This window comes from Dipodomys merriami, unplaced genomic scaffold (assembly GCF_024711535.1).
Source record: "Dipodomys merriami isolate MVZ:Mamm:240054 unplaced genomic scaffold, mDipMer1.0.p SCAF_34, whole genome shotgun sequence".
Classification (NCBI taxonomy): Eukaryota; Metazoa; Chordata; class Mammalia; order Rodentia; family Heteromyidae; genus Dipodomys; species Dipodomys merriami.
Genome location: NW_027204937.1, coordinates 15,155,798 through 15,226,906, shown reverse-complemented (window position 1 = coordinate 15,226,906; position 71,109 = coordinate 15,155,798). Strand labels below are relative to the sequence as shown.

The 71,109-nt window shown below is 45.8% G+C and overlaps 2 protein-coding genes and 1 long non-coding RNA gene across 6 annotated transcripts in view; 2 read left to right on the top strand and 1 right to left on the bottom strand.

Annotated features, from left to right (window-relative positions):
- Positions 1–2,066, top strand: part of LOC138803448 (zinc finger protein 691) — a 40,696-nt gene extending 38,630 nt beyond the window's left edge. For 3 of the 4 annotated variants that reach the window (XM_069987481.1, XM_069987482.1, XM_069987483.1), the window contains exon 2: positions 1–2,063. This exon is cut by the window's left edge and continues 4,502 nt beyond it. The gene's annotated coding sequence lies outside the window, so the exon portion shown is untranslated. The other variant, XM_069987480.1, reaches the window with a different exon arrangement.
- A 17,963-nt stretch (positions 2,067–20,029) lies between these two features.
- On the top strand, positions 20,030–53,394 carry LOC138803452 (uncharacterized). Its single transcript, XR_011364946.1, has 5 exons — positions 20,030–20,375; positions 41,052–41,210; positions 50,109–51,153; positions 51,252–51,373; positions 52,953–53,394. It is a non-coding gene; the product is annotated as an uncharacterized lncRNA (long non-coding RNA).
- Positions 21,442–52,773, bottom strand: LOC138803449 (solute carrier family 2, facilitated glucose transporter member 1). Its single transcript, XM_069987484.1, has 10 exons — positions 52,538–52,773; positions 39,652–39,747; positions 26,784–26,944; positions 26,361–26,601; positions 25,627–25,789; positions 25,348–25,535; positions 24,976–25,080; positions 24,450–24,551; positions 22,912–23,115; positions 21,442–22,527 (listed from the first exon to the last, which is right to left on the bottom strand). Exons 1-10 carry the CDS (start codon positions 52,553–52,555, stop codon positions 22,327–22,329), a joined length of 1,479 nt encoding a protein of 492 aa, XP_069843585.1. The 5' UTR covers positions 52,556–52,773; the 3' UTR covers positions 21,442–22,326.
- Positions 53,395–71,109: the final 17,715 nt, after the last annotated feature.

Below are 71,109 nucleotides of genomic sequence, written 5' to 3'. Positions count from 1 at the left end.
AGAAACTATAAAAAGTAACAAAAATTCTGAAATTATATTAATTAAATTGAAAAGTTCACTGGAGAGTTTCAACAGCTGACTTCACAAGCAAATGCACCAGCAAGCTTAAGAGGCCACTTGAAATTATTGGGTTAAAAAGACAAAAGGAAAAAGAGAATGAAGAAAAGCAAAGAACTCAAGGGACCTATGGGACAACATCAAGTGGACTGGTTGGTATATGCATTATGGAACTTTTATAAGGAGAAAAGAACAGAGAAATACTTGAAGAAATAAGGCCTCCAAGCCTCTTAAACCTGAGGATGGAAATGAGTATCCGAATCTGAGAATTCTAGAGAACTCTAAGATGAACCAAAGTGGAACACACTAAGAAACATTGCAATCAAAATGTCAACAAAGACCAAGAATCTAAAAAAAGAATAAAAGCAAAACTAACATATAAGGGGGCTTCCATAAGATTATGAGAGATTTTTTCAGAAACTGTACAGATCACAAGAAAGTGTGATAATCAAAATGCTGAAATGAAAAATCAGCCAAACAGGAATACTACCTCTGTCATGGCTGTCCTTCAAAAATAAAGGAGAAATATGAAAGCAAAGGTATGGCTCAAGTGGTAGAATGTCTTTTTTCTTTTTTCTTTTTGGTCAGTTCTGGGGCTTGAACTCAGGGCCTGGGTGTTGTCCTTGAGCTTCTTTTGCTTAAGGCTAACACTCTACCATTTGAGCCACAGCACCACTTCTGGCTTTTTCTGTTTATGTGGTACTGAGGAATTCAACCCAGGGCTTCAGTCATGCTAGGCAAGCACTCTACCACTAAGCTACCTTCCCAGCCCTGGTAGAAGGCCCTTTAAAACCAAGTGAGACTTCAAGGCCCTCAGTTCAAGCCTCAGTACCAGCACACACACACACACCTTGATGAAAATTGAGGGAGTTTACCTCCACTAGATCTGACTTACAAAAAATACTAAAGAGGCTGGGCAACAATGGCTTATACCTGTAATCCTAGCTGTCCAAAAAAAGAACAACAACAAAAAGCAATGGCATACAAAACAAAAAGATGTAATAGCATCTTAACAATAGAACAAAATAATGTAATGACATGAAGTGGGTGAGGGTAAAGGAGTAGAGATTTTCTAAATGATTGAAATTGTTGTCAGCTTAAATATTATTATAACTTTAAGGTGTTTTCTGTAAGCCTCATGCTAACCACAAAAAAAATTCCTGTAGAAGATGTACAGAAGAAATGAGAAAAGCACCTACGTGTTTCGGTATATAACAAAATCAGTGAAACAGGAAGGCAGGAAGAAAAGAAAATGGACAAAATTACTGAAACAAAAGTAATAAAAATGGCAATAATAAGTACTTCCCTATCAGTAATGATTTTAAGTGTAAATGGGTTAATAATTGCTTATCACATGAAGAGACCCACAACTGGATAAAAATTATAACAAAACTAGAACCCAGAACCCCTGTGGAAGCCAGTGCCAGGGAAGGAAAACCTAAACTATAATTGATTAATTTTTGGAAAGTAGGTAGGGACAAATCTGACAGTTAAAACCTTTAGGGGAAGGGTTGGGGATGTGGCTCCGTGGTAGAGTGCTTGCTGGAAGTGGTGCTGTGGCTAAAGTGGTAGAATGTTAGCCTTAAGTAAAACAAGTTCAGGGACAGTGCCCAGGCCCTGAGTTCAAGCCTCGGGACTGGCAACATAAACAAATAAGTAAATAAAAACTTTAGGAGGACTTTGTCATCTGGCCCATAGCTGTGACTTTAACCTGGGAACTCAGCCAGGTTCTCACAGTAAATATCAGGGGAGGAAATTCCTTTGCATTTTTGGTTGGGGGAAAGAAAAGGAACCAGTTTGAAGCATCAGAGCACTCTGTTTTGCTTAGCAATGTCTGCCCTTAGGAGAAACTAACCAAGGCCTAACTTGCTGGGGCTTTGCTGAGGTTCTGTCAGAGCCTAACTGATGTGGTGGAAGGGAAACACCTAACTCCAGTTACTTACACCTTTTGTATATGTGTACTATACTGTACGGGGGCTTGTACTCCAAGCCTGGAACTCTCACTTAAGATTTTCACTTGGCTTTTTTTTTTTTTTTTTTGCTCACAATTGGCACTCAACCACCTGAACCATGCTTCCAGTCCAGTTTTAGCTGGTTTAATTGAAATAAAGAGTCTCAAAGATTTGTCCGATCTCAGCCTCTGAGAATCTGAAGATTCTTAGGATCTCAACCTCCTGAGCAGCTAGGATTACAGGTGTGAGCCACTAGTGCCTGGATTTTTTTTTTTCAGTTTTTTTTTTTAGACAGATCACATTAGGTAACTCAAGCTCACCTGGAACTTGCTATATAGCCCAGGATGGCTCAGACTTAGAATTCTCCTGTCTCAGAACCTCTAAGTACTGGGATTATAGGCGTGTAACACTAGGTCCAGCTCAGTTACTTGTATTTAATGGTGAAAAACTAGAATTTCCCCCCTCTTTTGGGGGGGGCTTGGGGATGCCTATCCTGGGGGCTTGACTCAGGGGCTAGGTACTGTCCCTGAGCTTTTGCTAAAAGCTAGCATTCTTTTTTTTTTTTTCATTATTTAGAGAATACTTTATTAGTTTCTGTAATCAAACCCACGTAGATAAGACCTTACATATTTAATACAGTGCGTTTACCCCTGAAAGCTAGCATTCTTGAGCCACAGCTCCACTTCTGACATTTCTGGTAGTTTATTAGAGATAAGAGTCTTATGGACATTCTTGTCTGGGCTGACTTTGAACCATGATTCTCAGATCTCCGCCTCCTGAGTAGCTAGGATTACAAGGGTGAGCTGCTGGTCCCTTGCCCTAGAATTTTTCCTCTTGAGATCAGGAACTATGGAACTATGCAAGGATTTCCCCTTTTACCACCTCTTTTCAAAAGCATAATGGAAATGTTAGCTAATGTAGAAAATGAAATAAGAGATTTATTTACTAGGAAGGAAGAAAAAATGATTTTGTCTTCGTTTTTAGATGACATGATTGCCATTAGAAAATCTAAGAGAAGTGTCAAAAAACAGAAAGCATGCCATCACCATCACCAACAAAACTTTCCAGGAATTAACAATCACTTATAGAAAGGTGGCAGGATACAAGGTTAATATACAAAGTTAATCTGAATTCCAATGAATGAGTGAAATTTAAAATAAAAAATACAGCTGGGTGCCCGTGGCTCACACCTGTAATCCTAGATATTCAGGAGGCTAAGATCTGAGGATCATGGTTCAAAACCAGCCTAGGCAGGAAAGTCCATGAGACTCTTATTTCCAATTAACTACCAGAAAACAAAGTGGCACTGTGGTTCAAGTGGTAGAGTGCTCACCTTGAGCTGACCCAGGCCCAGAGTTCAAGCCCCATGATCAACAAAGGATTTCTCCAAATGGAAATTCTTGTTATAAATATAATAATATATGTACAAGAGCTACATGAAAAAAGCTACAAATAAGAAATAAAAAGGAATTAGATAAATAGCTATTCCATGTTGTGGACAGGAAGGCCATTATTATCAAGATTTCAGTTCTTACCAATTTGCAAAGGTAATCTTCAACAATTGATATTAAAACAATTGACTTTTACATGGCCAACAAAGAAACAAAAACAAACCCAGCCAACTTTTTACAAAAATTAACTTAAACCTAAAACAGAAACCTAAAGGTAAAACACAGATCCATAACACTAGCTTACACAGGAGAATCGTTAAGTGACTGAGTGTGATGATGACTTTTTAGATACAACATCAAAGACATAATCCATCAAAAAAGCAATTGACAAGCTGGACTTCATTAACCTTAAAAACTTTGTGAAAAATAGCATCAAAAGAATGAGAAGACCACCCACATATTAGGAGAAAATATTTGCAAAGGACTTTATCTGAAATGCGAAGAATTTTTTTATAAGAAGACTCATAAATAAGAAAATGAGCAACATGATTTAAAAATAGACAACAAGCCAGGTGATGTGGCATATGCCTGTAATTCCAGTCCTAGTGCAAGGCTAGCCTGAAATACTGAGATACTTAAGCCAGCTGGAACTTTATAGTAAGTCCTTATGGGGGTGGGGGTGGGGGAGTAGATACCTCAGCACAAAGATAGATGGCAAGTAAACACAAAAAGAAGGTACTACATATCCTGCCATTAGCAACTTAAAACAAGAATGTAATGCCAGCACATAATCTGGCTAAAATGGCTAAAATCCAAACAACTGACAACACCAAATGCTGACAAAGATACAGAACAAAGGAACTCTATTCATGAATGGTGGGAGTGCAAAATGATACAGCCACTTTGGAAGCCTGACAGTTTCATACAAAACTAAGCATGTATGCTAAAACTTTTAGCATAAAACCTAGAAACCTTACTCCATGGTGTTTATCTAAAGAAGCTGAATACTAATGTTTGCACAGAAACTTGCTTGGGACAGCCTTATTCATTATCACCCAAGCTTGAGCTAACCAAGATGTCCTTCAGTATGTAAATGGATACATTTGTTGCATCTAAACAATGGAATATTATCCAATGTTTTTAAGAAAAACATACTTTTGAGGCATGAGAAGACATCCAGGAAACAATGCAAATTACAAAAAACCTAGTTATAACTTATGTGACATAAATCATTTAGTTATTATACATTCAAAAAATTATAGAAGCAGAAAAATGGCCAGAGGTTAAGGGTATAAGGATGGAACACCAAGATTTTTTTTTTCTTTCTTTTCCTGGGGGTGTGGGTGTGTGTGTGTGTGTGTGTGTGTGTGTGTGTGTGTGTGTGTGTGTGTGTGTGTGTGTGTGTGTGTGTGTGTGTGTGTGTGTGTGTGTGTGTGTGTGTGTGTGTGTGTGTGTGTGTGTGTGTGTGTGTGTGTGTGTGTGTGTGTGTGTGTGTGTGTGTGTGTGTGTGTGTGTGTGGCGCCAGTTCTGGGGTTTGAACTTAGGGCCTGGGCGCATCCCTAAGCTTTTTTACTCAAGGCTAGAGCTGTACCACTTGAACCACAGTTTCACTTCTGGTTTTCTGGTAGATAATTGGAGATAAGAGTTTCACAGACTGTCCTGCCCATACTAGCTTTGAATCAAGAACCTCAGATGTCAGCCTCCTGAGAAGCTAGGATTATAGGCGTGAGTGACTAGTGCCTAGCCAAAGAAAGGGGGGTTGGGGCTTGAACTCAGGACCTGGCTTGTGTGTGTGTGTGTGTGTGTGTGTGTGTGTGTGTGTGTGTGTGTGTGTGTGTGTGTGTGTGTGTGTGTGTGTGTGTGTGTGTGTGTGTGTGTGTGTGTGTGTGTGTGTGTGTGTGTGTGTGTGTGTGTGTGTGTGTGTTCAGGACCTGGCTGCTTTCTCTGAGCTTTTTTGGCTCAAGACTTGCACTTTACCACTTGAGCTACAGTACCACTTCCATCCAGACTTTTCTGTGTAGCTTACTGGCAATAAGAGTCTCATGGACTTTCCTGCCTGGGCTGTCTTCCAACCAGGATCCTCAGATCTCAGCCTCCTGAGTAGCTAGGCAGGAGCTACCAGCACCTGGCCTGAATTAAATTCTATTCAGTAAAACCCACATACTTTGCCAATGCTGTTCTGAAGCACTCAGGTTCAGCGGAGCAATATCTACAGTTGGGCTGGAGAGCTGAATGCATGGCTCAAGTAATAGAACACTTGCCTACCAAGAGTAAGGCCCTGAGTTCAAATTTCAGTCCACAAAAGGGTGGGGTGGGGGAAAGATTGGATGCTGTAAAGCAGCCTAGTTAGGTTGGGAACTTATATATTGTTTATCTTGGAGTTTCGTTTCTTTTCCCTCCCTTCTTCCTCTCCCTCCCTCCTTTCCTTCCTCCCTTCCTTGTATGCTGGTAGTAAGGCTTGAACTTTTTTTTTTTTTTGGTCAGTCGTGGGGCCTGAACTCTGGGCTTGGGCGCTGTCCCTCAGCTTTTCAGCTCAAGGCTAGTGCCCTACTTGAGCCACAGCGTCATCTCTGGCTTTTTTTCCTGCTTATATGGTGCTGAGGAATCGAACCCAGGGCCTCATACATGCGAGGCAAGCACTCTACCACTGAGCCAACTTCCCAGCCCTGTCCCTTAGCTTTTATGCTCAAGGCTAGTGCTCTACCACTTGAGCCACAGCACCACTTCTGGTTTTCTGGCATGCTTCCATTACCTACTTCCTCTAACTAGGCTCCACCCCCTAAAGTTTGCAGAATTTCCCAAATGATGTATACTCTTGCTTTATTACTATTATTATTTCTGGTACTGGAACTTGAACTCAGGCCTTATACTCTCACTTGGCTTTACTCATGGTATTTCTGGATTTTTTTTTTTTTTTACTAGTGGAGGTAAGAGACTCAGATTTGTCTGTCTGGGTTAACTTTGAACCACAGTTTTAGATCTCAGCCTGCTGAGTAGCAAGGATTACAGGTGTGAGCCATGAGCACCTGGCTATACTCTATCTTTGCAGAGGATATCAAATCTTTCATGAGAAAAGAATTATTTCCCATCAACAGATGATGATGAGAAAACTGGATATTCAAATGCAAAAGGCCCTGGGTTCAAACCACGTACTCTTGAATCGCAACTGATGTACAAAAAGTATTTGGCGGGGCTGGGAAGGTGGCTCAGTGGTAGAATGCTTGCCTTGCATGCCTGAGGCCCTGGGTTCAATTCCTCAGCACTACATAAGCAGAAAAAGCCAGAAGTGGTGCTGTGGCTCAAGTGGTAGAGCGCTAGCCTTGATCTGAAGAGCTGACGGACAGCGCCCAGGCCCAGAGTTCAGGCCCCATGACTGGACCCAAAAAACAAAACAAAAGAAAAGTATTTGGCAAAATAATACCTTTTCATGATAACAAAACAACACTCAAACAAAGAATAAATGTTACCTCAACCAAACAAAAAAAAAAAAAGAAAGAAAATAGGCAAAGGACATATTAAATGTCCTGTCTCCACAGAAGATATTCAGATAACCAACAACCTTATGAAAAATGTCCAGCATCATTAATCATCATCAAGACCCCAATGAGATATTTCCTTTCACCCATTGGATGGCCAAGATAAGAAATATACAAAGTGACAAGTGCCTATGTGTTGGGTCTTCATCCGTCCCACAAAAGACGGACGGGGTCCGAGGAAAGGTAAGTACGGCGCTCCGGCGCTCGCCGGTTCCCTAGCCTCCCTCAGCCCAGGAGACAATCAGACACAGCGGGGAGCCAAATCCAGCAGGTAGAAAAACTCGTTTATTAACAGAGAGCAGCCCCTTTTTAAAGACAAAGAGGGTGGGTGGTATGGTAAGGGAGGAAGAGGAACCAGTCACTGTCAAGGTCACACCCTATCATTCACCTGAGCCTTCACGGGCTGGTTAGGTACTGATCAGGAGATCAATTGGGGTCTGCCCACTCTACTCTCTCCCAGAGCCATCTTGGCTGGCCATGTGCTCTTCAGTAAATTAGGCTCTGCCCACTCAACCCCCTCCCAGCGCCATCTTTGCTGCCCATGTGCTCCACACCTATGAATATGTATATTGTGTATATGTATATTGTGGATAGGATTGTAAAATGTTGAAGCCTCTGTGGATACAAACATCAGGTGATTCCTCAAAAAACTTACAAGAAGAACTTACAAGAAGTGCTATTCCCACTTCTAGGTATATATCCAAATAAGTGAAAACAGCATCTCAAAGAGATCTTTACATACTCATTGCCATCAACTGAATGTTGAAATCTTAACCTCCCCCCCCATATGTTGCTATTAGGAGATGGAGTCTTAGAGAGAGTCAGCTTGTGAATGTAGAGTCCTTGTGGTATGAATGTCTTCATACAAGGGACTGCTAAGAGTTCTCTTGTGTTCACTCTGCCAAGGTAGGGTACTACTCAAAGACAGCCCTTGCCAAAACCTGATTATACTAGCACTCTGAGTCTAGACTTCCAGCCTCTAGTACTTTAAGGAATAAATTTTTGGGGCTGGGAAGGTGGCTCAGTGGTAGAGCACTTGTCTTGCATGCATGAGGCCCTGGGTTCGTTTCCTCAGCACCACATAAGCAAAAAGAAAAACGCCAGAAGTGGCGCTGTGGCTCAGGTGGTAGAGTGCTAGCCTTGAGCTGAAGAGCTGGGGGACAGTGCCTAGGCCTAGAGTTCAGGCCCCACCAGACCCCCCCCCCAAAAAAAAAGAAAAGAAATAAATTTTTGGCCAGGTGCTGATGGCTCATACCTGTAATCCTACCTACTTAGGATGCTGAGATCTTAGGATCATGGTTTGAAGTCAGTCCAAGTAGGAAAGTCCATGAGTCTCTTTATCTCTAGTTAAATACCAAAATCCCAAAGTGGAACTGTGGCTTAAGTGGTAGAGTGTGAGCCTTGTGCAAAAAAGCTCAAGGACAGTGCCCAGGCCTGGCTCATGAAGGAAGGAAGGAAGGAAAGGAGGGAAGGAAAGAAAAGACAGAAAGGAAGAAAGAAAAAGAAATTAGCTGTTTAAAAGCCTTCCAATTGAAATTTGTTTAAAAGCCTCCCAATTTCTGCTACTTTGTAATAGTAATCTTAACAGTCTGAGTATCTAAATCTCCATCAGTAGATAAGTGGATAAAGAAATTGAAGATTTTTCAGCCTTTAAATAGAAGAAAATCCTGCCTTATGCTACATCATGATGAAACTTTAGGACATTATGGATACTAAGTTATTTCACTTCTGTGACATAGTCAAGCCCATAGAATTAGCCCTTGTAGAATGGTGATTGCCAGGGGGAAGGGTTGTTGGGCAGGGGGTAAATGGGAAGTTGTTCTTTGGGTACAAATTTCAGTCACAGAGGATATTCTGAAGATCTGCTTGCTGGGCTAGGAATATGGCTTAGTGGTAGAGTGCTTGACTAGAATGCATGAAGCCCTGGGTTCAATTCCTTACTACCACATAAACAGAAAAAGCCAGAAGTGGCACTGTGGCTCAAGTGGTAGAGTGTTAGCCTTGAGCAAAGAAGCTCAGGGACAGTGCCCTGGCCTTGAGTTCAGGCCCCAGGACTGGCCAAAAAAAAAAAAAAAAAGTTTGCTATATAACACTGTGCTTCTAGTTATCAATTGTGTGATATATCCTTAAAAATTAAGAGGAAAGAATTATGTATTTTTAACCACAGTGTTATAGTTTGAATATGACATATCCCTACCAGCTCATGTGTTGAATACTTTATTCCTAGCTGATGGTGTTATTTTGGAAGGTTCTAGAAACTTTAGGAGGTTGAGCCTAATTGGAGAAAGTAGGTCACTGGAAGTATGCCTTTGAAACTTATACTTGGTCCCTCCCTCCCTCGCTCTCTTTCTCTCTCTCTCCAAACAAAATTTTGGTGAAAATTAATACTTTGCAAAAACTTCAGAAAAGTGTCCTTTAAACTTCTTAATAATTTAAAGGGAAATAAGTCTATGATGAAGATTAGAGCAAGGATGTTCCTTTCCAGTCAGGTCTGTAGTCCCAGTTGTGCACCAGATAGTGGCTACTAAACTCAAGGAAAGAGGGAAAGGATGAAAGTTATGTAGAAAGGAGAAATGTATATAAACACCACGTTTAAAAGATATATCCAAAGTAGGTGTGGTGGGGCACAACTGTAATCTTGATGTTTAGAAGTTGGAGTCAACTTGGGTTATATAATAAGACTATCAGTTTATTGACTATAACTGATAAGCAATGAAATGTATGTATTTAAGCATGTAGTTTGATAGATTATGTCCAAATCTTAGAAAATAGATGGAAAAGTTTTTAAGAACTACATAAAGTATCTTAGGAGACTGAAGAATCCACTCAAATTATAAAGAAACATACTTTTTTTTACAACCTAGAAAAGGTTGAAAACTTTGATCAGATGAATTACAGAAGGGTGTAATTGGAATCCAGGAGGATGAGATGGACTATGTTGTCATGGTAACTACAAAAAGGGCTCACTGAACACACACACACACACACACACACACACACACACACACACACACACACACACACACGTGGCTCAGGTGAATCGTCTTGGAAGCCTGCAAAGCTCAGCTTCTGCTCCCCAGTATTAAATTTCTGACTGATAATGACCTTATTGTGTTAATAAATTATCATCCCAATAGCTTCAACTTGTTTAAGATGTCAACCTCAGCTTTCCTGAGAAAGAAACTCTATCACAGCCAGTAATTGTTGACTTGGTCATTTTGATGTGCCCTTCCCCGCCCAGATGGTAATTGTCATGGTTGTGAATTGTTGACCCAATAATCTAAACTCCTTGCAATTGCTGGACCTTCTACCCCAGTGACTTTGAGGTGGGTTTGTTGTTGTTTTGTTTTGTTCATTGCTTTTATTCTTTCTTTTTTAATGTTTTAAATTGTTATTATAAAGGTGATGTATGCCTAGGCTGGCTGTGGGTGGCTTATGCCTGTAATCTTAGCTACTCAGGAGGCTGAGATTTGAGGACAGTGGTTTAAAGCCAGCCTGAGCAGGAAAGACCATGAGACTCTTATCTCCAAATAGCCATCTGAAACCGCAAGTGGCACTGTGGCTCAAGTGGTAGAGTGCTAGCCTTGAGCTGAATTGCTGAGGGACAGTGCCCAGGTCCAGACTTCAAGCCCTACAGAAGGGTTTACAGTTATGTTAGTTAAAAAGTTTTTTTTTTTCTTATTGCTGTTGATTGTGGGGCTTGCACTCAGCCTGGGTGCTGTCCCTGAGTTGTGCTCAAGGCTAGCTCTCTACCACTTTGAATCACAGCGCCGCTTCTGGCTTTCTGATGGTTAATTGGAGATAGAGTCTCATGGCCTTTCCTGCCCTGGCTGGCTTCAAACTGCAATCCTTAGATCTCAGCCTCCTGAGTAGCTAAGATTATAGGCATAAGCCACTGAAACCTGTCAAGAGTACATTTCTTTTTTTTTAATTTTTTTATTGTGAAAATACTGTACAGAGGGGTTACAATTACATGGGCAAGATAATGAGTACATTTCTTATCCAGCATTGTAACCTCCTTCGTTGTTTCCCCTTCCCATCCCTTCCCAGCTTCCCCCCGCTCCCTCTCAAGAGTACATTTCTTTTTTGACAGTGTTGCCCCTTCCCTTGCTCTTTCTCAGTTTTTCCATTCTGTGCCCATACACAAGTGACTTTGAGGTTTTTAAATCCCAAAAGGCTTAGGAAGGGTTTGGGGCAGAAAATTAAAAATTGGATGATGTGGCTAGATCAGCTAGTTCTTATCTCTTGCATTCCAGGCTGTCCTGGAGTTGGTAGAAAATTACTTGTGACATCTGGCGACTAGGTAGGGGAGAGCAGCAAGTAACAAAGGCAAGTATGTAAGTTCCTGTCCAGTTAGAAGGTAGACAGGTATGGACATTAGATGGGCAAGCTTCTTACTTCTATTGACCTCCTGGCTCTGGCTAATTTTGAAAGGGCAGGCACAAAGTGGCTGATGTGACATCATCTTCTTTTGCTCCTCTCCATGGTCCTTTGTTTCCCAGACTGGCTGAGTCCCAGGGGTTCCTGGCTATTTCTTTATGAGACTTTTACAGAAGAGCAAGCCTGTCCCCTCCCTGGTTTCTTTCTAGCCTTTGGTCTCATCATGACATTTTCCCTTCTGCATGTGTTTCCACCATGATGCCATCTACTATGATAAGATGCCAAAGGGCCCTTACCAGCACCTCCAAAGACACCAACTTAATCATATGTAGCCCCAAAATATTTTATGAGAACTCTAGGAACTAGTTAAGTCACAGTATCTCAGGCAAACTCAAAGTCAGTAGCAGCTACATTGAACTAGGTAAGAAAATTCATTTTATAGGCCAGGCATGGTAGATACACCTGTAATCTTAGCAGACAGGATGCATAGGAGGATTACAAGTTTAAAGCCTGTTACACCATAAAACCCTATCTCAAACAAAAACAAGATCAACGTCATTTCATTTCACCTACCATAGCCCTGTCCACCAGCCAGCACAACTTGGTGGTATCAGTATAAATGTTCACTTTAAGGCTCTTCCCTTGAGAAGGAAACAATGCAGCCACCTGGCTTTTCAGGAAGTTGCCCCAGGGAATGGCATGTCTTGTCTGTCTCTTGTTCTAAGTTGTGATGACACTGGCATACTTTGAATTCTTGGGTACTTCTGAAAATAACAGAGATGAGAAGTTGGCTCCAGTGCCCAGAAACCATGGAGTGCTTTTAACAGACACAAGACAAAGCCAGAAATTAAAATCTTGTGAAAAGAAATTAGTACCTCTTGAATTGGGACACTGCATGTACAAATCCCAACAAAAAAAGGTTTAAGAAATACCCAAAATTGTTAGCCAGACTGATTGGTTGTTTTGTTTGTTTTTGAAACATAGTCTTACAATGTTGCTTTGGCCAGCCTTGAACTCAGTTTATTCAAATTGGCTTCAAAATGCCAATTTTCCTGCCTCTGCTACTTGAGTGCTAGGATTAAAAGTGTGACCATTGAAGATATCCCTTGTATAAAGACAGTCCACAAAACAGAAAGATATTGTTGAATTGTGTGTGTGTGATGGGGGTGAGGGACACACTGACACACTATTGCTGGGTTTTGAACTCAGGACCCGAGTAATACTCTTAGCTTTTTTACTCAAGGCTGGCATACTGCCACTTGACCATACCTCTACTTCAAGCTTTTGGGTGATTACCTGGAGATAAGTCTCCCGAGACTCTTTGCCTAGGCTGACTTCTAACTATAATACTAAGCATCTTAAATAGCTAGCTTACAGATGTGAACCATCAGTTCCTGGCTGGCTGATTTTTTAAATGCACAACTCCTAGCAAATATAACAAGCCCATGAGAAAAGAGATAAACATGACCCAATGTAAGCTCCAAATAAATTCCAGGAAATGAACCCTAAACAAAATAGAGACAGAAGATACAAAATAATGATTTTCAAGTAGTTCAGTGGGCTACAAGAAAATCCAGATAGATAATTAATTGAGATCAGGAAGTGATATATGACACAATGAGAATGTTATTTTAAAAAAGAACAAAAATTCTGGTGCTGAAAGAACCCAATAACTGAATGAGGAATTTGCTAGAGGTTCACACCAGATATGATAAAGAGAGGAGAGGATCAACACACTTGAGACAGGTCATTTGAAATTATTAAGTCAGAGGGAAAAAAAAAGATGAAAAATGAAGAAAGCCTAAGAAACTTGCTATTAAGTGAAATAATATATGCATCTTACAAGTTCTAGAAGAGAGAAAAAAGTTAACCTAAAAAAATAATGGTAAAAGAAAATCCCCAATATAAGAAAAGAAATGAACATCCAAAGTCAAAAAGTTCAAGGTACCTCTACTATGATTATACGTATTTCAGACATAGAACCAAACTCCCAAAAGTAAAAACAAAACCAACAAGGAATAGTGGCACATGGCTGTAATCCAAACACTTTGGAGGTGGAAGCAGGAGGAGGCTGTGAGTTTTAAAGCTAGGCTGCAAAGTATAGTGAAAATCAGAGAAAATCAAGCTGAGCGCCAGTGGCTCACACCTGTAATCCTAGCTACTCAGGAGGCTGAAATATGACGATTGCACTGAAAAGCCAGCCTGGGCAGGAAAGTCCATAAGACTCATCTCTAATAAAGTACTAAGAAAAAGCCGAAAGTGGAGCTGTGGCTCAAGTGGTAGCGTGCTAGCCTTGAGCACAAAGAGGTTCAGGGACAGTTCCCAGGCCCTGAACTTCAAGCCCCAGGAACAGAAAAGAAAGAAAGAAAGAAAGAAAGAAAGAAAGAAAGAAAGAAAGAAAGAAAGGAAAGAAAGAAAGAAAGAAAGAAAGAAAGAAAGAAAGAAAGAAAGGAAGAAAGAAAGAAAGAAAGAAAGAGAAAGGAAGGAAAGAAAGAAAGAAAGGAAAGAAAGAAAGTGTTAGGTTTTTAAAAGAGGTAGCCGAGTAAGAACAGCACCAGCACGCATGTGGTATTCAGGTAATGGGCAGGTTTATTCAGTAGACCTGCTGGGACCATGCAAGGTGGCACTCCACGTGTCTGGGAAAGGCTTGGGAATGAGAGAGAGCTGGGAAAGAGAGGAAGGAGCTAGAAAAGAGCAGAGAGAGCAGAGAGGAACAGAGAAACAGAGAGAGAGAGAGAGAGAGAGAGAGAGAGAGAGAGAGAGAGAGAGAGAGAGAGGAACAGAGAGGGAGATAGTTAGCAAAGAGAGCTAGAATAGAACAGAGAGAGCATCTGGGCCTGGGCTAGGCCTTATCTAGGGTATGGGCGGAGAAAGGTGTGGTCACATCAAATTCAGATGTGACCTCAGCGGATGCAGATGTGACCTCTTCCAGGTGTCCCAGTTGCCTAGGTAACACAGGTACTGGGTGGAGACTTTGCTGCGAGGAGGGTGGAGTCTGCTTGCCATCCAGGAGTGGACCTTACAGAAAGAAAGAAAGAAAGAAAGAAAGAAAGAAAGAAAGAAAGAAAGAAAGGAAGGAAGGAAGGAAGGAAGGAAGGAAGGAAGGAAGGAAGGAAGGAAGGAAGGAAGGAAGGAAGGAAGGAAGGAAGGAAAGAAAGAAAGAAAGAAAGAAAGAAAGAAAGAAAGAAAGAAAAAGAAAGAAAGAAAGAAAGGAAAGAAAATCAAAGACAAGCCAAAGTGAAGACATACCTATAATCACAGTACTTGGGAAGCGGAGGCAAACTGGGCTACCCAGTAAGACTCTGTTTCCAGAATCTTTTTTTTTTTAATTGGCAATTTCAATTCAAACTTTCATTCTCACCTCGTGCTTAGTAGGTAGGTACTCCTAACAACTGAGCCATGTTTCCATTTCTGTTGTCTGCTGGTAATTTTTGAGGTAGTCTCACTTCCTGCCCTGGCAATGTTCCCGGACATGATTCACTTATGTTAGACTTTCCAGTAGCTAGGATATAACAGGTGTGCACTACCCTACAAACTCTTCATTGAGAAGGAATCTTGTGCATTTTTTGTCCAGTCTGGTGTCAAAGTGCAATCATAATAATCTCAGACTCCCAAGTAGCTAGGATTGTAGATGTAAGTAAGTCATTGGTGCCTGACTCAGAAAACTTTCTTTTTTCCTTTTCCTTTTTCTTTTTCTCTTTCTTTCCTTCTTTCTTTCCTTCTTTCTTTCCTTCTTTCTTTCTTTCCTTCTTTCCTTCTTTCTTTCTTTCTTTCTTTCTTTCTTTCTTTCTTTCTTTCTTTCTTTCTTTCTTTCTTTCTTCTTTTTTAGTATTTTGATACTATGGCTTGAATTCAAGGGCTCATGATTTCCCTTAGCTTATTTGCTCAAGGCTGGTGTTCTGCCACTGGAGCATTATCTGCACTTCTGGATTTTTGTTGGTTAATTGGAGAGAAGAGTCAGATTTGTCTTTCTGGGTTGGCTGTAAACAAAAATCCTCAGATCTCAGCCTTCTGAGTAGTTAGGATTACAGATGTGAGCCACCAGTGCCCAGCTTTGGAACAGTATTTTTTAAAAGCCAAATATAGAATCTTGAAGTCAAGCTTGGCTTGTTAAAACTCTTCACACAAAAAGAAATAGATTACCTAAATAGATCAGTTAAGGAAAATAACAATTTTAATAAACTCCCCAGACAGACACAGTACCATAGATGGGTTCACAGTGAATTCTCCCAGAGAGTTAAAGGATAAATCATGCCAAACTGCTGCAGTCTTTTCCAAGAAATAGGAGACAAAACACTTCCTAAGTCATTCTTTATCATAATACCAGAATCATGGACATTACAAGAAGAAAATAAATTACAAGGGAATAGAAACTTTTTTTTGGGGGGTCCAGCTGTGGGACTTGAACTCTGAGCCTGGGTGCTGTCCCTTAGCTCTTCAGCTCAAGGCTAGCGCTCTACCACTTGAGCCACAGTGCCACTTCTGGCTCTTTTCTTTTTGCTTATGTGGTGCTAAGGAATCGAACTCAGGGCCTCAGGCATGCAAGGCAAGTGCTCTACCACTGAGCCACTTTCCCAGCCCCGGGAATAGAAACTTTATTAAGGAGAAATGTGGTTCTCTTGCTAAATGATAGAAATTATACCCAAGAGAGCTCCAAGATTCAAATAGGTTAGGTCCTTACCTAACCAGCTGTTATTTCAAACGTAACTAGGTGAGGAGTAAGGTAAACTGGTTGGAGTTCATGCTTTGCCTGATGCTGTTCTAGGCAGTCCAAGCTAGGCCTAGAGCCCTAAAGGCAAAAGACGTATCAATATCAATGTTAGGATATATTGTTGTGTTAAATCCCTTCTTCAAACTTTCCTTCCTTCCTTCCTTCCTTCCTTCCTTCCTTCCTTTCCTTCTTCCCTCCTTTCCTCTTTCCTTCCCTTCTTTTCCTTCCCTCCTTACCCTCCCTCCCTCCCTTTCCTTCCTCCCTCTCTCCCTTCCTTCCTTCCTTCTTTCCTTTTCTTTCAATGCTGAGGTCTGGACTCAGGACCATGAGCACACTTCTTGACTTGTTTGCTTGGTTGATACTCCACCCATTAAGCTATGACCTCTAACTCAGCATTTTGTTGGCTTTTTTGGACTTGGAATCTTATGGAGTTTTCTGCCTGGATTAGCTTTGAACAGTGATCCTCCAGACCTAAGCTTCCTTAATACCTAGAATTATGAGTGTGAGCCACCAGCAGCAGGCTTCCTTCTTCCTCAAACTATACATAAGACTGTACATGAACCTCAGACTATTATCCAACTGCCTTTATCCAATGTCTTTACTTGAATGTCTAGTAGACATCTATCTCAACACACCCCAAGCCAAACAACTGATGCCATCTTCCTGAATGTTTCCATTCTCAGTTATTACTAATTTCACTCCTCCAGTCAATCTATGTCTTTTATTTTTTATTTTTCTCAAACCTCACAGCCAGTCTCATCAGTAAACTCATCCCCACTCTGATTATATCTTCTTGTAGCTACTATCACCTCTAACTTGAACAATAACTGTCCTGTGACTGGATTCATACCCGTTTACAACAGTCAGATGAGTCTTTAAAAATGTAAGTTACAGGGGCTAGGAAGGTAGCTCAGTGGTAGAGTGCTTGCCTTGCATGCATGAGGCCCTGGGTTCAATTCCTCAGCACCACATAAACAGAAAAAGACAGAAGTGGCACTGTGGCTCAAGTGGTAGAGTGCTAGCCTTGAGCTGAAGAGTGCCCAGGCCCAGAGTTTGCCCCCCCCCCAATGTAAATTACATTGTGTAACTCCTCTGGTCAATATTCTCTAGTTGCTTTCTAAAGTTCCCATGTGATCTATGAAGTTCTTCATATACATAGCATACATTCTACGTAGCATCAAGCCACTTTTCTGAACTTATCCACATTCTACCCAGGTTCAGTAGCCCAGCTTCCTCCTTGTTCCTCTAATACACTAAACATGATTTTTGCCATAGGTCACTTGAACTGGTCTTGTCATAGGTCATTTGAACAGGTCTTTGTTTAAATGTCATTTCCTCATAGTGGTATTCAAATAATCTAATTTAAAACTGACTTCTGCTGAGCATGGTGGGACACACCTATAATTACAGCACTTAGGAGGCTGAGGCAGGAGGATCTTGAGACCACCTTGAGTTGTATAGTAAAACCTTATCTCAAAAATAAGTAAATAGCTCTTCACCCCTATGATGGCCATCATAATCTATCATTCCCTCTACCCTTAGGTTGTTTCTTTTTAATAACACAAATCACTTTCTGATACTTTGTACTGGTGCTAAGGCTAGAACTTGGGGCCTGGGTGCTGTCCCTGAGCTCTTTTGCCTCAGGGTACTGCTCTACCACTTGAGCCACAGCTCCACTTCTGGCTTTTTGTGGTTAATTGGACATTAGAGTCTCCTGGACTTCTGCCTCAGCTGGCTTCAAACTGTGATCCTCAGATCTCAGCCTCCTGAGTAGGTAGGATTATAGGCATGAGCCACCGGTACCTGGAACTTTATAGCTTTTAATTGCTTATTGTAGTCAATAGAATGTAATTTCCATAACTATAAATCATGTTTTTCTTACTGCTACATCCTTGAAACCTGGAGAGGTGCTCAGTAAATGAATGAAGTGAAAGAATAGCTCTGAAACTGTAGATAAGGCCAGCAATGGCCAGAAACTAAACATAAGATGAAAGTCAGAGTCAGGACCTTAAGAGTGAAAGAGACGCCTGGTAATTTATATAGTCTTTTGTGGTGAATATTAGCTTTCTAAAATGTGTAATGGGAAAGATGGTACAACTCCAGCTAACATTTTAATATCACAACAGATGAAGTAACTGAAGATCAGAAAGGTGAAGTGACTTGTCCGAAGTTATTCAAAATAACAGCAGGAATCTGAAACCATCTGTTTCATCATTTCTAGAACATAGCATAGCATAGAAGGATTCTTGGCCAAGAGTATGTGCTCAGTTAAATGACTGTCATTATAAGAATGAACAATTGTTTCATAACTTCATAGTTAACTTGGTCTCTTGAGAACAGATCGTTATGGGAAGACCAAAGGCACACAAGTATATAAAGCCTTGGACAGGTAAGACAGGAAGGAGCTGCCTAGTGAATACTGAGCATTCAAGTTAGCTAGACCTTAGGATATTGATGAAACATTGTGACAGGCAGTCTGTGATGATCAGAGTATAGTTACAGATGTAGGTTTATCATGGAACAGTGTGGAGCATTATAAGCTGTAGAGTAACTGTGGTCAGAATATTGCTTTAGTAAAATCATTTTAAATACTAGGATCAGAGTTACCAAATTTATTTGTTGTAGAAGTCCCAGTCAAGGGTCTCCTCCAAAGCAATCTGTTCTCTGAATCTCTGGGAGGTTGACAATAAAACATACCTGATCCAAATGTTCACCTAATAGCCACAAGTTGGCAGCAGTGTGCCAATAAATTGATGAAGCAGGCCCCAATTAGGAGTAGTTTCCCTAGTCAAATGTTCCTTGGGCTGTGGCCTGTATCTTCACGTCATAGAAAACAGGAAGAGTTGGAAGACCAATCTGTGTGAAGGAAACCCCAAAGGCCCTGAGGGGTAGGAGAATGTGGAGGTCAGAGGACCAAGTGGCCCAATGGCTGAAGGATATGGATGCAATGGAGTAGGTATAGTGTTAAGAGACTAATCATGAATGACCTTGTATTGTAAGGCTAGAAAAAAATGGACATTATCCTAAGGGAAATAGGGATCCAGGGAAGGTTTATAAATAGGAGAGATGAGTAACTTTGCATTTTATAAAGATCACTAAGACTTCCGCGTGGAAAACACCCAGGGAAAGACCACAAGCAGGAAAGCATAAGAAGGCTGTTGCAGTAATTTTGAGAGAGATTAAGTGGTCTGTACCACCCCCAGAATCTGCAATTGGATTAACAGTAAGACTCAGAAGGAACTCAAAAGCAGACTCATAGGATGAGCAAAAGGAATCACTAAAAATGTAGGGTTAATGTAAAAAGACGATGAATATATTGGCCCAGAATTGTGTTTTCTGCCTAAAACTGCACTGGAGGAACTCAGAACTATTTTGAGTCTAATTCTAGTTCAGCCAACGGTCTTGACCAGATTCGAGTGGAATGCCACTTTATCCTGTACTTGTGGAGACCGCTTTCATGGAGAACTAACAGCTTCCCGGGAGATAAGCACTGGTGGGAGAAGCTCTCCTTTCTGTCAGGAGCTGTAGAAGTCTCAAGAAGTGCGTCTCAAGAAGTGCGAACAACGACCTGAGTTAACTCCATAAACCAGCGCTAAAGCAGTCACGTCCCTCACTTCCGGAGTAAACTGCGCCTCCCGGAAGACAGACGATTGGATTGGATCGTCTCCAGAGGCCAACGACAGCGAGCCCGCCTCTCTCTGCCTCACTGCGGCTCTGATTGGTGGAGACCAGGTGTAGCCCCGCCTCTCAATGAGTAACGGTCGGCTGGGCCATGTCTCGGTCCCCATGTTTCGGCCGAGCTCCGAGCCCCGCGGAAGGGCCAGGGGAAGGATGGACGGTAGTCTGTCTGCGGGCGGTCGAACCTGACCCCAGAGCTACGATGGGGCGCACTGCGGTGCGTATAGAAAGGGCGCCGGGCACCGGAAGCGGTTCCTTCCGGAGCCTTGTGGGCCGCGGCCAGGGGCGGGGCCGGACCGGGCTTCCCGGCGCCCGTGCGTCACCCCGCTGCGGGGAATGGCGGCGCGCGGGGCGTGCGCGCCGGATCCTCGGGCCTTTCCAGACCCGAGCTTGGCCCTGTGGGTCCCAGGGGGCGCACGGGTTTTCTGGCTTTCGGGCCTTAGGCGCCCGCTGGCGCCATCTGCCTTGCCACACGTCCGCGTCACCCCTTTACCTTCCTGGCACCAGCGGTTAGAAGCACCCTGGGCAGTCCTGAGCGCACCCGTCCTCAGGCCCTCCTCCGTCAGCTAGCTAACCGCCTGGGCCCGTCTCAGAAGGCACTCCTCAATCTCACCCCTCCTCTGAGAGGCGGGGAGGCTGGTTCCTGCACGCCCTCGTACCCGTGATACAGGTACGCAGATTTACCAAGCCATCCTCCTTAAGCCAGTTGAATTTTGCCTGTGCGCAGTTATGGAGGCAAATTCCCCCCAGGTTTTGTCTGTTCAACCTCTAGAGACATAGCCCTGGTGCTTTAACTGTTATTTCCGAGCGTCTGCTTTATGTACGCCAAAAAGCCAGAGAAAGGAAATCTGTCTCGTTGGATGGCATTCAGTTGGGTGGAGAAATTCACCATTTGTGTAAAGGATGGAAAGGTAGTGACATGCTACCATTCTTGGAAGAAGTTCAAGTCTTTGGAGGCAGTTCCAAAAACAATAGCCCTAGCTTTGCCTTTCTGGAGGTGCTGCTCTGTCCTGGAGTAGCTCTTGGGGATACCTCTCATCGGGTGAGGGAGGGAGGGGTGTGGTTTCCCGCAAGAGAGATTAATAGGTGAGCTGCTTTGGTTATTCACTGGGCCAAAAGAACGTGGTTCATTTTGTTTGGGGGAAGCAGGACCCCGGGGAAGGAATTGTGCAGTCTAATTGTCAAAAGCAGAGGATTTAGTGTTTGTTGTGGGACTTAGGCACATAGCCTCTTTGAGCCTGTCAAGTGAAGATCAACTTACTATATATTCCAGACAGTGCTGTAGCCTGGCATGATCCCTTGGCAACTTACTGGGTTTTTTATTTTATTAATGCCAGTACTAGAAATTGAGCCACAGCTCCACTTCCTGCTTTTTGCTGGTTAATTGGTGATAAGTCTCACAGAAACCACCCCACCTCGACTTCAAGATTGATCTTCAGATCTCAGCCTCTTGAGTAGCTGGGAGTAACCAGCACAAGCCACCAGCTCTGGGCTAGTTTTTTCAACACCAACTCTATATGCTGTTGGCCTTGGATGCCAAGTTGAAGACTTCGGGTTTTTCTCCAGGTAATAAGATGTCATGAGTTCTAAAGGAGTAGGTATAAATCAGAGGTGCTTGAAAGAACAGGATCCTGAACCAAAATCTCTAAAGCCATTACATTGGTTATAACTTGTTTTCCCCTCATTTCTTCCATTCAAACCTTCCTACCTTAATCCACAATCATTTCAAAACCATATTTCTAAAAACCAGCCATTTATATCTGTTTAAGTAAGTTACAGGAGTGTGTTGGTGTATTTACAAGTTGGTTTGTCCAGATAAGACTATAACTTAGTGTCTGTATTTAATATTGACAACCAAAAATATATATAAATATCTTCCATCTATACATAGCAGGGCAGGAGTGTCCGTGTCTTCAGCAGTGAGTTCTCAGCCTCCTACGGCCCTTCTCTCATGGTGATCCTCTGGCCCTCAGTGCACAGGAGACTAGAACTTGGTAGCCCAGTCTAGCCCTTCCCCTCTCCTCCCTGTACTCCAGTGCTTCCAACTGGTCTTAGGCAAGGAAAGATTAATTTGAGTGGTGGGGTAGGAAGAGATAGGAATGGGCAAATCCTAAAATGGAGCCTGACTCCTAGGGCAAGGAAATCCAGGCCTGCAGAAAGAGGTGACTGTTCCACCTCCAAGGGTAGAAGCTTTGTAGTTCATAGTTCGATTAGTGTGTCCTTGGTCATAGGTCCAGCCCTACAGATTATCTTGGCGAAGAAGGCATTGTGTCTGGATAGGGCTTGGTCCCCACCCTGAGGCACTGGGCTATTCAGGGTGAAGCCTGGGTTGTGGGAACAGGAGATTGGCTGATAAAAAAATAATAACAAAATCAGTAATAAAAAAAATTATAAAACCTGTTGCTTCTCTGAATAGATCTGAGCAACAGTCTTGCTTTAGTTAAAATCCTGGAGCCATTAAAGTCCTGAATATTTTCTGGATATCATTGCTGGCTGATGAAATAAGCCCCAAGCCCGGCTCAGTTGACATCTGTAAGTTTGGAAGTCTCATCCAGCTGCCTGTGCTCCAGAAATATCCTTGGGGCCGCTGGGAATAGGCCGGGCAGGTGATATGGGGCACCTCACACTTGGGAATCAGCCCCCAGAGGGTGGAACAGCTCCTCAGGTGTCTTGTCACTTTGGCTGGCTCCCCCCTGCCGGAAGCCAGAAGCAATCTCATCAAAGGTGCGGCCTTTAGTCTCAGGAACTTTGAAGTAGGTGAAGATGAAGAACAGAATCAGGAGCACAGTGAAGATGATAAAGACGTAGGGACCACACAGTTGCTATAAACAAAACAAAACAGACATGATTGGAATCATGACCCTACACATACATCTTAGCTAAAGCACTTTGGATAAGTCACTTTATATATGGGCATTTGTTATGAAGCAGAATATCCAAGAGCCACTCAGGATGCTGTGATGATTAAGTGAAACTGGATTACACCTGGCCTATGTCAGGCAGATTCCAGGAATGTTGTACAAAGGTAAGGGAAGAACCTAGAGTTGAGGTCAGTGTTTTGAGCCAGGTAATCTGGCTTCTTTCTGAGCCTCAGTTTTCTTCTCAGCATGACTCCTAGTGAGAATGCTGAGAACACATTGCACAGCACAATGGAGTCCTGTATGCAGGCGAGAGACAGTGAGGATACAGACAATGGGGATTCTCACCTCCACATATTGGAAGCACATGCCCACAATGAAATTTGAGGTCCAGTTGGAGAAGCCAGCGACCGCAAAAGCAGCTGGGCGGGGACCCTGACTGAAGAGCTCAGCCACAATGAACCATGGGATGGGGCCCGGGCCCACTTCAAAGAAGGCCACAAAGCCAAAGATGGCCACGATGCTTAGATAGGACATCCAGGGCAGCTGCTCCTGTAGAGTAAGATGAGGGGAGGGTTAGGCTGAAGTGTGGTAGGTAGCATGAGAGGAAAGAGAAGCTGCAAGGGCCCCTCTACACTTTGGACAAGGAGGCAGTAGGCCTGGGGCTGGTCCTGGATTGGCTGTACACTATAGGTCCACTGTGCTATGTATCAGTTTCTTCATAGGAATGATGTTCCTTAGGGTAGTTGCAAGCCTGAGCCCTCCTCTTTGAGAACAATGTGCATGCAGGAGAACCCCCGAGGTTTCCTACTTGTGGCTGCAGAGAAGTCTGCCTCCGGCAAGAGGTTATACAAGAACATTTGGGGAAGAATGGTGTGTATTTTCATGTTAGTAGGCTTGTAAGGTGTCCAGCTCAGTCTGACAAACAAACATGATTCTATGTATAAGCATTCTTGAGGACATTGTGGAAAGTCAAGGACTTTGCTTTCAATCTCAGATCTACTCATCACTTGCCTCATGCCCACTGTCTAGGCAGCCAGAAGACTTTCCAAATAGATAGGTAGGTAGATAGATAGATAGTAGATAACCAGATAGATGTGTGCTTCTATGTGTGAGGGCATGGCATAATTCATAGTGGTCAGTCACAGGCTTGGGGCCAGCAGACCCAAGCACAGTTAGTACTGGGCTTTGGCCTTTATGTGACAGGAAACTCAAGAGATTTCCTCCTCCCTGAAAGGCAAATACAGGATGAACACCCCTAATCTAATTTAAAATGCTCCTAAATGAATAAATACTCCAAAACTATAGCCTTGAGTGCTGGTGACATGAATCCACAAGTGGAAAATTTCATTCCTCATGTAACAGGCTACAGTCCAAATATGTACATATGTTTAGACTTGGGTCCTACCACTAAGATAATTTATTATGTACATGCAATTCAAAGTATCCTGGGGTCTGAACATTTCAGTTATACCTACAGTAGCTCAACTGTACCTCCACATCTGGAGAACAGCATTTAAGAGTAGCATGTTGACTTCTGTGGCGGGGGAGGGTAATATTTTATTTGGTTATTATAAAAAGGAAGATACAGCTAAATGCTGTGAAAGGTTGATATTGGCAAGGCTGTTCCCTGGAGAGATGAGATCCTTTAGGGTCTGAGTTTGTGATACTCTGTCAGGAAACCATCACAAGTTCAAGATAGGATGTGAGAGGATAGAAGAGACAACCTTAAGAGCCCAGGTCTAGTGCCAGCCCAGGATGGCAGAATCAGAGATAGCCTTGCCCACAGGCTTGGGGCTGACAAAGGACTTTGGGGATGCAAGCTGAAGTAGACTTTCCAGACCTCCACCCACCCTGTCTCCTACTCCACAGAGTGTGGTACTTACCAGCAATGCCAGCGCAATGGTCATGAGCACAGCACAGCCTGCCATGCCAGCCAGGCCTATGAGGTGCAGGGTCCGACGGCCAGCTCTCTCCACCACAAAGAGCTGTGGGCAGGGAGAGTGTCATGTCAGTGTCAGAGGCATTCTGCCTAGTTCCTCACAGAACCCATCTACTCAGAGGCTAGCTTTAATGCCTTGGAAGCAGCATTGCCTCCTCCCTGAGGCTCAGACAACTGAGGGGCCAGAGCTGACTCCAGAGCCCAACAGCAGTACAGGAGTTGAGAGCTGGTGGTGGCCTTGGAGACCAGATAGCTGAGCATCCTAGCTGCAGCCTAAAACAGCATTTACCATTTCACATCTGTATTAGCTGTGCAGTGTGAGAAATCAATCTCCCCAGCTGTTGAGGATGAAAGAACACTTAGGGAGCATGTGACACAAGCCTGGCTCCCTGCCAGTGTTATCATTCTGTCATAAGGGCCTCGAGGCCTCAAGCTGGACACTGGCTGCTGGCGGAAAAGCAGAGACTCACCGATACGACAGTGAAGGCCGTGTTCACGATGCCCGAGCCAATGGTGGCATATACAGGCTGCTGTACTCCCGCCTTCTCGAAAATGCTCGTGGAGTAATAGAACACCTGCCACACAGAGACATTGTTGAGACTTGGCTAGGTACTGTGGCCTTCTCCTGCCTCTGTACCAGTGTGGGTGGGACACAGGGTGAGGGAAGAAGAGGACAAATGTTTCTCAGGTAGACAGATGGACACTGTACCATTCACCTTATGTACTTGGATTCAAAGGGGAAACCTCTCCTTTGGCCAAGGCTTGTTTGGGACCTGATCACAGTGGACACTTGAGCCTGAGCCTGGCTAGGGCCACAGGAAGGGGTGGGTGGGGGCACTCACAGCGTTGATGCCTGACAGCTGCTGGGACAGCTGCAGCACCACAGCGATGAGGATGGGCTGGCGGTAGGCGGGCGAGCGGAACAGCTCCAGGATGGTGACCTTCTTCTCCCGCATCATTTGTCGGCTCTCCTCCTTCATCTCCTGCAGGTCACGGGTCACATCAGCTGTCCCGCGCAGCTTCTTCAGCACTGGTGAGACCAAAGAGAAGGTGGGTTGGCTCAGAGTGGGAAGAAGGCCAGGGCTCAGGGTACAGGGAGGAGGGCAGGGCCTGGCCCGTACCACTCTTGGCCCGGTTCTCCTCGTTGCGATTGATGAGCAGGAAGCGGGGACTCTCGGGGCAGAAGGGCAGCAGGATGCACTGCAGCAGGGCTGGGATGAAGATGACACTCAGCAGCAGGGGCCACAGATCCTCGTTACCCATGATGGAGTCCAGGCCGAACACCTGGGGGAACCAGGGGCTGTGAGCGCCCCTGCCCTGGCCCCTCCTCCCAGGCCATCCCACCTTTCCCATAGGGAAAGAGCACTGGTCATAAAGGCTCTTCTACTAACATGAGGCTTGGTCTCTTTGAACCATGTTTCCTTATCTGTAACATGAGGGAAATAGGACCTCCTATATTACTCCAAGAACAAATGACAAGGCTACAGATGTGTCCAGCACAGAGTGGGGGGGGGGGGACTGTTATTCTTAGGAGGATTTTAGAGATAGGGATGGAGGAAACTGCTGGAGAGAGGTATAGTATATGTAAAAACCTGGAAGCAGGAAGAGAGACTGGCATTTTGATGCAACAGTGGAGCTGCTTGTGGCTAGAGACCCAGAGTGAGATGAAAGGGAATGAAAAGGACCAAGGGATCTTGCTCTTTGGCTGGGATGGCTTGTATGTTCTCTTGGACCTGTCTGCCATTCCCTTGTTTTGAAGGGGCTTCAGATGACTGATTAAGAGCTCTGCTGAACTACAGATGAAGGCCACTGAGACAGAGTAAGGACCATGCCAGGCAGGTAGATCTAAACTTACCTGGGCAATGAGGATGCCAACGACGATGCCCAGCTGATGCAGGGTTCCCAGGGCCCCACGAAGAGCTGTAGGTGACACCTCCCCGACATACATGGGTACGAAGCCTGTGGTCAGGCCACAGTATACACCAATGATGAAACGGCCCAAGATCAGCATCTCAAAGGACTTGCCCAGTTTCGAGAAGCCCATGAGCACAGCAGACAGGAAGGCTAGCAGGTTCATCATGAGCATGGAGTTCCGCCTAGGGGTGAGTCACAGGTCAGGTGGGTCCCTGGATCCCCTGATTCTCCAAGGGTTGGGCCATAGATAGTAAATATCCTGCAATAAGCAGGGAAATAGCCCCCACTTTCTACCCCCATCCAGAACCTTTGGGACAGGAGGATATAGATGCCCCTAGGGCACAGCCAGCATGCTCTGGCTTACCGGCCAAAACGGTTAACGAAGAGGCCCACAGAGAAAGAGCCGATCATGCCTCCAACAGAGAAGATGGCCACGGAGAGGGACCAGAGTGTGGTGAGTGTGGCCGGCAAGATGGGCTCCCCGTAGCGATGGACCCATGTCAGGTTGTAGAACTCTTCAATCACCTGCAGGAGAGAAACAGCCTGTGTGAGTCTGCAAGACCAAGGCCCACATGCTTCTGCCTCAGAAGATCATTTTAGCATAAGATGCACAGCTGTGCAGAAACCTTTTCCCATCTTCCCTTTTTTGTTGGATCTCACTATGTAGCTCAGCCTGGCCTTTAACTTGAGAGCTTATTTGGCGGTTCTAGTAGGAGAGTGCAGCTACTTGTATACCCTTGACTGAAGACCGGTCCTCCTCTATCAGGGATGGTCATCCTCTTCGACCAAGTGCACAGCTTCGGGAGGGACACACATGGAGTGGTGAGGGAGAAGAGGACACCCGCCTAGCCAGCCAGATCAGCCGAATCAACCCTGGTGATCAATGGGGTGACAGATGTCGCATCCAGATCGCCCTCACATCCCTGGTCTTGAACTTCAGATCCTTCTTTGCCTCAGCCAGCTGAGTGCTGGGATTACACCTGTCCACTACCACACCTGATTGGCTTTCCTCCTTTTTGTGGTCTCAGTTTCCTCATGTAAGAAATAAGAGCTGGACATGAGCCAGCTCTCATTCTTTCCCTAGGTATTTCACATTTAAAAACACAACCTTCTGCAGAGGAGGTAACAAATGACAATGGAACAAGTTTAGTAGCACAGTACACAGTAAGAGGTACTGGGAGAAAATGTTTCTCCCCACTTGTCCCTTTTCTGATAGAGGTGCCCTGAGGTCCAGCTCCTGCCTCTGGGCCCTCTCTGTCCTCTGCCCCTTGTGGGAGGAAGCACAGCTGGACAGACAGCCTGCCATTCTGTGGGAAATGCATACTCACTTTGCACGTAAGAGCCTGGTATGATCAACTCACACAATTTCTTATGGCTGGATATGATGCTGAAGGACCTATGGCTACCTCCCCTCTCCAGGTGTCCAGCTGGGAGGCTTGGGGACAGGCTCTGGACAAGGAAGCAGTTCCAGGAACTGAAAATAACCTATCCTGGTCTCGACCCGCCCACTTGCTCTGCCCCTAGCCCAGGGAGGGCTTGGCTCGTTGCCTAGGATGTGGTCAGGACAGGCAGCACTGGTTCTCAGCATACTCACCACACTCTCTGGTATCACTGACACACACCCCGAGCCACAGGACTAGCTAGACCCACCCAGCGCACATGGAGCCAGTCCCGGCCCCACAGGCAGAGAAACAGCTTTCTGTGCACACATCCCATCTCACACAAACACATGGCTGTGCTCACTAGCCTGAGAGTTCTTGGTGTGCCCCCCACCCTCATAGTTCACAACCCATCTGGGTATCCCCACTGCACATTGCAAGCTCATGCACACCAGGCAGCACACATCTTCCTTATCATCCTTACCCTTCCCCTCCCATCTTCTCCCAATCCAAAAGGGCCTAGCAGGAGAAAATCTAATTGGGAGCCACATTTGCCAAAGGGGAAATCAAAGGAAGTCCCTAAAATGCTCAGTGATTATACTGGGTCCTTGGCCTCTAAGCATTTTTATTCTTGCCCTGCTGCCATGCACATGACTTGTTCCAAGTCTAGAGACACCTCAGGCCAGGATCTAGGGGGTTAAGTAAGACTGCCTGGAGATGGGCATCCTTAAGCATTCTATTAAAGGAAGCTAGATAGAGCAGTGATCAGGAACCTGGGTTCTGAATCTGAATACAGTCAAATTTAGATCCCATTTGTTCCTTATTTCCAGTGTTACCATAGGTGAGTTATTTCATCTCTGTGTTTCAACTCCCTCATCTCTAAAATGCAGATATTAGTAACAGGCATGCATCACTTAACAATGGGGATACATCCTGAGTGGTTATTAGGTGATTCCATTGTGCAAACATCAGAGTGCACTTTAAACACAAACCTACACAGTTTATGCCTGTTGATGCAATCAAGAGACATGGTAAACACAAGTGTAAGGCTGCTGCTGGTGGAGCACAGCAGACTTGTTTTATAATAGAAGGAATGAAGTCTAAAATAATGGTAACCATGCACTGAGGACGCTCATGCCTGTAATCCTATCCACTCAAGAGTCTGAAATCTGAGGATTGTGGGTGGAAGACAGCCTAGGCAGGAAAATCTGTGAGACTTATCTCCAATTAACCACCAAAAGCCAGAAGTAGAGGTATGGCTCAAGTGGTAGGGTGCCAGCTCAGGTACAGCACCCAGGCCCTGAATATGATAAAAAAAAAAAAAAAAAACCCACCATAGTACATCTATAAACGGTCAGTCAGTCACTATTACAAACAATCATTATTATTACCATACTTAAGAGTACTGGATATTGTACACTTACATGAGTAAAACTTTTTTTTTGTTGTTGTTGGTTGTGGGGCTTGAACTCTGGGCCTGAGTGCTGTCCCTCAGCTCTTCAGCTCAAGGTGAGCACTCTACCACTTGAGCTACAGCGCCACTTCCAGTTTTCTGGTGAGATAAGAGTTTCACGGACTTTCCTGCTTGGGCTGGCTTTGAACCTCGATCCTCAGATCTCAGCCCCCTGAGTAGCTAGGATTACAGGCGTGAGCCCACGGGTGCCTGGCTATGAGTAAAACTTTTATATAACTGGTAACACAGTAGGTTTGGTTATACCAGCATCATCAGACATGAATATAGATTGTGCCATGAGGTTATGTTGTTGCTAGGTCATAGGTAGTTGTTTTGTTTGTGGTGCTGGAGATGGAACCCAGGGGACCCTGACATATGCTAGCCCAATGTTCTATACCCCAGCTCCATTAAATTATATTAAGGGACCAGAACTGTGTATTTATTAGTCTACCATCAACTGATGGAATGTCAACATGTGGCACATGACAGGACCCACTTCAGTGATTGCTTATGGGAAATTTAAGAAATGCCCTTACAGTGCTTCTACAGTTTGGGGTACACTAAAGTCACCCCATTATACTGATACCAGCCCCTCAAGGCAGTACAGACTATTGACGAAGACGAACCAAGCCTTTGTGCCATGATAGGAAGTTTAAGCTCCTTCTGTGGATTAATCCTGTCTCCCCTACCTGCTGTTTTCTTCTTTCTATCTACCCTCGGTGCATGGGCTGAACCTTTGCTCTGTATCCCCACCCTCCCTGCTTTGGATGCTATTATTCCTGCCTCTGTTATCCAGCCCCAAGGTTCCATGAGTACCAGGAACTAGAGAGGGTCTAGAACCAGTGCCGACACACACTTGTGAAAGGATGAGTTGATGAACAAAGGATCTTAGGCTCTTCTAGATGTACTTGGTTTTGCTGAAGGCAGAGACCAGACATGATTTTGACAAACAAAATAGAATACTTACGTTTTTCAAGGGACAAAACTAACTCCACAGAAGGGCTGCTGGGAAGCAAAATGCCATATTTATCAGGCTCCACAGAACAAGCTGTTCTGGATAAGGGAGCTGCATAGATAAGTGTCTCCCAGTCCTCTGAAGGCCCAAACTTCCCTGATCCACCATCAATAACCAGACTTACAAGCCTGGTTCTAGGGTGATGGCATCCTTAGGATTCTCTTTGGGGACAAGGAGAGATACTTGTCTATGGGACGATTGCTCCTGATGGCTTTGCTTTAATTTTTCGTTGAGACTAGAGTTTAAATTCAGAGGCTTGAGCTTGTTTGGTTGACTTTCTACCACTTGAGCTACTCCTCCAGCCCTGCTTTTTGCTGGTCACTTTGGAGATCGAATCTTAAGAACTTTCTGCCTTGGTTGACTCAAAACTGCTATCCTGGTTCTCAGCCTCCTGAGATTAGAGGTGGGTGGGCCACCAGCACCCAGCTTTGTTTTTGTTTTGGTCTGGCTATGTTGTAACCCAGGCTGGCCTTGAACTTAATATCCTCCTTAACCTCCTGGAGTGCTAGGATTACAAGTGTGTGTCAGCCACCATGTTCGTTCACTTTTGCCTTGTGTGTTCCACAGGTCTCAGGGTTTCCCCTGTTTTCTGAGGTTCAGAGGCTCTATACCCCTTTGAAATGGTGCCAATGGGGCTTGTTTGTAAGGCTGTGGCTGAGGTTTCTGTTTTGACAGCTCAGGTCTTGACTCTCCTTGAGATGTAAAAACAGCTGATAAGAACTCAGAGGAAGTGGCGCTGTGGCTCAAGTGGTAGAGTGCCAGCCTTGAGCTGAAGAGCTGAGGGACAGCGCCCAGGCCCAGAGTCCAAGCCCCACGACTGACCAAAGAAAGAAACAACAACAAAAAATCTCAGGGACCCATCCTCAGGTATGTGGGTTCCTCTGTCTTGGGATTAAGTCAGGGGAACCAAATCTCACCCAGGGCTAGCTCCTGATGCTCAGACTTGTTTATTGGAGCTAAGAAAGGGCCCCGGGTGAGTAGTACTTGTTGGGGAAAGGGAGGGTCCTGGTCTGCTCAAGGAGGAACTTGTCACGTTGTTGGCCTGCTAACAACTGATAGGCTACCAGAGATCTCATACAAGTTAAGACCCTCACAGAGTAAGAGGGCAGATACTCCCTTGATAACATGGGGGTGGGAGGTACTCCGTGCAAGGAGGTCCCCAGGTGGAGCTGGCTTGTGGGTGGCTATCAGTCACTCAAAAGCCCTCCTATAAGAACAGGAAGTCTACATTATGGCTAAGGGCATCTTGAGAATCCCTGTGCCACCCTTTATCAGGCCCAGGGACTGTGGTGAGGACCACGTGTTTGACCACCCATGGAGGAAGTCCTCACTTCCTCTCCATTTCTGAGCAGTATCTATAGATGGAGAAGAGGCATAACCCGCCACTGGGCTCATAGATTGAGCTGTTACTATTATGAGAGAGAAGCCATTGCCTTCAGGGGAACAAGAAAGAATTTCCACTTTTATATAGCCAGGAGAAAAATCAGTACACTGAGGACTATTGTGTAAGGAAGAACCTGAAAGAACCAGGGTCTTCTCTGGGGACCCCAACAGGTCTGCAGTCACAGAGAGTAGAGGCCAACTTTCTAGGTTTCTAGGATGACACTGTCCATCTTACAGGTGGTGAGTGCCTTATCTGTGGGAAGCATGAAAGTCAGTGATCCAGTACAGAGGCAGGCAACATTTCCAATAAAAGGTTAGTTAAGACCTATTAGGGAGGATGTGAGGCTAGCTACATACAGCTTCTGTCACTTATTTTTCCTAAAACCCTTTTAAATTGTGAAACCATACTGAACACACACAAATACTTGCTGGATTTGGCTACTCAGCTGACCTTTGACCTATTCTGTACTATTGCCAAGTGGCTTGTCTACTAACCTGATTGATCCTACCATCTTTCCCTGGACCCTCTACCCAGGAGGCTCAGTTCTTCTATGTTATCCTTAACAAGATTCCCTGGGCCAGATAACCAAGGCAGTACTTTGTCTGCCCTCCTTCCTTTTTCCTAGATGTTCTATAGGGATGCAAAGGTTCAACAGTTAAGTTTTCCTTTCCTTCCTCAGTTAAGAAGAAAGGTCCAGCTTGTCTAGCTCATTCCCTCAGCCTGGCCTTGACCCCCATTCCCAGAATCTCCTCCCTTCCAGTTGGAGCTGGTCCTGTGTCTTCCTTCCCCTGGTTCAGCCCAGAGTTTATGTCTCCATGGCAATCAGCCATACCCCCAGAGTCAGCTGGGGGTTCAGAAACAGATGTTCCAGGTGGGGTTGGACAGATAGTCCCACCCACTGTGTCCTCTGGGGCCTTTCTCTGGGACATGGGGTAAGAGGCCCAGGATGGAGCTAGAAACTGGACCCTAACCCACAACAGAGGACCAGACCACCCAGGCTGTTTCCCTGGAGGAACCCTGACATGGCCCATATCCAAGTCAAAGCCAAGCCTCTGCTCTGGCCGCAGCAGCCTCCTCCCTGGTCCATGGCCTCCAGGGTCTCCTGTGCAGAGGCAGGAGTTTTCATCTCACAGTGGCAGCCTTGTGCAGAGCCCTTCCCAGCCCTTAGGATGAAGTGTCCCCTCCCCCACGCTGTGACTCATGTGCTCTTCCTCTGGCAGACACAGCGACACTCCCACAGGACCTGGACACCCGAAGCCTCCATGCTTTTTGCTTGAACTTTTTCCTTACACATAGTCACCCTGAAGTGAATGCAGGTCCTCCTCTAGAAAGCCCTCCTTTCTATCACAGTGCTTCCTTCTCACATGGGGGCCACTCACACCGCCTCTCCCAAGAGGACAACTGCTCATGGGCAGACTTTTTTTGGGGCTTGAACTCTGGGCCTGGGTGCTGTCTCTCAGCTCTTTAACTCAAGGCTAGTGCTCTACTGCTTGAGCCACAGGGCCACTTCCAGTTTTCTGAGTGGTTTACTGGAGGTAAGAGTCTCATGGACTTTCCTGCTTGGGTTGGCTTTGAACTGTGATCCTCAGATCTCAGCCCCCGGAGTAGCTAGGATTACAGGCATGAGCCAGGGGTGCCTGGCCAGACACATTTTTTTTTTTTTTTTTTTTGCTGTTACACTGGCATCTAGTGGGTAGAGGCTGAGGTTGCTTTTCCACACCCTACAGAGTATACAATTCAATACCAAAGAATTCTACAGTTAAAACAAAAAACAACAATAACCAAGAACAGTGCAAAAGTCGAGAAACCTTGCTATATGGGGCCAACCACCTTCTCTGGTCCAGGCATCCTCATTGTCTACAGACAGCTGAGGTTCCATGTACTTGCTCTAGGCTGAACTTGAACACAGAGGGCTTGAGTCATCTGTGTCATTGGTGCCCAGATCAGGGCTGGAGAAAGGATTATCGTTAGCTGAAGAACAAGCCATGAATCTTAACCACGGGGCTTAATAAGTGATGGGACTGTGACAGGATGTGATGGTGGAACAGAATTATGAAACTGCAGGAAATGTTGAGACACTGGTAAATGACTGAGCCTGAGTCAGCTCTGAACTCAGAGCATAAAGGATGCAGCTGGGTGACAGTTTAGGTATGTGAATGGCTGCTTAGGTGCCCAGCTTCTTTAGAGGTCAAAGGCTAGATAAGCCTGACTCCCTCCATTCAGGTCCCAGCTCTGCCACTTTACTACCTGTGTCATTGGTTTAGCTGCTTAAAACCTCTATACCTTAGTTTCTTATAAAACATGGTTTATGGTACCTCCTAATGGAGTTATTATGAGGGACAATTGAATTACCGTTTTGAAAGCTTTTAGATCCATGTCTGGCATGAAGATAAGAGTCTGTGGTAATGGGAAAGAGAGAAGCCAGGACTCTTTAGATCCTGGCAGAGTTCAAGGAGAGGCTGCCTGCCTGGAGCCCAGCTCAGCTGAGAGCTTGGGACGGAAGGCAGGTCTTGCCTTTAGCTCTGTCCAGTTCCTGTCTGGCAAGCCTCACCTCTATGGACGGGGGTCCTCTCTTGTCAAACAAGGAGGGCTGTGCCAGTTGCCTTATTCTGAGACATGCTGGTCACTGCCCCTTGGTGAGGACTTCATTTCCCAACCACCTGTAGTTATTTCTGGTGGAGACTGTCCCACTGGGAGAGAGGCAGTATGGAGGTACCCCAGAAGAGGGGCCAGAATGCCCTTCTCTCTACTTGGGAAGATAGTTTCAGCCTGCCCGCTTTTTAGGGCTGCTGAGAAGAGGTAATTTAAGGGTAGGTTCTGTGTAAACATTTAAGATAATATCATTATTAATTAACCACTTCCAAGAGGAAGCCCTTCAGGCAGTCCTGTTTTATGGCAGAGAACAAGCTTCTGGTAATGAGTAAAAGAACCAGCCTCTTCACCATAGGTAGGCAAAGTTTCTTTCCAGAGAGCCATAGACAGCCCAAAGCTGCTTCCTAGGAGAAGCCCTTTGGAGCAGAGCTGGGAAATAGGGGTGCCCAGTACAGAGTGCCAGCCAACTCCATAGCAGTGTAACACTTCACACTACTGCATCTTTGCACATGCTGTCCCTTTTGCCTGGATACCTGGCCTTCCTCCCTGTGGAACTCTCCCCCTTGCAAGGTCTAACTGTGCAGCCAAATCTTCACAAAGACCTTCCTGTCTCTCCCTCACCCCCACCCCAGCATCACTCATTTCCTCCTATTTGCTCTCAGCTTTAAAAGCCTCCATGAATTATACAGTTGCCCTACAGTGTCTGTAGGGCATCATAAATATTTGAAAAACAACTGCACCTGTACTGAACCTTTTCCCTTGTCACTCCCTAAACAATAGACAAACTAGTGACACGAGATTTACATAGTATTAGTATTCCTGTAATATAGAAGTGATTCATGATTCAAAGTACATGGGAGGATGTGTGTAAGTTACGTACAAGTACTTTATGATTATTTTGGTATGCGGGGGTTCTGGAACTAGTCCTCCAGATACTTAGGGACTCCCCCTCATCTACTCCTCTAAAGGGAGTCCTTGGAGGGCAGGTACGGTTCAGATCATGCAGGAGGGCAGCTCTGAGGGATGGGATATGTCCTGTATGTTCTCTGCTATGTCCCTCTGCTGTCGAGGACAGTACCTCACATAGAGTGGCTCTTGTTGAATAACAGTGTTGGCAGAATCAAATCACTGTGCCTTTGTAGAACAACTTAGTTCCTACCTAGGAATGGTGGTCCCTGTCTTGTTCTATAGGCTCAAGAGCTGTATTTTCATTTCCTACTTTTACATGTCCACACTTATAATCTGCTCCTGATTGGCCAGCCTGTATGATATAGGTGTCTGTAAATTACAAACAGACCCTTTATGCTTGGTCCGGAAACACCACTAGATTTCAGTGTGTTCCCAAGGCTGTTTCTGAAGTGACCTTTGGATAGATGTCCTCATATGTTCCCATAAACTCAGCTTACAGCCTCAGTTGGGTCCTCTGTGCAAATCACCTCTCTTCCTGTGACACCCTGCTCAGCTCTTCTGACCTTAGGAAGCTCTAAGGTTTGACTGGAGAACTTCCTTCTAGATTTGTTCTCATCTTCAGAAGGGTCATAACCCTGCTGGCCAAATGCCCCTCTTTGTTCCTGCTTCAACACCCTGGAGTCTGCAGGACTTCTGTTCTCACTTCTGAATCTTCTCCATTTTCCTCCTGCTGATTTTTTACAACATATTTACAAAAGAAATCTGCAATAAAATGTGTGTGTGTGTGTCCCTGTACTAGGGCTTGAACTCAGGGCCTGGGTGCTGTCGCTTAGTTTTCTCATTCAAGCCTAGCTCTCTACCACTCTCTCCACTTCTGTTTTTTCTGCCCAGGTTGACTTTGAACTGTAATCCTCAGATCTTAGCCTCCTGAGTAGCTAGGATTGCAGGTGTGAGCCACTGGCACCCAGACATGCACTAAAAGAAAGAAAGGAAGGAAAAGGGAAGGAGGGAAGAAAGAACAAATAAGACAAGGAAAGCAAGCAAGCAAGACACTATGGACTCTTTTCTCCTCTCCACGAAGTCTTTAGAGAAGGGCCTCAACTCTATATATCCGCCTCATTCTTTATCCCACTCCAGGGAGACTTCTCCATGTGCTGCTTGGCCTAACCATTGGCATCTAGGGACTCTTCCTCATTCAGCAACAGCCCAGTTCAAGCTCTGGACATCTGACAGCATTCTTTCACTTGCATTCATCAGGCCCATTACTATGGGTGTTGTTCTAGGTATCAAGGACCTATCAGTGAATAATCCAGACAAATACCCTTGCCCTTCAAGACTTCACATCCTGCCTTTGTTTTATGAGATTCTGTCCCTGTCCCTTTCTATGGTATCCTCTGGCAGTGTTATTGGAGACTGGCCCTGCAGTCTCCCTGGGTGATCTTCCATACCCATTTGGATACCAATGCCAATCCTCTACCTGTGTCCAGCCTATGTGTGTCTAAGAAGCAGACCCAGATGTGTAAGTGCCTCTGCTCATGCCCAGTGCTGCTGCACTACATCTCAAATCCTGCCATCCTGTAACACCTACCAGCTCCTCTCCTGCCAGCTTCCTCCTCACTTCCCACACCTCTACAACCAGAAAACTAGAAGCTGATTTTGAACTGTTCTCTCTTGTCTGCATGGTGAACTAGTGAGCAAATCCTTCCACTCCTCCTTCCCAGGCCATGAGTGCAACAGTGGTCTTCTTACTAGTGCCCCTGTTCCAGATCCATCATATCACACACAAGGAGCCTCAACCGGTTTCCTAAGATGCAAATCTGCTCCTGCCTGTCCTCCATAGACTCCTCCCCCAACTATGAAGTCTGCCCTTACATGCCCATTCTGACTGGGCCACAGCATGCTGGTGGTTGGCCATTCTGCAGATTGAACCTACTCACAAGGTCTATAGTGGTCTAACTTTGGCTTGCAATGGCCTCAAGACTCTACTTCTCTCCTCTGGTCCCACTTATTGACATATAAAAGTGTTCATCCTTACTCAACATGTGTTACTTTCCTCTAGGCATTTTATTTCCCTCCTCTGCAAATCTCCTGCTTATCCTGCCCTGTTCCAGGAACAGGAAATACCTCCTCTATCCTGTCTTAAGAGTGTTAGTTCTGTTACTAACTCATGATGCCACCAACAAGACATTAATTAATCTAGTAGTTCTTGACCTAGGCTGTACATCAGAATCAGTTCTAAAGCCTCGAGATTTGAACAGCATCCGAGACTAATTAGATATGAATTTGGGGGTTTCCAGGGGACTTAAGTGTGCAGAACTATTTCTTCATCTTGCAGACTTTCCATCCAGATTCTAGAAGGAGCTAGGCATGAGTGGCTCATGCCTATAATCTTAGCTATTCAAGAGGTGGAGATCTGAGGATCATGGTTTGAAATCAGCCTGGGCAGCAAAGTCCATGAGACTCTTATCTCCAATTAACCACTAGAAAACAGGAAATGGTATTGTAGTTCAGCATAGTAGAGCGCTAGCCTTGAGCAAAAGAGCTCAGGGACAGCTCCCAGGCCCTGAGTTCAAGCCCCATGACTATCAACAATAAAAAATATTCCAGAAGGGAGCACATATCTTGACAAACACAGTGCATTTAGTAAAAGCAGGGCTTGGGCCTGTTCCAAGTTTAGGTCCATAGCCACTATGTCAGACAAGCCTGGAAAAGTCCCATGAGATCTGCTGTAGCTCAGTATGACTCAGCAAGGCAAGCCTTCCTGATGACCTGCTCTATAGCAGTGGGTGTGGTCCCCACAACCATCCCCCACCTACTTGGAAGAAGCCGTTCTGACTCTACATGTTTTCCAGTTCTTCCATAACAGACCCCTGGTCCCCGAAAGCTAGGCACACTGTCTGGCCTCACCCATATGGACAGCAGACATGGTCTGCTACTCTCATGTGCCTTCCCTAAGAATATATAAAATTTTTCTTAATGGCAAGGCAGTTGGTTAGGAAGACAGCCTGAGGCCACAGAAACAAGAGCTTCCACTACTCACTAGCTATGTGACCTGGGCCTCTGTTTTCCTATTTATAAAAGAAAGTCACCACCCAACCTCATAAACACATGCCAATGACTGGTACAGGAGAGACTGCTACAACCTCCTTTCCCTGCTGACCCCCTTTTCCTTGTCTTTTCCCTAAGCAAGAGGCCAGGCTGGAGGTGACCACTAGGGTCTCTTCCAGGCCTGACATCCCAGTGATTCCACTCCCTGTGGTTCCCTAGGGTGAGATGCCATTTTTGGCTTTGATTGGCACAGGGCCTCTAGAGGTAGTTTCAGCCTGGAACTGGATGCCTTATAAGGGAATATGCTCTGTGTGTGTGTGTGCTCTGTGGTGGTAACACTGACCAGGTTTCTCCTCTGGCATGTGTGTGTGTGTGTGTGTGTGTGTGTGTGTGTGTGCGCGCGCGCACGTGCTCTGTGGTGGTAACGCTGACCAGGTTTCTCCTCTGTGTGTGTGCTCTGTGGTGGTAACGCTCTGTGCGTGTGTGTGTGTGTGTGCTCTGTGGTGGTAACGCTCTGTGTGTGTGTGTGCTCTGTGGTGGTAACACTGACCAGGTTTCTCCTCTGGCCTCTGTGTGTGTGTGTGTGTGTGTGTGTGCGCGCGCGCGTGCTCTGTGGTGGTAATGCTGACCAGGTTTCTCCTCTGTGTGTGTGTTCTGTGGTGGTAACGCTCTGTGTGTGTGTGTGTGTGTGTGTGCGTGTGTGTGTGCGTGTGTGTGTGCGTGTGTGTGTGCGTGCGCTCTGTGGTGGTAGCGCTGACCAGGTTTCTCCTCTGTGTGTGTGCTCTGTGGTGGTAACGCTGTGTGTGTGTGTGTGTGTGTGTGTGTGTGTGTGTGTGTGTGTGTATGTGCACGCGCTCTGTGGTGGTAACGCTGTGTGTGTGTGTGTGCGTGCGCACACGCGCTCTATTGACCAGGTTTCTCCTCTGTGTGTGTGCTCTGTGGTGGTAACGCTCTGTGTGTGTGTGTGTGTGTGTGTGTGTGTGTGTGTGTGTGTGTGTGTGTGTGTGTGTGCATGCGCACGCTCTGTGGTGGTAACGCTGTGTGTGTGTTTGTGTGTGTGCGCACGCTCTGTGGTGGTAACGCTGACCAGGTTTCTCCTCTGGCCATTTTCTCCACCTGCAGGGTTGATGGTTGCCAGCCTACCTTGCTCACAACAGTGAATCTCAAGGAAGCTAAGCTCTATAAAAGCCCTTGGGAGGCCCATGTTACCAGATTAATGCAGCCTCACTGTACTGAGTGCTGCTTTGGTCATGATGAATGGCTGCGCTGGGCAGGAAATTGGTCCACATGATCTGTAGAGAACCCAGTATTCCATGGGCCCTGCCTGGGGAGGCAGATGGCAAGTTGGATATCCAGGTGCCATGAGTATGTGTGTTGTGGGTGGGGGTGGGGGAGTGTATGGTATGCAGAGCAAGTTGGTATCTGTAGGCAGGGATGGTATACAGCACTTACCTTCTGGGGCGCATTGATGACTCCAGTATTGTAGCCAAACTGCAGGGATCCAAGCACCGCCCCTCCCACGGCCAGCATGAGGCGGCCCGTCACTTTCTGCAGAGAAAGAAACCACATGGTTACAGACGTGTCTAGGCTCAGGTTACTGCAGCAGAGCCTAGGCTGGCAGGCTCCCATGTGCACATACATATCTTGCCTGACTCCTGGTAACACACTGACCTTCTTCCAGGAAACTCAGCCACTTCCTGACTCCAGGTGCCCAAACCTGCCCAAACCTGACTTCCACCACTTTACAGGGACAGAAGAAAAGAATCAGTCTTCTCTCTACAGGCAGGTTTGATTCTTTGGGGTCTCATTTCTCTAGTGGGAATCATACTTGGAGTCTAGATCCTTTTGGAGATCCAAAAACCAGCCCTCCATGCACAGGGAGAAGCATATTATATAAAAGTAGCAGCACAGATGGGAGGAAGAGCTGTGAATCTGGGCTCAAAGGTGCTGCCCTCTGATTCTAGCCCATTTGCCCATTTCCTCAGAATGCTAGCAGGATGGGTCACCTTTCCCACTGCCTCCCCATCTTCTACATTTGTCTATGAAATGGCAAGTCACATTAGTTAGCATTGGAGACGTGGTCCACCCTGTCCTGGGCTCTGAGAAGGAAAAACAAGTTTGTATCACTCAGGGCTCCACAGCACAAACAGGTTGGGAACTAGGGCTCTAGATCCCACATTTTAGGCCCCTCATAGCAATGCCACTCAAACCAAGAGCTTCCAGGGTTACTTTTACACAGCTGACATACCAGCTAAAACAGTACAGGACACAGGTGAATTAACAGTTGTCAGGCAAAGTGTTTCTTAGGGCAAAGGGCTAGAGGAAGGTTAAAGCAGGTGAAAGGGCCTTGCTTATACACAGGCAAAAGGCCAGAGAGGTGTCTGCTGGCTAGACAAAGGTGAGTACTCTTTTTCAGCCAGGAAATACAACAAGATAGGTCCTGAACTGGTTGTGGGAGAAGGGAGCCAAGATTGCCAAAGTGCTAACTTCAAGACTGGCACATACAATGCTAGAGACTGGTACAGACAGTGCTGGGCGGGCCAAAAATCAGACTTGTTCTAAGTAGATCTTCTTAAGAACAAGGATTACCAAAGTCATGGTTCTCATATTCCTGGCTGAGAAAGAGGAAGGGAGACTTCGGCTACTCCCAGTGCACAACTGAAAGCCTGTTCTATGTCAGAGCAACAAGGCCTTCCTTCCACTGACCTGTCTTGTCTCTCCTTTTCTGGCTAATCTCTGGACACTTATCCTACACATCTGGGTTTTCCATCTGCCACGAAGTGCCCATTAGCACTAGATTCTCAAAAAGGCTCCATCTACCCAAAGTCTTCCTTCTCTCAACTCTTTTTCAGGGCTCTGTTTTGAAAATATGGTGAACTTGTGACAAGCCTCTGAACAAGTCCAGACTTCAAGTGACCACTGGGATTGAAGAAGAGCCTCTAGTAAGGTGTTAACCATTAGCAGAAAGACTCAATGGTAGCCGCTAAAACCTTCATGTGCTGGGCTGTCTGGTGAGTCGCATGCATTATTAGCTCAGGGATATTCTGGTGTGATGTTTATGAATGCAAAGTAAGCATCCTTCTAGTAAAGTACATATTAAAGAGAAATACAACTAGCAATGCAAGTCAATGACTGAATGTGATAGGCACAGGTACATAATGGAATACAGTAGGTTCTTTTTTTTTTTAAGTTTTAGCAAGAATTTATTTTCATATAATAGGGTTAAAGTAGGGAGAAACAGAAAATCATTTCCTGCTCCCTTGTAGGAAATGGTCATTAAAGACTCTGAATATGGTTCATTTCTTTATGTATTGATTTGGGACAGTCTCCAAGTGGCAGAGTTAAGAGCAAGCTCCAGAGCAGTATGATCTGCAACCTTCTGCATAAAAACAAAACACATCAAAATTGGAAGGAATGGGGAATAAGCATGCCTACTTAAAAGAATGCAGAGGAACTGGGCTCACACTTATAACCCTAGCTACTCAGGTGTCTAAGTGTAAGATCTGAGAGTTACAATTCAAAGACAGCCAGGACAGAAAAGTCTGTGAGACTCTTATCTCCAATTAGGCACCAAAAAGCCAGAAGTAGAGCTATGGCTTATGTAGTGGAGTGCCAACCTCAAGTGAAAAAGCTTTGGTGCCTAGGCTCTGAGTTCAAGCCTCAGTACTGGCACACTGGCACACGCACGCACGCACACACACACACACACACACACACACACACACACACACACACACACACACACACACACACACATGAGAATAGGAAAGGTAGTAATGTAGCTTGGAGAGATGGGTGGCAAGGTAAAAGATTTCACTTTGTACTCTATTCACTTTGTACTCTAGCACGTTTTTAAATTTTTGATCCATGTAAATATATCACCTACCCCAAATAATTTTTCACAAGCCCGGTAATTTCATAGTGTTTACGTCAAAGCAATTTATAAGAAAATATTAAGAGAAAATTGATTAGACAATTCCTAGACCTTGAAAAATTTATGCGGAAACTTGTGTGAGACAAGCACTGTACTACAGGCCCTGCTTTATTTAAGTCTGACTTCTCAGATGCCAGAAGCTGAGGATCCACTGAGCAGAAGCTAGACTGGGAGTGGGGGCTGTTGGGAGCTAAGGACAAACCCCTCTGCAAGACTTGGCCATTGGCAGGTCAAGGTCAAACTTCACTTTAGAAAACCTGCCTCATAAATCCTGAGTTATATCCACACCTACCGGGGCAGGCTGCTGTAGTAGAATTCAGTAGACTTAATGACCCATGCTCCCCCCCAACACACACACGCATACCCCATGTGGTCTCTGTTGAGACTCAGGAAGGAGTAACCCTATACCTGTCAGTAAGCATGGGGGCAGCAGGTCCTGGTGAGGAGGCAGACAAAGATAATGTAGGCCGATTTGGTCCAGGCTGTGGCAGGGGTGGTACAGGGAACTGAGGGACCCTGGAGGGAAACCTCTATTTTTGCCTGGGGACAATCAAAGATGAGTTCCCAGGAGGTGACATTGGAATTGGGGTGTGAAGGACAAACAGAGTCTGCCAAGTGGGAAACTAGAGGCAAGACTACATTCCAGGTAGACAGAACAGTATGTGCAGTGTGTGTGGGGGGAGGAGGGGAAGGGTGGAGAACGAGGGACTGAAACAGACTTAAGAAACTTGTGTTCTGGGCTGGGAAGGTGGCTCAGTGGTAGAGTGCTTGCCTTGCATGCATAAGGCCCTGGGTTCGATTCCTCAGCACCACATAAGAAATAAGAAAAAAGTCAGAAGTGGCGCTGTGGCTCAAGTGGTAGAGTGCTAGTCTTGAGCTGAAGAGCTGAGGGACAGTGCCCAGACCCCGAGTTCAGGCCCCACAACCGGACCCCCCAAAAAAAAAGAAAGAAAGAAAAAGAAACTGGTGTTCCACAAAACTCATCAAGGCTTGTAAGCTATAGGAAAGAAGCAGAGTCCATCCCAGCCCTTGGATCAACTCCTGCACTGAGACTAGCCACAGGCCCCTGACTCCCACTCTCATTGGCGATCATAACCTGCTGGACTTGGAATCAGGACACCAAGGTTTAAATGCATCAAACTACTTCCTTTAACCTTAGAGTTGGGATCCAGATAGTCCTGCCTGTGGTCCTCTGTTCCCTTACCTATGAAATGGGGATTAAGTAAGTGCCTCCCTAGCTACCCATGAAGCTGAGATCTGAGGATCAAGGTTCAAAGCCGACCAGAGCAGGAAAGTCCATGAGACCCTCATGTCCAATTAACTATAAAAAGCTGGAAGTGGAGGTGTGGCTCAAGTGGTAGAGTACTAGTCTTGAGCACAAAAGCTTAGGGACAATGCCAAGGCCCAGAGTTCAAGCCCCAGAACTGTCCCCCCACCAAAGAAAGGTTATTGTCCAGTTATATATTGGTATATATTGGTACAGATCATGAAGCCTGGCAGAGTTCAACAGTGTATGTTCAATCAGGTTATGACGCAAAGGTATACTCAATTGGGCCACGGTTATCTTTCTGCCACAACCAGCCTGTGGCTGAATCTGAAATCAGAAGTAAAATTCATTCACTTAACATGCATTTATTTAAGTAGCAAGCTAGACACCAGCCTCATAGCTTGTGGATTTCTTGTGGAAGCCTTTTTAAAGGAGAGTCTTGTTTCTCCAACAGCCCTGTCATCACCCTCTGAGAATGAAGCTACCCTCTAGTACATTCTATGCTTTTTCAGGCCCAAGTGCTTGCTACCTCTGAAGTCTCCAACTTAACTGCCATCTGCCACTCCCAAGTGGGAACTCTTAACTATGGAACCTTGATTGAGCGTCTCTGCAGCCAAAGTGTCCCAGACAGGGAAAAGCAGAGGGCAATTGTAAAACAAAAACCTCACCATTTATCAATTTAATTAAGAGCAAAACATGTTCTGTGCACGGTGTATGTGTGCATGCATGCATGCATGTGTATGTGTGTGAGCGTGTGAGCACGTGTGCGTGTGCATGCATTACATGCTGGAACAGAGCTCATTCTGAGCCAATTAAACCATGATGAGCACTGGCACTTGAGAGCTCTAAGAGGTGGGAACAGGCTAAGGGCACACCTTCTGCCTCCACACCCCCCTCCACCCCCAAACCGATCCCAAGCCCACAGGGCTGCAGTGAAGACACTGAGTCAGGCCGGTTCTCCCAATCCTCAGAGCACCAAGGGCTAGGCTCAGCCTCTGGTATACAGGGGGTTATCTTGTCCCCATCTTACCATCTCTTTTCTAATTTATCCTAATTCAGAGAGTAAACTGAGAGTTCTCCTTCTCTCCAGGAGCCATTGGTGAGGTGTTAGCTTTGAAACCTTTCATCCACACACTTGGGAATATGGATGGCCTAGTGTGGCCTTTTGACCCCTCTCTGTGTTCTCTTCCTGAAGCACTCTCTCTCCACCAGGGTTTGGCCCGCAGCAGGTTCTCAGTCAATACTGACTGAGAGAGAGCGGTGGTACTGCCACTTGGAGGCAGGGTGTTTCCTGTGGGAGGGACTGAGCTGGCTGTATCCAGTCATCCATCTATTGTTTCCACCTTGTCCTGTTCCCACTGCTTCCTGCATGGTTGTCAAGGGTGTGCTGGAGCTTGGGTCAAGAGGCTTCGCAGGAGCCATGACAGCTCCCCCCTTGCCTTTAATTTGATTTAATTTAAACAAAGCTCTAAGGATTTAAGAGAGAGAGAAAAAAAAAAACCTCCCCCTCCCATATTGCAGATTGCTTTGCAACCCTCATTTGTTAGACAGGAAACCTACAGTCTAAGAACACGCAATCAGTTTATTCAGCAAATAAAAGACAGCGCTGGCATTTGAGTTCTTTGGATCTCTAGCCTGGTGTTTTAGCCTCTGACCTAGCCCAGAAAGCCTGGCCTTCAGATTAAGAACTGATTCTACTTGAAGCCATTTCCTTCAAGAATTCTTGCATGACTGAGCCTAGGCACTGGGCAATGGCCCTGAAGGCAGAAGTTGCTAGTCAATCTTGAAAGGGGGAAGAGAGGAGGGAGCTGGGCCCTTATCAGCACTACCAGCAAGGTGGTAGGCGCGCTGCCAGGGACTGCTTCACACATCCTGATTTAGCCACCATGCTCTGGGGAGAGATTGCTCCCACTTCAAGGGAGAATCAGGAGGTTTCTCATACCCACAGCTTCCTAAGGCTCTGTTCAGCTTCAAATCAGGACAGAGGTGCCACTAATGCCAGGTTCTATATCCTTCCTGGTCAGGTCCGTCCCCATCCCCCCATTTCTGAGTACTGGTCTCTGAAGGAAACAAGGTTTCTACCTGTTTTCTATGTAGGTCAAATTCCATTCCAGCAACTCTCTGGGCCTTGTCCATTCTGCACTGGGGCAGACAGCCTAGGCTCCAGCTCTGGAACCTTTTGGACACTTTGCTGAATTTTGCTCTAAGCCAAGGTTGGCCAAACTACCCTCCCCCAAACCTACTCTAGGGGTCAAATACAGCTAAGAATGGGCTTTCCATTTCTAGGTGACTGGTGGGGGAAGGGGAGAAGAGGGGAGGCATGGACTAGATTTTGTGATCCATGAAAACAATTTCAACTCAAATTTCAGGGACCATAAATAGTTTTGTTGGAACATAGCTATACTCTTTTATTTACCTATTATTTACATTACATATAAAAAACAGTTCGGCTTAGTGGTTGAAGCAGAACCTGGGACCACAAAGCCAACAATATTCTCTAGCCCTTAATAGAAAATTTGTCAATTTCTTTTTTACATTCCCAATTCCTGAACTACTATAGATGCAAACCTAATTCACAAACCGTTCATGATTTTTGAAGCCTATCAGGCATAACCACATTACTCTCCCTAAATAACTGAAAAAGGTACTCATCCTAGGATGAGATGTTAAATACAAACGATTTCCTCCTTGGACTGTGTGCATGAACTAGGCTGTGGACATCTAAGGAGGTGTTTATTCAGTGGTAAAATGGGCCCCAGCTCAGCTCAAATAAAGTAATTGTGACAACACTAGACATAGGCAAAGATCACTGCTCCTCCCCTATTATATGACCTTATGAAAGTCCTTTATCCTAAGAATTTTCCTGTTCTCCAAAACTGAAGCTTTCCTATGATATTACTAAGTAAGATTATGCCCAAGTGCATGTTCCTCCCACAATCCTAGTCAATGGGGCTTTGCAATAAACTAAACCAAATCCCTGCCTGTGCAACTTGATACTTTTGAGGGCCAGACAGAGAAAAGAAATACATGTTAATCTATCAGTAGAAAGAGGTCTGAAGAAAGTAAGTGTAGGGGTGTGGTGGGACATGCCTAAGTATTATGTAGCTGCTCAAAAGAATGCAACACATCTTTATGGACTTGAGTCCAAGGGTGAAATGTTAAAAGGAAAAAGATTGAGGTAAAATACATATAGAATGTACTTTTTCCTGTAAAGAAAAGCAAATCGCTTTGTGTGTGGAAACTGGCTTAAGTACCTGAAAGACTAAGGTTGGTGAACAGAATAAGCTGCAGAGACCCTGTAGAAAGTATGAACCAGTTACACAAATACTTCATTTATGGGCATATTTCTACACATACACACCAAAAAGATCTCTTCAGGTGAGCACTGAGCTCTGACAACTGGAAGAAAGCATTTATTCTCTTACTTTTATGTTTCTTTAAATGGCTCCATTTCTTGAAAGGTTTTGTTTTGTTTTTTAGTGTTTTGGGTTTAAAATTTTTATCCAGTTTCTTTTCCAGTCACATCTGAGTGTTATTGGACACAGCTCCAATGCCAGGGCTTGAAAGGCCCATACACTGGCTCCAGAAATGTTGGAGTAAATGGTGATCCACAATCGAGTATTCTACCTAAGGTTTTATCCCACTGGGAGGTAAAGGCTGCTTCATAGACATGTCAAGTCTTTAATGAATGTCAAATGATAGATAGCACTGTAGGGGCAACCTCACTGGTCAGGAGATGGATGGTGAGAGGTGCGTCCAGCTGTATGTGGCATGAGATGGCAGGAGAAACAGGAGTACTGAGAGAGGTAGGGGTGTGTGTGTGTGTGTGTGTGTGTGTGTGTGTGTGTGTGTGTGTGTGTGTGTGTGTGTGTGTGTGTGTGTGTGTGTGTGTGTGTGTGTGTGTGTCTGTCTGTCTGTCTGTCTTATAGTTCTGGAGTGGGGAAGGGGCATGGTCTTTACAACCTTTTTGTGTGGAGTAGGCTCAGAGGATTGTGACCATGCCCCCAAACAGCAGCCAGGGTCACTGGGGAGTGTCGTCTACATGCTGATGCCACCCACAACACTGATGAAGACAGCTGGCTGCCAGGCCGCTCGGGCTCGGGCCTGTGCTCAGGCCAGCACCCAGCCGTGTGCAGGAAACACCTATAGAGACCGGCGCCACCATTCAGAAAGCTGAAGACTGCCACCACCATGCTATAGATAGACATTACCTAACTTCATGGCTACTTCATGTGAATAACATGTGAATAACTTCATGTGAATAACACGGCCACCACACGTCATTCATAGCCATACCATAGGAAGAACCCAACCAAGCCTATAGTAGAGTGAGTGGTGGGGTGAGCTCAGAGAAGTACAGACATACATCTGGGGCCAGGACCCTGGGGAGTAGCTTTGGCATACTGTAAGAGCCACCCCAAGCCAGCACATGCCCATGTTAATGGGGAGCTGAGGAAGATACAGGCCAAGTGCAGGAGGAGATGCTCAGGCAAGACAGAGCAGGAGGAGGTACTCAGCAAAGACAGAGTAAGGAAGTGCTCAGGGAAGGTGGATGCTGTGGGGGTGCTAAGGAAGCTCTTTCTTTCCTCTAGCTGCCCCCATTCCAATTAAGTCCCACCCTTCCACCAGCAGAGGGCCTTAAGCCGATCACTGCCTTGAAAATTACTTTGGCTCCCCAGCACCCCTCCCCAAGACTGCTGCACAGACCTTGTGCTCCTGGCAAGCCTTCGTGCACCTGACCCAGAGGGGAGCATTATCCTTACCAGGGCTGGGGACACCACTCCCACAGACTTGTGGCTGGCCTAAGGTCAAATAAATGCAGAGCTGTGTCTGATGTATCCCTTCCGTTTCCTTCACACTCCCAAATTCCAGGCTAGGGGAGATGTAATTTGGGCAGAGGCCTCTGTAGCCAAAGCCTCTATCATCTGAGGCTCAGCAAGAGCTCTCTCCTCTTTCAAGGTATAAAGGCTCTGGAGAGGCCAAAGCCAGCAAAATGGTTTAGGGAATGAACCCTCCTACATTTTCCCTTTCCCAAGTTTGAAACCTTGGGAGCCCCGGCTCCCTTACCACAAAACCCCAATGTTTATGCATCCACTACTGCCAGGCCTGGTGGCTGGATGACAGAGCCTCAGGCTTCACTCCACCCCTCTCACTCAATCCCTCCCCTGGAGGGTGGTAACAATTGGAGGTCTGTTTTGGTAGCCAGGGTTGGGTCTGCCAGCCTGGACACAGCCTCCCTGGGCCCAGGAGTCTAGCCAGGAGCCTTCCTGGCCTCCACCATCTTGGGGACACTGGTTACCAGACTGAGTGGCTTTGTCATTTCTATGCCCAAGAGTGAGGTGAGGGGTGAGGTTGCAGACCCCAACTGCTGCAGTTTCCTGTTTTTGTCTCAGGCCTTGTCATTTCTGCCAGTCATGGAGGGGAGGGGGCCCTTGGAGCTGGAGCTCTGGTCCCTGACACCCTGTGATCAGCAGGACTGGACCGAGCTGAGCTCCCTGCTGAAGCCACAAGCTGATTATCAGGAGATTTAGCTCTGGGGCAATTAGGGTGGAATCCCTGGATGGCTCAGAATAGGACAAGGATCATCTTGAGGCTGTTTACGTTGTTTGTATAGCCAGCCTAGCCATGCAAAGGTTTACCACTTAAAATAGCCACCAGCACAAGGCCAGTCGCACCACATCCACACAGAAGGAAACTGAGGACACCAGAAAAGCTAGGACACAGCTCTACTTGTTTCCATTAACAGAAATGTTGTATCTAACACAGCCTTCATACTTCTAATGTAGCCAGAAAAGGCTTGGGAAATCCTGGGCTTATGAATTTCTACTGTCTGAGGAGGGTGGACAATGTCACAGAACTCTGGGAACGGAGAAGCATTTCTCTTAACACCGTAGAACACCTCAACTCTTCTCTGGCAGATCTGAGTTGTCTTTCCCTTTCACTGGCTTCAGATTCCCCATCTGACAAATGGCTGGAAGTTCTACATGCTAGTTTCCTTTATCCTTTTAATATCATCCTGTGAAAGGTAGTTTTAGTGTGAGAGGTTCAGTATGTGACCTTGACAAGGTCATTTTTTTTTCACTGAACCTTGAAGCTATGAGGAGCACAGGAAGATGATGAACATGAAATGTTTTCACTTTTCCTCTTTATTTTTGTAATGCTAGAGATGGGACCCAGGGCCTCACGTACTAGGTTAAATGTCGTGCCACCGAGCTACAACCCTAGTTCTGTGAAAATACCTTTTTAAACTCTCTTAGAGTAGACTCACTAGGCAGGTAGCTGGGAACAAAGAAGCCGAAAGCCAGGTAGGCAGCCATACTAGCTGATCTCATTTTTGAGTCTGACTCTCATTGCATACCAGCTTCCTGACAAAACCCTACTGGGAAGAACTGACCAGTGGGAGCTTTCATGATTTATCTGATTATAGTACTAATAGTTTAGAGCCTTCTCTCTCCACCCCAAAAAAAGAACCCCACCCCACACTGCCAGACTTCTGAAAAGTGGCCGAGGCCCATGTGAACTCAATGTATCACGAGAGTTCAAGAAGCAAGGAGCATCTGTGAGGAAAGACACCCACACTTTTACCCCCTGAATTCTTACATTCTAATGATAGAAACAATATTGGTCAGCAGATGAAGCAACTAAGCTAAATTGGGATTTAAAACCACACTGCAGGATTACTAACACCTATGCTCTTTGTACCAGCAGGTGCTGAGAAACCTTGAAGTTTTCCAGGTTCTCCTTTGCCTGGATGACAGAAACAAATTGTTAAAGTAGAGGCCATCCTGGACTACATAAAATTCATTACAAAATGGTGAGGTGAGTGAGACAGCCCGAGGCAGGGCTCACTCTTCCTTGCTGCCCAGGAGAAATGATGGACAAAAGCCCTGGCTGGCCAGGAAATTCCACCTGTTCCCTCTATACCTTCTACTCCATTAAGCTCGTTACTGTTGGGAGCACACTGGGAAGGCTGCAGAGTCAGTTCCCTTCCAAGATGGAAGGAAACATGGCAGAATCACCAGACCAAATGAGACAAGCTCTCCAGCAATTTCCTAGGCAGGGGGCTTTATTCCAGAATGTGTACACAATAAATAGAGAACTTTTAGGGGTGAAAATATTACCATAACTGCTACCTTATATTTTAAGATTTCCATTTGATACAGGCACATACACTCATAGGTAAAAGTCCATACATATGAGTTTAGAAATACAGTTCAGCTCCGGGAAGGAAGCACTCCAACACAATTTACTGGAGAGGCAGTGCAAAATTTCAAAAACACTGCAAAAATCACCCACCTGCTGTAGCACTCACACCCGATGGCACAGGTGTCCTCGAAGTTAGGCAAACTTTCTCCCCTCAGCTCAAAATTCAAGACATGGCCGTGAAAAGGGACAGCGAACGCAGGGATGAAAGCCCTTTCTCCTTGGGTTCAAATCCAGCTCTGCCCATTAGTAACTGTAGACTTCAAGAAAGTTACTTCCCTTCTCTGAGCTCCCTTGGGGGTGATGAAGCGCATCAGGGCTATGTGGTCAATGATAACTGAGAGACATTTTAGCCACAAGTTGGGTAAACTGTTAAGTGACAGGTAATTTTCTCCTCTCTTCTGTCTGCAGTCAAAATATTCATTTATCCACTCACTGTAACTACGCAGGTCTGGTATATATACCACATGCACAGTTCTTTCTCCTTAAAGAAACGAAAACAAGTTCCTTGGAGAAAGTGTGGCCTGCCAGAGGTCAGAAGACAACACAAGTAAGCATTTATTTGGGCTTTTTTGAAGTCTCAGCCTTGTCACTGTGCTGATTGCTTTTCTTGTATTGTCACTGTTACACACCACTACTTTGGCATAGCCATGAAGGCACTTGAGGAGTCCCGAGAACCAAGAGGCAAAAAGGACCCCAAGTCATCAGAGTTCAACGGGTATGGAGGGGACTTTTTCCTCTGACAACCTGGAGTCACCAACAGCTCACAGGTAGGGCAATTCAGACTTCAGTGCTGGACCTGCTGGAATCCCAGGTTAAAAAAGAGGTGTGTGTGTGTGTGTGTTTGTGTGTGTGTAGAAGGGCACATCCCTGTGTCGTCTTCCCAGCCCAGGAGACTGAAAGATCCAAAGAGGTTCTTAACTACTTGGAATATTTTAAAATTAAGAAATACCCTGGAAAATGTTCTAGGCAAGGACCCACAGGGGTAAAAACAATGCCCTGCATAGCAGAGGAGGCTCAAAAATACTTGTTGAAAAGCAACCGCTCTGGGGGCAGAGTCACAAATATCCCTTGCTGGAACAGCCGATTCACAGACGAAGGGGTTGGGGGGGGGGGGGGGGAGAGGAGAGAAACAGAGGAAAGAGAGGAGAGGAGAGATCAGAAAGAAGAGAGGAGAGGAGAGATCAGATCCGGGCCCCATCGAAAGAGGACGAAGTCCCTCGCTGCTGGGCGCTCCGGGAGCTCAACTCCAGCCCGGGGACCCCTTCCCAGCCCCGAATTCGCGCCGGCAGCCCCCGGTGCCCGGCCCACGTGCCTCTTCGCAGCCCGTCTCCCCGGGTTACTCGGGAAGAGGAGTCAGGGGAGCGTGCCCGGCGCCCTCGCCCCCTCGGCCGGCTTGCAGGAAGTTCCCTCCGCCCGGGCATCTCGGGAGGCCGGCGCGAGCACCGCGCGGGGCCGGGGACGCACCGCGGGGGTCCCGGCGAGGGGAGCGGCCGCCAGGACAGCCGCGGGACGCGCGGGCGGGTCCCGCCTCCTCCGCGCCGGGGCCGGGGCCGGGCCGGGGGCTCGGCTCGCTCAGCCAATGGGCGCCGCGCTCGGGCCCCCCTCCCCCGCGCCGGGAGGAGCCGGCGCAGGGCTGCCGCAGCCGAGGTCGTGCGCGACGTGCCGCGCTGGGGCCCAGTGTCCCCGGCTCCCGCCGGGCCGCGTGGATGGCGCGGCGCCTCCGGAAGGAAGCCGGGGACTCGGTGCTGGCGCCAAACACGCACGCGGCGCCCTCGGGCTCGCGGACCCCGAGCCCCCGGCCAGCGCGCTCCCGGGGCGGCTCGGAGCGGGGCTCGGAGAGGCGCGCCGCCGGCCCCGGCCCCCGGCGCGGGCGGGGAGGTGGCCCGGGTCCCCGCTTTGTTCCGGCGGGAGGCCCGCGGCGCGCCACTCACCTTGCTGCTGGGCTCCATGGCCGCGCGGCGCCGGTGGCTCTGGCAGCGCCGAGTGCGCGGGCGGCGACGAGCGGTGCGCTCCGGCTCCGGTTCCGCTGGGCTCCCGAGACTCCGACTCCGACTCCCGCCGTCGCTGGGCCTCCCGCGCTCTGGTGGGCTCGCTCCGGGACTCGCAGCCCCCGACCTACCCCACTCGGGCGCTACCTCTTGCCAATCGCACGGAGCTCGCAAAGCGAGCGTTTATAGGACCCCGGCTATTGGCTGGCCTGTGGGCAGAGCCTTGGGGCGGGGCCTGGGTCCCCACACGTCCGGGGCGTGGCTCTGAGGGAAGGGGGGCCGAGGGGTGGGGGTGAGGGGGCGAGGGGTGGAGGATTTCTGACGGCCTCTTTTGCGCTGGCTGTCTGTCTACTTGCAGTACTCCGGGACCTGTGGGGGCGCTCGCTGTGTGACCCTGGGCAAGTGTGCACACCTCTCTGAGCCTCCGTGGCCTCCTAGCAAAACGCAGGAGCTGGTGCTTTGGCCGGAAAGCAAACTGGAAGCCGCGTAGAGTAGCGCTTGAAGACTCTAGATTCCTCACGGTGCCACGGAACAACGTCTGTTAAACTGGAGATCATCGTAGTACGACCTTCTAGGGTTGTTAGGGAGATTAAGTGAGTCAACATTTACCAAGTATTTACAGCTGTCTCTTACGTGGGAAGCGGCATTAAGTAGTATTTTAGAGAGACTGCGGGAGGTCCCGCTCTGTGATGGAGTTCTCCCTTCCCTCTTCCTACCCTCCACATTCCTGTTCCCCGGTGAAGCGCCTCCCTGCTTTTGCCCTAGCTGGGCCCTCTGCCAAAAATAAAAATAAACCTCTGTCTACCTATGCCCTGCTGTAAAATCACCTCCTCCTCGAGGTCTTCCTGTACTTCTGACCGTCCAGGTAATCAACCCACGGTGACACCCAAGTGTGAGGACATGAGAGGCTGAATGGTTAAGGACACAGAAGACCTGGCGTTGAGCCGCCTTACCTGTAAACCAGCCCCAGCCAGGTCCATGTTTTTTTTTCTGAGTGACATGAAATTTACAATACAGCCTAAGTGCTAAAAAAAAAAAAAAAAATTACAACTTGCAGGTGAATTCATGAAGTTTTTAGCATGTGCTGACACAAGGTAAGTCCACAGTTCCTGGGAATGGAGTTGTGTTGTGGTCATCTGATTTAACTTAATTTCCTCTTCTAGAGCAGTGAGACGTCATGAAGGGAAAGACCACAGTCTCAACATCTGGGCAGAATCCTAGATTAAGGGCTGAGGGTCCCTTTCCTGTGGCAGGGATCATGGTGGGGCTGGTTTCAATCAGAAACTCTGGTTTATCTTGGAAGAGAGCAGGCCCTTTTGAGCACAGCCCTGCCCAGGGCTGCAGTGTCTGCAGTCTCTCAGTGCTAAGCCTGGAAAGTTGAGTATCCTCACCAGGGTGTCAGAGCATCACATCTTCCTAACTGCACCTTCCATTCCTCCCTCATCCAAATTTCCCTTCTCCGTTGTCTCCTCTGGTTTTCCATTCTTGACTATATTAGTCTCCTGCTCAACTGTGTATCTGGTGTTGTGGCAAGAGTGAAGCCCGAGCCTAGCCATCAAGGTCCTTCCTTAGGGCCCAGTTCACAGGTTCCACTCACCTCTCACAGCAGATCTTGGGCTCACAGCACAACTAGGTGGGCCTACCTCCCCATGCCAAAATCAGTCCAGGAGTAGGTGCTCCTCCAGAAGCGCTACTGACTCCATCAAGTGGATCTTTAGCTCCCTTTATCCCTTGATGATCCTGAGTTCACCACTATCCTCTGACTGTCCCCCCAGAATGAGAGCAATATTGGCAGCCTGGACAGAAGATGAATGAGTAGAGCAAGGGAAGAGTGACCAGAGGAGTGAGTGGCTGCTCAGCTTGACTCTGGGGTCCCTTCCACCACCATCTGTCTGGATAGCACAGACATTTTAGTCTTTAATCGCTCTTTCAGGTTTGGCTACCTCCCTGCTTAGTGTCTCTCCCTGGCCTCCCCAAGTTCTCACACGTGCAGTCAATAGGCTGCAGCTTCCCAGGTGTGGGTATGCCCCACTCAGCCCATGGGTCACACAGCTTTGTACTGACCACTTTCTCAGACGCGAGGGCATAAAACTCTATGGTTAGCCTAAAGGCACAGCAAGAGAGAGGATGGGCATCCCTGTCCCCAGGTCAAGTGCACAGGATAAGTCTTTATAGAGAAGCAGGATTTGTACTGAAGGGGAAGGAGAGGGAGGGGGGAGAGCTTTTGGGAGGCCATGTGAAAATGGTTTGGAAGGCTCAATAGGAGTTTTTGTCCATGAGAAGAGGAGGCACAAAGGTAGCAGAAAGTTAGAGAATAATTCTGGATTGCATCCTGAGATCAAGGATGGGATCCCAGATTTAGACTTGTGAAGTCTCTGTCTTGAAATGTATAGTAAGACTACTTTATTTGGAGATTTAATTATTGCTTTTTTTGGTGCCCGTTTGGAGGCTTGAACTCAGGGCCAAGGCTTGTCCCTTAGCTTTTTCACTCAAGGCTGGCACTCTACCACTTGAGCTACACCTCCACTTCTGGCTTCTTGATGGTTTATTGCAGATAAGGGTCTCACGGAGTTTCCTGCATGGGCTGGTTTTGAACCTCGATTGATTGTCAGCTTCCTGAGTAGCTAGGGTTACAGGTGTGTGCCACTGGCACCTGGCTGGCTTTTTCACGGATTTATTGTACATAGCTTTAACCAAGCATGGTCAAATAAACATCAAAAGAAATGTCAAAAAACAAAATATTTACCTTCCTATGTGCATCCAGCAGCTTAGTTGGTGTGGAGCCTTAATCAGTTCTATGGTCTTGATGGTTGTGTTTCTCTATCTATTGAAAGGCTGAATGTTTTTGGTAGAAATTGAGCAGTGTTATTGAAAGTGAACCAAGCCTGTGTTGCACATTATGCATCCTGAGTACTCGTGGTTTTTCTTCTCAACAGCTGTTTCCTTTGGAACCTCCTACCACAGGGTCTACTATACTTGCTAGATGTCCCTGAATACAACTCTGCTCTCCTCTGAGCCTCAAGACTCAGATCTATAAAATGGACATTACAGTCCCCTCCTAGGTCAGCCTGGGGATAAAGGTTTATCCCAATAACTCTACTTATTCTCGATATCAGGAGTTCAGGCAAATCCCCATCCCGTGGCCAGGGTGGCACTTGAGGACAAAGCAGAGTTAGCCAGCAAAGCAGCTTTACCTTTGCCCCACCTGACCATACCTGCCCAGACACAGACCCCTCATTGCCTGCTTGAAATTCCACTTTTTGGCATCTTCTCTCTGTGTTTTATGATCCCTGGAGGCTATTGCTTAAAGGCCAGGTCATCAGAAGCTATTGGATACTGGATCAGAGGTTAGATTCTCCAGGGGACTGGTTTGTTATTTTGGTAACTGAGTCCTTGGAAACAGAATTTAAAGGGGAGGGGAATGGGGTGGGGTGGGGTGGGGGCTGAAGAGAAGTATCTGAGCAGGCCTGAGGCAAAAGAGGGACTACCGAAGTCTAGAAAGGAAACAAAAATTAGCAGCTTAAGCCAAAGTGTCCATTAAGTGGCTCCAGGTGGTGTGGTTGGCTCCTGGGAGGTTGAAGAGGGAGAGGGAGAAGAGGCTGAAGAGGTAGGATCATGAAGGCTTCCAGGAGTTTACTCAGTAGGTAATGGAGAGCCATGGAGAGTTGTTGAGCAGAAACAGGAGCAGAAGAAATCTCCATTTCCCCAAAGCCTTCCCTACCTGAGACTCTAAAGGGAGTGTGAAGACATGGTGGAGCCCAGCATTCATCTTGAAGCTGCCTAATGCATCCCCTCTCCAAGGCCCACACTGGCAGCTTTGTTTCCTGGAGACTGACTTTAGCCATGGAAGGAACTCACAATGTCTGAGTTGCTGTCAAGCTACTCGAGCCCCAGACAGTCAGGGGAAAAAGAAAAAATACCCTGGGGACTGGCTGGGAGGTGCCAGGTGCACTGGCTGATGCCTGATGCGGGCTCCTGCTCAGTGCGTGTCTGAGAGCACGAAAATGGGCCCTGGGCCTGAGGGATGGGGCGGTGCTATGCCGGGCGGGTCCTATGTAGCCCGGGAGTCTGGAGTGAGTAAGTGGAGCCCGGAAAAGGATCTTTTGCCTTTAAAGGCAAGTGTCCCTGGCAGGCTGGAGAAAAGGCTTTGCTGAGTAAGCTGCAGCTGACTGGGGGGGGGGGGGGGTAAGAGGGGGAAAGAACCATTGGCTGAGCTGACTGACAGAGACAGGTATAGGAGAGCCCCTAATCCTCAGGATGTTTTGCAACTCAAATCCTCCTGGACTGCAGGTACACCTGGTTCTGGAGTCCAGGAGGGCCCTGCTGAACCAGACAGGACAGTTTTATGTGTTTGATATTTTCATTCTGATTTGCATGCTTGCTTGGTGCCCTCCCTTGGCCCTCTGTGCATGCTCTTAGAGATGCCACACCCCCTGCCTGCTGAGTGCTGGGAGATACTGTGGGGTCAGTGCTCTGTGGGTCCCACAGCTACCTCCCCTGGCTGTGCTTCAATCTAGATTCATCATGTTCCCTCCCTCACCCCTCCTAGATTCCACCCTAAAGATGCCTCCTCCAAACTACCCTAGCCAGAGACTGGCATCTTTCTGACTCTCCTCTCTCTCTCTCTCTCTCTCTCTCTCTCTCTCTCTCTCTCTCTCTCTCTCTCTCTCTCTCTCTCTCTCTCTCTCTGTTTGTCTCTCTCTGTCTCTCCCTCTCATACCCCTGAAAAGAGCCAGCCAATACTGTAGATTCTGCCCTGCTAAAATGCCACGCACCAGTGGCTCACATCTGTAATCCTAGCTCCTCAGGAGGCTGATATTTGAGGACCATGATTCAAATTTAGCCTGGATGGGAAAGTCTGTGAGACTTTTCAAATAAACACCAAAATTCTAGGAGTGGAGCTATGGCTCAAGCCATTTTTTGGGGGGGGGGGTCCAGTTGTGGGGCCTGAACTCTGGGCCTGGGCGCTGTCCCTCAGCTCTTCAGCTCAAGGCTAGCTCTCTACCACTTGGGCCACAGCGCCACTTCCGGCTTTTTTCTTTTTGCTTATGTGGTGCTGAGGAATCGAACCCAGGGCCTCATGCATGCAAGGCAAGCACTCTACCACTGAGCCACCTTCCCAGCCCTGGCTCAAGCCTTGAATGAAAAAAGCTACCAGACAGCACCCAGGCTCTGAGTTCAAGCCCCAGGACCACCCCACAACACACAGAAATATGCTATTGGGCTCCTCACCTTTCTCTCCATCCCCATAGTCTCTTGTTATTGCAGGCCACAGTTGCTGCCATTACCATGTATCCTCCCACCTGCTGCCACGTTGCTCTGTCCAAATGGGCACCTGAGCACCTCTCTTCTTTTTGAAAAATTATTATAAAGGTGATGTACACAGGGGTAACAGAGTACTTTTCTTGTTGGACAATGTTACTACTTTCTTCACTCTCTTCTATTCTCCCTCCTTTAAACCTTGTTCCATGATGTGCAACAACATGACCAAATCTCTTAGACATTATGGTGAAGCCACATGCAAAAGAATGTGATTGAATACATCTAAAGTATTAAAACAGGCAAAGCACATGTGGGTCTAAGAAGTCTAGAGAAGGGGCTAGGTATGTGGCTTAGTGGTAGAGTGCTTATCTAGCATGCATGAAGCCCTGAGTTCAATTCTTTAGTACCACATAAACAGAAAAAGCCAGAAATGGCACTGTGGCTTAAGTGGTAGAGTGCTAGCCTTGAGCAAAAGAAGTTCAGGGATAGTGCCTGGGCCTTGAGTTCAAGCCCCAGGACTGGCCAAAAAAATAAAGTCTGGAGAAGCATCTCCAGCACCAGGGGAAGACCTCTGCTATGAAGGTTGTTGATTAGTAGTCAGGGCAGGGCAGCTGGAGACTAGATCAACAGTTCTGCTTTTTGTTTTGTAAAGCCGAATTCGGAAATCCTTACCCAAAAGACCACCAGAGACTGTCACCAATGTAAAAGCAAAGGAGTCTTTATTGCAAGCTCGAGCTTGGTCCCCCCCGCATACATGGCAGCAGCCCTTGACACTGAGAGGCCCCGAGCCCAGGGTTACAGCACTTTTTATACATTTTTTAGGGAAGGCAGGGCTTTGCATACATCATAACTTCTGGTAACAAATGACTACAAACCGCGGGAAAATCATAAAACAACTCTGTAGTATGATTGGTGCACAACAAAGCGGGAAAGGACCAGAAACAAGTTGTTGCTAAGATCAAGGGGGCTGACGTAGTTTAAACTGGTTGGCTTGCACCACAGGGGAGTCTCAGGAGGATAGGTGCTAAACTGCAGGGTGTCTGGTTTAGATAATGGTCACCCAACCCCAGGAGGGGCAGTTCTGGAATTTCAGATACTTCGACATACTGTCTTAAAAACACCACCATCTGTGGTTCCGAGAATAGTTTGTGCAAGGCTTGCTGTCCTAATTCCTAGCATTGGGACTGAAGTGGGTCAAGAGTTAAGTTGCAGAACTGAGATGGGGGTCTTAAGTGAAATGGAGTTGCTTAGGTTCCTGCCCTCCTCTTCTAGAACATCAGGGACCAATCATGGTCCCCTAATTGGCATAATCTTTTATATTTACAGTTTGGTATTGGGATCTCAGAACTAATAGATGGATTGCACTGATCTTTTTCTTTTACAAGGGACACCAGTCTGTTGAGTATACAAGGTCCTATTGTTAGTAACAAAATTAACAGTACCAAAGGCCCTTACATTCTTTTCTACCAGTCCTGACTCCGTATATCACAGCTAACTTAATTTTATACCAGCTGTACTTGTAAGCTCCAATTTTAAGACATACTCATACCATTTGCTACATACTTAAACTTTCTGAGGTTTGTCATCTTTACAAACATTTAAGACAATCCTTTTTAAATCTGTTTTTATCCAGAGGATACCAATTTTTCCCCAATTCCTTTCCCAAGGTTTTCTTTACTACCCTCCTCTTCTTTACAATTCCTTGAGCTTCTTTGTGGCTAGAGTTCAAAACTGCCCAATTTTCCTTTGGCTTGCGGAACCAAGTTATCTCAGAACAGCCTTAAGGCACCACTGGGATGCAGAAGCTTGCTAGATTTTAAGGCTAAGAGTAGGGCTGGGTCTCATTTACTACCTCCATTGATTAAAAAAAATCTCTCCTTTATCTTTAACCTGCACCCAGGAGGAAGCAGATTATTACCAAACCAGAGCCAAACTAGGCTGTGACCCTGAAGTGCCTAAGGCAGGCCAGTGATATCCTTGCCCCCAATATCCACTGTGGGAGGAGAGAGGGTTTCTGGATATCACCAAAAGAATGTCCCACAAGATCTTAGTTTTAGCAGCTTTCAACCGGGAAGCAGTTTCAGGTGATGGAGTTTAGTCTACTTTTACCATGGTGAAGGTGGTCTTGGTGATGATGTAGATTTCCTCCAGGTGACTGTCAGGCTGTTGTTGAGCTTTACCCATGAGGGTGTGCAGCTGCAGCAGCAGCAGCAGCAGGATCTCTCAGTGGCTCCAAGGGACTGTCACACCTCGTGCTGGGCTGCAAATTCCTACACAGACTGGTTAAGGATACAAGTAATACATAGGCTTGGCAGTCTGTGACCCCACTAGTTTTTAAGACTATTTAGACAATAGCCCAGGACAATTTACCAAGATGACAACTTTTTAAACTAGATAGTTCTTTTAATAAGGCTAAGATTTTTCAGGCAGGTACAGAGGGCTCAGGCCTGTACCACTATTTTCCATACCTTCTGTCTATTTTGCCACTTTTTTTTTTTTTAAGTGACTCTGGTCCCTTGTTCTTAAAAGGGGATGATGGGCAAAGATTCATCTTGTAACTTCTTCAAGCCGGCTCGGGGTGTTGATCCTACCTAGCCAGGAACCTATAACCCTAGCCTGTTTTACAAAGAGAGGTTACCAGGGTTAAATGTCATTAAGAACAATATTTTAACTTTTGACAAATGCACAAACCTTTCCTCTAGCTACAGCAATGTAGCTTGTTTAGCACTTTGGTTTGCAAAAGCATCTTTCTAGATGGCTTAGGAACGTGATCTCTAATGATTCTAACAATGCCTAAATTACCTATGTAGGCCTTCAGGCAGATATCAGTAGAAACACACTCTCAGGTTTACAAACTTTTTTTCTGAGCAGATGAATTTCATGTAGCTGGTGTCAGCTCAAAAGTTACTGCCAATTAGAATTTTTGGCACATATAGGGGTTGGGATTTAAACTATCCCCTACATTTTATAACTTTAGCTTTTTACGACAGAGGGTGGCAAGTCCCTGTCCCTTACAAGGTAGATAGTCATGGACATTAGGCATGCTTACAAACTATCTTCCCATGACTTCCTGGCTCTAACCAATGAAGGGCCATGCACAAATGACTCTAGGATCTGACATTTCTGCCATCCAAGCAATGGCTTACTGCCTCTGGATGTGCCTCCATTGCTCTTGTCCCAGGATTGTCTTCTCTACACTGGATAAATACCTCATTGGCATTTCCCTTAGCTGATCACTGAACTTGAACTCAGGGCCTGAGTTCTGTCCCTCAGCCTACAGCTCAAGGCTAGCGCTCTGCCACTTTGAGTCCCAAAGCAATTCTGCTTGCTCTTTCAGAACTCTGCTGGCTGATTAGAGGTGACAATCTCACAGGGACCTTTTTCTGCCCCGGCTGGCTTTGAACCAGTTTGCAGATCAATGAGTCTTATAAAAGGCCACTTTACAATTAAAAGCAACAAAGTGGTCAAGATAGAAGTAGCTTTTAAGCATGCTCTTACCTGAAACTTATTAAGAGCCAAAGTTACATCTGACAAACTTGTAAGAATCCTCTGTGCTTTGCTCTGGGCTTGCTGGAAACTGTTAAAAAACCTATAAGAGCAAACTGGAATAGCAATTATTTTGGTAATCCTAATTTTTTCTTTGTGCACTTTGAGGCAAATGTTAAGAACAATTTTACTTTTAAACTTTATATCCAAAAATCCATTCCTAATTTTTAAAGCCTCTTATTAATCTCTTTTAATACTTTATACTTTAGTTTTTATTTGTGTTTTGAAAAGATCCCTTGAAATCTTGAGGCCAAGTGTCACTCATTGTCTTTTGGCTGCTTGTTTTCAAACAGATATACATTAAAACTTTTAAATGCAAATGACAATTTTTTCTTAATGCAAGAATTACAGTCACCATCACTGTACCAAGAAGCTAGGCTTAACACCTTTATGACTTTTAAAAACATATCCTACTTGTAGAACAGCATTGAAAGCAAGTCACATTATACAAATAAACTTTTTAACCCTCTTTTTAAGGCCTTTTTAATTTTAATTTTAACACATCCAAGGGGCAGTTTTAGCAATACTACTTGGATCATCACATCACTCATTTTAACCATCATGTTTCGAGTGTATATCTGCAGGGAAAAGGGACAGAACAACTATGGGCCACTCGGCCCCTCCTATGGAATGGACATGCACCCAATCTGACTCTTTAGGGTAAGATGAACTGCGTTTGTGCCAGCTTGCCCTTTTTCACCATGCGTGGACTCCTCCCAGGGCCTGCCCCACTATCAGTGGACTCCCCCAGGGCCTGTCCCACCATGCATGACCAGCTGAACTGCACTTCTGCCTGCTCACCCCTCACCCCTCAAGATAGTCCTTCTGTTGGCTTCTAAGTTTTTTTTCCCTTTCTTTTCTCATGGTTCTCAAGTGAAGTACACAGTTTTAGACAGAACAGGTAACATCTTTGACAGTGTTAATCTAACCTTTACACTTAAATTTCTAATATTTATCCCCAAATTTTAGCCAAGGGAACTAAATCCCAAACAGCCAATGCATTTTTGTTAAGCCAGATAACCTGATTACAGTATAAACAGCCTTATGCATTTTAAAATATTAGATTTTAAAATACCAGATTTTCTAATTTTTAAGTTAAAGAATCCTTAAAAAGCCTTTTAAAACAATGTGAAAATTCTTTAAAAATTTTTGGTCATGCCGGGCGCTGGTGGCTCACGCCTGTAATCCTAGCTACTCAGGAGGCTGAGATCTGAGGATCGCGGTTCAAAGCCAGCCCGGGCAAGAAAGACCGTGAGACTCTTATCTCCAATAAACCAACAGAAAACTGGAAGTGGCGCTGTAGCTCAAGTGGTAGAGCGCTCGCCTTGAGCTGAAGAGCTGAGGGACAACGCCCAGGCCCAGAGTTCAAGCCCCACGACCGACAAAAAAAAAAAAAAAAAAAAAAAAAAAAAAATTTTTGGTCATGTCCAAACCTCAGAATCTTTTAAATTTGACACTTAAACTCACCCCATTGTTACAGCATGCTGACAGTTCTTATCTTGAACATGGTCACAAACACATACAAAACACTCGTATAGTTCTTAAAGTGCACAAAAATCAAAATCAGTTGTACATACATTTCCTAAAGCTTTTTTTTTTTTTTGGGGGGGGGTCTGGTCATGGGGCCTGAACTCTGGGCCTGGGCACTGTCCCTCAGCTTTTCAGCTCAAGACTAGCGCTCTACCACTTGAGCCACAGCGCCACTTCCAGCTTTTTTCTTTTTGCTTCTGTGGTACTGAGGAATCGAACCCAGGGCCTCAGGCATGCAAGGCAAGCGCTCTACCACTGAGCCATCTTCCCAGCCCTTCCTAAAGCTTTTAAACAAAAATTTAAGACAGTATTTCTTTTAAACTAAGTACCTTTGTTGAGCTTCATTTTCCCTTCCTTGTTTAGCAAGGCAATTCACCAATGGGTCTTTTGAATTCCTTCTGTTGGAGGAGGGCTGGGGGAGGAGGTCACCTGAAACTAACCTGGCCTGATTTTTTTTTAATCCAATTTTAGACAAGAGCACTTTTCAAATTGTTACATTGTCAGGACCAGCTGAAAAGTCCAAACCAGGCACACAGCCTTCTACACCCTCACCACTGGCAGCCTCCACAAGGAGAAAATGCAGCCTGAGGCTTGAAGGGGACCAAACTAGTCCAGCAACCTTCCATGCCTCACAGGGAGGGTGGGCATAGCAGGTCTGTGATCGAGCCTAGCCGGAGGCTGGAACTTTTATTCCCCCAGAGATGTTCAAATAAATAACAAAAACACAAATAAACACAAAAACCAAGGATTCACATTTAAAACTGGTACCAGTTCTAAAACAGAACTAGACAAGACAACAACCAAAGGCTGAGTTGGGGACTAATGAGCCCCCAGTTTATCTCTACCAGAACTCTGTGCTGTTTTCACTCAGCAAGTTGAATCCAGAGTCTGCTGAGTGAGCCTGCCACTCTCACTCGACCTTCCCTACCCCAGGAAACACAGAACAGAAAACACACCGAAGTAAACAAGACAGACAAGTGGCCACAAAGACAAAATCAGGTCTCAGTGAATGGGGCAACATCTCAAATCCACTTACCAGGGGACTCAAACCCCTCTACTCATTCCAGAGGATTTTTCCTTTAGAGTTCTGCAAATGTTGACCCAGGGGCCTTCCAAGGTGGAGGAGAATTCCCAGTCATCTTGGGGCAAGGGAAAGAAGTCCCTAGCGGCCATCCCCTCAGACTGACAGGTACTCCCCCATGCTCAGACCCCCTGGGCCAAGGCCTGAGGCTAAGATCTTTCTGGGGCCACTTGCAGGTGGTCAGTGACAGTTTCATAATTGACAAAGTTAAGCAAGTTACAAGAGCAGAACCAGCAGGGTTTTAGAAGAATTTCACCAAGTCTCCCCAGCCCTTCTTTACATGCACATGTAGTCAGGCCAACTAAAATGTCCAGTACTAATCTAGCAAACAAACAGGAATATGCAACTTATAAACAAAAACATGGATTTTCCGGGAGGCAACAGGTCTGGTCAGCTTCCTGTGGAAAACCAAGACTAGATTTCAATAGTCCTAGGATAAGGAGAGAAACATAATTACAACAGCCACAAATGACAGGAGGAAAAAAGCGCTGCACAGTGTGGAAAGTCAAGCAGGTGCCGGAGAAAATCTCCTGCAGACAACAATTCACTCAGATGTGGCCACTCAGGTGTAGAAAGTCAAACAGTTGCCAGAGAAAATCTCCAGCAGACAACAATCCACTCAGATGGGGGAACGGGGACATCTCCCACAAACCCCCGTCGGCGGCCTTATAGTGGGTCTACCTTTGCCGACCAGACAGACACCTAGGTTTTCAGATTCAGACAAAGACAGAATGGCAATGCCTCAGACTTACTGGCCAGGTTTCTCACGACTCCTTGGTAGGCTTGGGGGGGATTCCTAGCCCATGCACCAATGTAAAGCTGAATTCGGAAATCCTTACCCAAAAGACCACCAGAGACAGTCACCAATGTAAAAGCAAAGGAGTCTTTATTGCAAGCTCGAGCTTGATCCCTCGCCCCCTCCCCGCCCCCCATACATGGCAGCAGCCCATGATGCTGAGAGGCCCCGAGCCCAGGATTACAGCACTTTTTATACATTTTTTAGGGAAGGCAGGGGCTTTGCATATATCATAACTTCTTGTAACAAATGACTACAAACCACGGGAAAATCATAAAACAACTCTATAGTATGATTGGCACACTACAAAGCAGGAAAGGACCAGAAACAAGTTGTTGCTTACTGGTTGGATTGCACCACAGGGGAGTCTCTCTCTATAGGACACATGCTAACCTGCAGGGTGTCTAGTTTAGATAATGGTCACCCAACCCCAGGAGGGGCAGTTCTGGAATTTCAGATACTTCAACATACTGTCTTAAAAAACAAGAAGAATTGTTTGTGCAAGGCTTGCTATCCTAATTCTTAGCATTGGGACTGAAGTGGGTCAAGGGTTAAGTTGCAGAACTGAGATGGGGGGGTCTTAAGTGAAATGGAGTTGCTTAGGTTTCTCAGTTTTCCTTTGCCCTAAACTTTATTGTGACTCAGCACTGCATAGTAACTAAACCTGTTTTAATTTAGGGTGCATGTGTGTGCACATGCGTGTGTGCGTGCATACGTACGTGCGTACGTCAGTATTACATCTTGAACTCAGCACCTCATGCTTTGCTTTTTTGCTCAAAGTTAGCATTCTACCACTTGAGCCACACTTCTATTTTGGGCTTTTGCCTGGTTAATTGGAGATAGAATCTCATGGACTTTCCTGCCTGGACTGGCTTCTAATGAGCCATCAGCACCTCTTTATCTTTTTTTCCCAGCTCTCTCTCTTTCCCAGCTCTCTCTCTCTCCCAGCTCTCCCAGCTCTCTTTCCCAGGCCTTTCCCCACCGCGTGGAGGACCAAGATGGCCTGGTGCCAGCCAGAATGATAAATAAACCTACCCCTTACCTGAATACCATGTGCGTGGTGCTGTTCTTACTCGGCTAACTCTTTTTAAAACCTAACAGAGTCTAACAGGCTTTCCTGACCAGTCTGGCTTCAAACCATGATCCTTAGATCTAAGCTAGGATTACAGGCATGAACCACTAGCATTCAGCTCTTAAATATTTGATACTTCCTCATTATAGATTTCTTTATATTAATTTTGATTTTTCAAAAATATTACATTAGATTATTATTTATCTGGACCACCAGGTTTAGGACACTCCCTCTAGCTTCTTAAATTTTACTGGAAGGGAGTGTCTATCTCCACACACCCTGTTCCTGACCCTAATGATAAACTTCTTCATCAGGGTGCTAGAGTCTACACAGTTGTGACAATATTAGGCTGTGCACACTTACAATTTTTTTTTGCAGTTTGCTATATGCATATTATGTTCCTATTTATTTGTTTATTTATACTTTAAAATCTTTCTGAGATTCTGTACTCTGGTGTTGCAAGTACCCAAATCAGTAGCTGGCACAGGCTGAGTTTTGGTTCATATTTGTTGAATGAGCGAATGAATGAGTGAATATAATGTTTCAGTTATTCTAGTCCCCTCAGGAGCCCCATGAAATAGGTGTTTTTCTTCCCATTTTTCTAAAGGAGAAGAGGAAGGGTCAGGGAAGGAATTTGCCCCATATCCCAGTACAAGCAAATTTTAACATCTCAATTTAAAAAATAAAGAAAGACTGACCAGTGGTGCCTGTTCAGGCCCCTGACTCAACACAGGCCACCAAGCAGTTTACAATAGCCTGCCTGTTATCACTTAGATTATAATTATCTAGCCTTATCTTTTCCTTAGATAAAGAACTCTTCTGCACGGAGGTTCTGGCATTCCTGCTTTCCCTGGGCAGGTTATCTGGCCTAGGAAATATGTTACAAATGTTTAAGAAGTGAGTGAACTAAAAAATGAAAGGAGGAGGTAACCGAGGCATGTGGTGGGTGTAAGACAGGTTTAGAGACAGATCTGCTAGCTTTGTGCACGTGAGCTAACCTGCTTTAGTTTCCCTAATTTTACATGGAAATAATACCAGTGTTCACCTCAAATACTGATTGCAAATGTGGAATGAGAAAGTGACTGTTGGATGACTACCATATGGTAAATACTTGAAAAAGCTATAACTGTGACTATTTCCAGGTTTTTATATCCTCCAAGCACGATTTACTCCACGTGGGAAACACTTCCATTTCCATGTGTTGTTTTTCTTTAAGGGTCTGAGATTGAAAAGCAAGGACCTGCTGCAGGACAAAGAACTTTTCCACAAGCCCCCAGGAGGGAAAAAGGCTAGCATGTGGCTCTGCTCTACCTGGTGTCTCTGCCATCTTTGTTGAGTTACTTATTCCTTTGGGCCTCAGTTTTCTCCCTGTAAAATGTGCCCACAACAATCTGGATCCAGAAAGGATTCAGTGCTGTCACCCTGTGTCTACTGCACAGCAGGCCCTCCATAAAAACTGAGTGTGAACTCTAAAGGCTGAGGCAGAAGGATCCTATATTCAAAGTCAGAGTGAGTTACAGAACAAGAGACCTTGTCTCAAAAGACAAGAAACATACCCTAAATGTATCATGTGCAACAACAAGCACATTCAAAAATGTAAACTACGTCCAATTTCTCTGGTCTTGTCATATCACATTAGACCCGTAACAGCAAAATCTTTTTTTTTTTTTTTTTGGGTCCGGTCATGGGGCCTGAACTCTGGGCCTGGGCGCTGTCCCTCAGCTCTTCAGCTCAAGGCTAGCACTCTACCACTTGAGCCACAGTGCCACTTCCGGCTTTTTTCTTTTTGCTTATGTGGTGCTGAGGAATCGAACCCAGGGCCTCAGGCATGCAAGGCAAGCGCTCTACCACTGAGCCACCTTCCCAGCCCAAAATCTTAAGGTACTATTGTGAAGAGAGCATGTTGCTTACTCTTGGGTGAGTATGCAGGGAATGCAGCTCCTTTTGTAGTTTTTATTTTTACTATTTAAGTTTGGAAATTATGCCAAAAACAAATTTTTTTTTGGTTGGTCATGGGGCTTAAACTCTGGGCTTAGGTGCTGTCCCTGCGCTCTACAGCTCAAGGCGAGCACTCTACCACTTGAGCCACTTCCGGTTTTCTAGTGGTTTATTGGAGATAAGAGTCTCACGGAGTTTCCTGCCTGGGCTGGCTTTGAACCTTAATCCTCAGTTCTCAGCCTCCTGAGTAGCTAGGATTACAGGCGTGAGCCACTGGTGCCTGGCAAAGTTTTGTATTTTTTTAAGCAATGTGTTCTCTTTGGTGATATGTATTGCATTATGTGTTGATGTGTGTATCAATACATACTGATATGTATTACACGTACACATATAAACACATAAATAAGAGGGGATGAAAATCACAGCCTTTGCTTCCTCTTGCTTCTGCAGAAAGATCATAAGCAGCAAAATCTTGTTGTGATGTACAGAAATAGAGAAGAGTATTACACCATATTTAAGTGTGTATATATATTTATTTATATATAAATATATATAGAGAGAGATAGACAAGAAATAAGCTGAGTGCCGGTGGCTCAGACCTTGTAATCCAAGTAACTCAGAAGGCTGAGATATGAAGATCATGGTTCAAAGCCAGCATAGGCAGGAACTTATCCCCAGGAATTGTAGGTAAATACCTATGAGACAGCTATTTCCAATTAACCAGCAAAAAGCCAAAAGTAGAGCTGTGATTCAAATGCCGGCGCCAGTGGCTCACGCCTGTAATCCTAGCTACTCAGGAGGCTGAGATTTGAGGATCACAGTTCAAAGCCAGCCCGGGCAGGAAAGTCTATGAGACTCTTATCTCCAATAAACCACTAGAAAACCAGAAGTGGCACTGTGGCTCAAGTGGTAGAACGCTAGCCTTGAGCTGAAGTGCTGAGGGACAGTGCCCAAGCCCAGAGTTCAAGCCCCACAACGGACAAAAAAAAAAAAAAAAAAAAAAAAAGAGTGCTTGCTTTGAGCAAAAAAACTCAGAGACAGTGCCCAGATCCTGAATTCTCACCTCAGGACCAGCACCAAAAAGAAAAGAAAATCTAACTACTAACCATCAAGTTTTGGAAATAGAAATGATAAATTATTATGTATTATTTATAAAACAAAATGTACCTTTTGTTTTATATATATGTCATGTTGGCTATCTTTTCTTTTATATATGTTATATGAGTGATACATGTATTTTTATTATAGAACAAAATGATTATTACACAACTCAAAATCCATAACAAAGAAAAGAAAAGAAAAATTAAGGATGAGGACTGAAGCTGGGGCCCTAAGGAACAAACTGCACAGCCTGGAGGGATTGGAGAACCAGAGACATCTAAGGAATTATGGAAAAGCAAATGCCCAACTTGGCTGGTGTGTTCTCAGAACCATAATCCCCTAGAGAGGTGAATAGGAGCACTCTTTCTGCTGATGTAACTTTCTACCTGTATGAAACACCTTCCCACACATCCTCCCTTGGGTCTCCCCTCTACCTTGTATGGAAGGTAGAGGGAACTGAGGCACAGAAAAATTAAACCCCTTGCTTGAGATACAGTGAGAGATGAATTTCTGAAACCTGAACCTCTTCACTTTTAGAATTCACCATACAGCAAATTCAGATCAGAAAGAAAGCACACAGCTCATCCCATAATCCGGAAGCTATCACCTTGCCAATGTCCTATGAGGGTGTCCCCACCCAGCCCCCACCTGGATGCCACCTGGTAGTCACATGCGCATTTATCAGGCGGAGCTGGCTGACTCTGACTCACTCATTACGCTGAAGCTGACTCACGCTTTATAAGAGGAGAAATGTTGAGAGCCGTGATCTGTTCCTTTCCACACGAGGCTTGAAACAAGTACACTAGGTTAGCATCTAAGAAAGGGAAAACGCTGGGAGCTGGGGGAACTCAGAGAAAGAAGGTTTGCTCCCTTCTGAGCTCTCTTACAAGTCTGCTGGGTGATCTCAAGCAAATCATTGCTCCAGGAACTCTTCAGCTTTGTAATGAAGGGGTTGCCACAGGAAACCTCCCAGGCTCGCCACCAACAAGGCTGGCAGCGTCCCTGTGTGAGGGGATGGACAGAGGGGGAGATACTCATGATGCTATCACAGGACACACACATATTCAGTAAAACGATGATGAACACAGATGTACATTCTTTGGCACAGAAAGGATATTTTTATTTGTTTATTTTTTATCTATTTGTGTGTGTGCGCGCGCACGCGTGCGCACACACATACAGGTACTGGGGCTTGGACTAGGGCCTGAATACTGTTCCTTAGCTTCTTGTGTTCAAAGCTGATACTCCCGTCACGTTAGCCACAGCTCCACTCTCAGCTTTTTTTGCTGGTTGATTGGAGATAGAAATCTTACACGTTTTCCTGCCTGTGCTGGCTTGGAATGAAATTCCTCAGATTGCAGCCTCCTGATTAAGCTAGGATTATAGGTATGAGCCACCATCACCCAGCTTAGAACACCAGCATATTCTTGAGTGGAAAAAGTAGCTGACAAAACTGTATGTCATGTTTTTCAAAAGTAAATATGTATTTGGATTTCTGTAGATGTATCTATGGGTAATGAAATTAAGAATGGTTATTTTGCTGGGCGCTGGTAGCTCACACCTGTAATCTTAACTACTCAGGAAGTTGAAATCTGAGAATCACGGTTCAAAGCTAGCCCTAGCAGGAATGTCCATGAGACTTATATCTCCACCAGAAGTGGAGCTGTGGCTCAAAGTGGTAGAATGCTAGCTTGGAACAAAAAAACTCAGAGACAGTGCCCAGGCCCTGAGTTCAAGCCCCATAACAACCAAAAGAATAGAAAAAAGAATGATTATTATTTTCTTCTTTTGTGATATCTTCATTTTTCTGTCATGAATGTGTGTTAGCTGAGGAAAAATTCTTTCCTCGCAGGGAAATCATGTGTGTTAAGCTACTTACTGACTTATTTAATAAATATTTACTGAGCAGCTAGTACATAATGGTATTGGAATGATTGACCAGTAAACTATAGGCATCCTGGAAACTAGCACATAGAAACAAGTGTGTTTTAGTGGATTTCTATTCACTGTTCTACAATAATCACCTCAAACTTAATAGCTTTAAACATCAAGGATTTATTATTTCTCAGGCCTTTGGATTGACTAGATAATGTCATCTGACACCTAATGTCACCTGACATCACTCCACTCATGCAGCTGGACTCAACAGACTCATGGCTGGCCTAGTGTCTCCACATGGTGTTACATCT

Excerpts from the sequence above, each read along its gene's own strand:
- LOC138803449 (XM_069987484.1), bottom strand. Across the intron at positions 25,790-26,360 it reads TTGGCATCCTCATTGCCCAG|GTGTTCGGCCTGGACTCCAT; the intron begins GTAAGTTTAGAT and ends TGGTTCCCCCAG. Across the intron at positions 22,528-22,911 it reads TGTGCTTCCAATATGTGGAG|CAACTGTGTGGTCCCTACGT; the intron begins GTGAGAATCCCC and ends TTTTGTTTATAG.